This window comes from Lottia gigantea (genome assembly GCF_000327385.1).
Source record: "Lottia gigantea unplaced genomic scaffold LOTGIsca_2, whole genome shotgun sequence".
NCBI lineage: Eukaryota > Metazoa > Mollusca > Gastropoda > Lottiidae > Lottia > Lottia gigantea.
Genome location: NW_008708400.1, coordinates 5067188 through 5139276, shown reverse-complemented (window position 1 = coordinate 5139276; position 72089 = coordinate 5067188). Strand labels below are relative to the sequence as shown.

Sequence of the window (72089 nt, the reverse complement as noted above, 5' to 3'; positions counted from 1 at the left end):
AACCAAATCTGTGTAATGTGTTCAGACCTACATCAGACGAACTGCAGCATTGCCAATTTCAGTCCTAGTTGACGTCCAGGATGCCTGGATTAAAGACATGGAGCAAGCACCAGATGGGCAGCAGATCGCCAGCTATAACGACCTCTCCATAGGGTGTGAGAGGACAATTCCGCGGTCTCGTCCTCGAGTTGACAAACACCGAGATGCAAATATTGAGAGACTAAAGCAGAAGCGTGCTACTGGCAGAACATCAGTGAATCATCAGATGCAGTTAAAGACAATCGTTGTTTGTGTGGAAGAGTACTGTTTAAATATGTTTCGCAATATATGCTTAATTAAAGTTTACTTTAGAATGTACATTTTGTACCAATATAGGGGCAACTTTGGAGTCAAACAATTTGAATGCTATCTTATAATTTTATGACCAAGTTTGTATATACATAATGTGGTGACATTTAGTGCTTTAGTCACATGTTGAGACAATGTGCAGCAACATGAATTCCATTTGAGTCGATTGAAAAATACAATGCCTAAATATATTTATACTGATTAACAACTATTTTGAAAATGCCACTCTTCCCTTCTTGATAGAATGCCTCAATTCTTGAAGACTACTATTTTTGATTTTTTAACGTTAACTTTCATATTCCATTTTGTACAGTAGTCATCAAGAATATCAAGCCGTTTCTGCAAATCACCAGGCGTTTCAGCAAGAAGGGATAAGTTATCGGCAAAAGGTAGCAGGAACATTCATCAATACTAGGATCGATAAAGATTCTAGAGCTACAAATTTGTTCTTTTTTTTTTCTATCTTGTTGGAAGGGTTCATGACACTCATCCATAAATGTTTTGAAAGTAGTGTAGGCGAAATGAGGAGGGCAAAGATATCTTGTCGGGCAGCATACACCCAAAGACACCTAATCAGATCTTCAACGCTTCGCTACCCTAAACGTCCAGGGTTCAATCCCAATAGAAGTCGGAATTTTTCAACCACCTTTCCCCAGTCAGTGATGCAGAGAGACAGTCTAATTAAAGTTAGACCAAACTTTCGTTCCGTTTTTCATTAGCTTTTATTTATAATATAACCATTGCAGTTAGGGTCTAACGACAGGGTCTTGAATGTTCATCAAATTAACCTTTTGACCTTACTCAATAACGTCTGCTTTAAACTATCAAATTTGTACCTTCTCCAGCGCTGGCATTTTTTGACGCGGTGTTTTATCGGGTTAGGTCAAAAGGCTGATATAGAAATTGCAGTTATAAGCTGAAGGGAGATAATCGAAGGGACCCGTTTTAAAGACGCTGACAACATCAAGAAAAGCCAACAATGGAGTATCCGAGAAAAATCCTTCGATGAATGCATAGAAGCGTGTCATAGAAGAATGGGAAAGTGCGTTAGACTCCAAGGGAATTATTTCGAAGGCAAAACTCGAGATCTCTTAACTTTGCTCTTGTGTTTGTCTGAAGTTGCAATGGAATCAGACCATCATCTAAAAAGTGTCACTGAACTCTAGTGTTAACAATAAACTTAATATTCTGTAATTTATTCATATTTACTATCTATTTTATGTATAATTATGGATCAGTATCAATGTATCACAAAACAGTGATCATTAAAGCGTTTTCAGAGATTTATAATCCAGCAAGGACATTTGTGCACATTCAGTCCATATTACTCTGTATAAATAGTTTTGACCAAATGAATGAAGTTTTCTTAAAATGTAAACAAATAAAAACACTATGTCTTTCAGCAATAATTTTTACAGGCATATGTATATAGCTTTTATTTTCCTTAGTACATGTATATGAATGTATTAACACTGTACAATATATAACATTTTAACAATAAAACAGTGACTTGTTGTTTGTCTATTACCAGACTGACTGTTATGAGCTGGCTATTGTCATCACAATAATTATCAAAGGCTTGGAGAAGAGAGTGAATCTAAGCTAATCTCATGTTAACACAGCATCTTAGAACAGTATCACAATATTAGAAAATAAACACTATTATAGATATACAATAGGGCCAACTCAGTAATTTCGGAATCATGTTTTGATGTTTCTAACATTGCATAAATGCTTACAAATTTGGCAGACTCATTTGATGAACACTAATATAATAATACTCAATATGGTCCACCATATAGTTAGACAAAGGCATATTTCCAGAAGTGCCCAATTATAAACAATGAGTTTTTCTTAAAATGTGTTGAATGAGACACAAATAAAAATTCGGCCAGGTTGTCTTATAACAACGTAAAGTTTACTCTGTGACTTTGCAGGTAAATGATCATTGAGGTTTCTATAAATGCAAGTGATATTATTATTAGCCATAAATCAGCATACCTATATAAACTATAATGCATGTAAACAATAATAATGAACTAATTCAAAATGTTTGATATCAAATTAACAATGCCAAGAATAATTTAGAAATATGTTCTAAATTTAATCCCAATGTAATATTTCAAGCACTTCAACTGTGTATATATACAACATTGTAAGGATCTCAGCTTTGTTGTATTTGACATTATGTGTAATCTATCTACACCAAAACCCATGCTCTAATAGCGTTAATCAACTCTACAGACTACTTGTGCAAATGAATTGCAATTTGACATATAGAAATTGATTCAACATTAGATAAAATCAATCAAATGTAAGTAAAATGCAGTTTCTGTTATCATAATATTATCAATGCAGATTTAACAAAACTATTTACTTCATATTAATCATTTCATGTTTTATTTTTCAATAATTTTATATTGTTTTATACACAATCAAGAAGTGACTCGCTTCTTATGACTCCCAATAGTTTAGAACTTGTTAATGCTGTTCTAAATGCAATCAATATCAGGCTTGTCTTGTTATGATATACCAATGTTAATTTCATGTTTTTTTAACATTTACTTGTAATCATTCCATGTTTTTTTTTTAATCTTTTCATGTACTTTTTATCATTTTATGTATATCTAAGTATAATGACATCAGGTCATTTAATATAATAATGATACTATTATCCAAAATAATCAAATAAATATTTCATAAAACTAAACATAAACCAAAGCAAAAAAGAAAAGGGTGATTAAACTAATGCCCATTGGCATCACATGTTCCAGGGAAAGCCAAAAAAAAAAGACCAACAGTAAACTAATGCAGTCATAGATTTTAACAGACTAGTACAAGTTGTTTGAAGGAATACTACCTCTTAGAATGAACATAAAATTAAAATTCTCAAATTATGCCAATAAGAGTATGATATATTCATTAATGGACTTACCTGATGTCATAACAATATATCAATAAAATCTTTGTATAATCCTTACAACTTACTTGTAAATATTATGTTCATTCTAAGAGACTGTATTATTTGAATAAAAGTAAGATTAACAGTTTTACTCATCATAATATGTTCATAGAGTTTATAAATTCAGTATAGATTCAATATGTCATTGCATAACCCAATGTCCAACGGGTACAAAACCAAAGATAGACACACAGTTAAATTAGTATGTTGTCTATTCTGTAGCTCCTCTACTCATTGATGTAGAAAATAATAATTTCACTTTTTTATTTTTCTTCTTCTTCCCATCCTTCTGTTTCCCAGCTGATTTGGATTCTGAAATCAGATATTTAGAAATTCAATACATAGAAAGGTGTTTCGAATGGTAAATTTACCAAATTGTTACATAATTTTGTACAAGATAATATCACCATTGTCAAACTTCAGTAGGGACAAAATCTGAAATAGATCAGTTGTCTGAAGATTGCACAGTGTGAAATTCGCAGTAACAGCGTGTTTCAGATTCTGTATTCAATAATATTTCATTTTCATCTACAGACAATTAATCATAAAGAATTGTCAAGCAAATGTCATTTTGTAAATCGACAATAAATGGAATGACGTCTAGCTATTCATGTCTACGTGATAATATCTCTCTTGCCATTTAATAATATTTTTAAAGTCTATATATGGTTAATAAAGAGATGCTAGACTGAAATCATGTAAATAAATTAAAAAGAAATGCTATAGAGCTACAAGTTTTCAATGATTATGAACTATAAGAATGATTTTTCACAAGAGATCTTACCTGATTTGGCAGTGGCGCTATCTAAAGCTGCCTGTAGAGCATTACCAAATGATTGTTTAAATTCGGGTACAGGGGTATAATCTTCTAGTTCTTCACCATCACTATCAATATATACTGTAGTCTTCTCTTCTTTCACTACTGGACTACTGCTGGCTTTAGATTGAAGTTTAGGCCAAGCTTGTACTGGACTCTTAGTTGGACCATTTCTCAACATCTAAGATAATAAAATTAAAATTTCAATTTGTGATAATGACATTCATATTAGTGGTAAGGAAGTTCTTATGGACAGGATCTCTCATCACCAAATAATGGAGCTTATAGAGCATATCACTGTTCATATCTGATCTCTCCTTCCAAGTACCACTGTTACTATCAATTTTTACCTTTGAGTGCAACAGATAGCTGACATTGAGACAACTTATCTCTCTGAATATACTAATTATTCATCAACATAACACACTTTCAAAAGGAATTTTCAACTGTATTGTAGTCATTTTTCAAAATGAAATGAATGGAGTTTTACATCCTAGTTTTCTGCACAATGTGGGCTAATGAAGACGGGCAACGCCATGCAGGGTGTAATGAGGGAAATTTTTGCCAGCTGCATTAGCCTGCTCTTTTTGGATTTCCACCTGTCGAGGGATCTTTAACGTGCACAGCCTGTAGCACAGGGCCTCGGTTTATTGTCCCATCCGAACGACTAGACGCTTTTTCCATGTCAGCTCCTCCTACCTGCATCACACAGAAAAATCCGAAAGCTATTATCTTGACCTATGCCGGGATTGAACCCTCGTCCTTCAGGTTAGCGAGCAAGCGTCTAACTCGCTCACCCGCGGCTCCCTGTCATTATTCAAAAAAAACTCTTGATAATTTATTGGCATCAATATGAACTCCGGTATATCCTCATCTAAATTTACGCAATTATGCATTAAGTATTATTTCATTCAAGTAGTGATAAAACCTACTTGTGCGAAGGATAGGGATTGTCTATCATCAGGAGGTGATGGGGTAGTGATATCAGGTGATACAGGACTATCTACACTGACACTCTGACTCTGGACTGATAATACAGGATGGTCATTATAACTATTAATATGTGATGGGAACTGATATTCACTCTTCAATGATATATTCAACTCAGGATCTGAAATGAAGAAAGTATCAACACAATCATGAACATAAATGATAGTTGGTGGTTAGAGAAATAACTTCATTCATAAACAATCACAGTCAGATAAAGTATCATATCATGGCATACACAAGGCAGTATTCAAAGCAATTTGACAATTAAAATAGTATTTCAGAAATTCTATTTGTGAAGACAGATAGTTTTTGCTTATGCTAGGAAACACCCCTCCTGTGTTAAATTGGATATACAATGTTATGACTTATAAGAGAGGCATGCAGGCAAATATTTATGCATTTCCCTTTTTTTCTGTCATGTGTTACAAGAGCTAATTAAAAAGATGTATTTTGGGACAATTTGTTGCCTGTTTGATTATTCTTCCATACAAATCCAGAATTGATATAGTTGAATGCAGATTTACTTACATTTTCCCATCCTCTTGTCCTCCTCTAGACTGATTTGTTTTTCTCTTTGTCTTTCACTCTTCTCTTTTCTTATCCGTGATTTTTTCTTTCTATCTATTTCACCTGCAAAATCAAAATATACAATATTTCATAACTGCCTTTTTAAACTAATAAGTTATTTTCTGAGGATGCACAAATTGTAATTAGGACAATTTACCATGATCAAGCTTCTACTGTTCTGTAAGCTATCATCAATTTCTGTAACTTGCACCTCAAGGGGGTATCTTGCTCAGAGCTTAGATTGCGAATGAATTCAGAAAGAAAGAAAAATCTTTGATCTGTCAAAAGTGAATCCTCAAGGCAGTATAAATGTAATTTATAATATATTGTTTACTTACTATGAAATAAATCAAGGGTAGGTCTAGATACTATAGGTGGTTTAAGATCCAACTCAACTTGTTGAAATTCACTAGATAATGGTAGATGATTCAGATACTTAGTTCGTGATCGTAACTCTTCACTCATATTCATAGTACGAATATCTATTATTCTAGCTGTTATAGAGGCTGGTGATTGTTCTAGACTACCATATTCATGAGTTAAACAACGTGAATTCAAATTGTGAATATAAATTTGTTGCCCATCTTCAGCTGAAAGAAGAAACCAAAATCATTAGTCATTTTACACAAATATGTTTCGGAAACTCATATTGATAAAAATGTTCTTTTGGTTCTAAAAAGTTCATACATCAGCTGCTATACTTCTATGTACTGGTATCTGTGTCTATTTCTGATAAATAAACACAATATCATACATAGTGGCTTGTGGTAAATTTAACAGAACAATCAAAGAATAATTCATAAATACTATATATTACAGGTCAATCTCCTGATCATAATAAATTATTAAAGCCATTTTCCTCAAAATACAAAGAGTAAAACTATTCACCTTGAAAACAGTGATATCCATTTTTAGAAACATAAACACGTTTATTCTTGGGCTTGTGTATATTGGTGTTCATCATATCAGTGGACATCTCAGGCTCTGTGTAACTTTCTTCAGATATAGTTACATCTTCTATCATTTCAGCAGCACAGGCTCCTAGGTCACTGGGAACAGATTGACTAGTAGGCATATCACTACAACTCTCTAGGGCACCCTCAATATCCGATACAGAACTCTCCGAGAATGTTTTAAATCTACCAGCAGTAATTTCAGGATATTCATCTGAAGTTGTGGAACCAACTGATAATGTTTTCACTCTTCTGTCTATATCTCCTGTTAAACTAGCAGTCTGAAATCAAAGAATGCAAGAAATTCAAAAATTGATTTTTGTCCTAATCTACATAATATGTATAAGCAATTGTGCTCTACATTCTAGTATTATGAATCTATTAAACAAAGCTAAATATAACTTGATAGGAAACAAAAACGGCACTAATCTAACAAATGGGCTCATCCTAGCAAACATAATGTATAATTTCATAATGAGAGAAAATAAGCATGTGTGGAAGAGTTCACACAAGACTGGCACACTATAGCTAGCTATATTTTCACCCTAATCTTGCATCAAGAGATGTACAAGTATGCTTGTGAGCAATGACAAAGAGTTTGATCAAGGAGTCAATCAGTAGCACACTGGACCTCCATTTTGCATCTATCAGTTTAAAAAGTGCAACAAAATATCTTACAGCTTTGATTTTATCGTCAGTTTTTGTGTCTCCTTTCCGTTGAGCCATCTTGTCAAATTTATTAAAACTTGTCTCTACTAATGCCTGCATTACCAGGTCTTTCTCCCTCTCCTATAAAATACATAATATTTTAGTTAAAAAAAACAGTTTTCTTTCAATTCAATATTACTTTTTAGAGAACACTGAAGAGCACTTCAAAACCTATAAAACTTTCACGAAAATATTCTCAGGGACAGTGTTTGGGAAATTTTTCATAAAAACTGACCATGGGGTTATAAATTTTCTTAAACTTAAGGAAATGTATCAAACTTTTAATAAACATAAAGATCTACCTGAAGTTGAGCTAATGCTGTTTCAATGAAACAAACTTCAGAGTCCTGAAAGAAAGAGGTATTTCTTGATATCGTACCACAAAGACTTAGTATACAACCAAGAACAAGTTATAAAAATTCAATAAAGATATTGTTTTTGCTTGTTTTAATGCTTTAGTACATATCTAATGGCTTAATAACTATGAGCTCTTCAGTGCATTATGATGCATTATACGTAAAATCCTCATTACTAATTTTCCATATTTGATTAAGAAATGGTACCTCAGTGTCTATGAGTTGTGTTTGTAAGCTAGTCTTCTCTCTATCTACTACATGTTGTAGTATCTCACTAGCTGAGGCCGCTAATAACTTCATATACTTAGTTATGTTAATATCCTCTACAATTATAATAATCAAAAATATTAAAACATGAAAAAAACATATATGCTAATGAAATGAATGGAGTTTATGTCCTACTTATCTGATTGGGTTAAAGAAGACTTGACAATGCCTTGCAGTTTGCAATGAGAGAAACTTGTCACTACAGCATTAGCCTACACTTGTTCGACTTTAAACTGTCTAGAATTTTTTATGTGCAGGGCCTGTAACCTTCTGTTTCTTCTGAGCTCACATTGAAAAAACTTGATGCAAATGACAAAGCAACCTTTTTAAACTTCTTTGTTTTTTGGTAATCTACAATTAGTTTGGTTTTTGGGAAAAGATTTCTATGAAAAAGGAATGTCAATAGCTAAACAGGTTAAAAGAGGATAAAACATACCTAAATATCTATGAAGTTTACCCTGTCTATCAGACCAGATATCTTTCGGTACAGAATAGTTGGTGCCACATTCCCTTTTCATTAGCTTCATAGTTATTATATCACCTATTTTATATGACTTGATAATCACAGATTCAGCACTGAAATTATTTACTCTTGATTTAATGGTCAAAAAAGTCAATGTCTGGGTTTCATTAGGTTAAATAATAATTTCTGGCCCATTGGCAACTAGAATATACAATGCTATGACTTCTTTATTCTTATCTTAAGGAGGTACTGTCTTAATGTGGCAGTGGAATAGCTCTGTCAGTACTTTCAAGTGGGGAAATTCTGATTGTTCTGGTGTCGGCTTTCAACCCCTATCACCATAGAAAACGCTTTTTCTGCATGGAAATATATAGAGCTTAACTTTGCAGTTAAAAAACACAAGAATTAATTACAATAGCATTGATACCTTCTTAAATCCTTTGCTAATACAGGACTATAACAGATAGGACATTCTGCCCATGAACCATCCTCCAATGATAATAGATGTAAGATACAAGACCAACAATATATATGTCCACATCGAGTTACTTTAGCTGAAATATAAAATGTTTATATAATTAATAGTTAAAATAAAACAGTCATTGAAATGATAACTATTGAATTCAAATGGTTTTTGAATGGTCAATGATTTTTTTAACACCAGAGAAAGGAATCTTTTTGAAAATGAAAGGGTTAAACATTATGTCTGTACTGAGAAAACATAGCTCAAATCAAGTAACTTAAGGTCTATAAATTATATCAATATTTGCAAGATATTATGAAGAATAAACTAACAACTGGAGCTGTCCAATATAAGCTACTCACCAGCTACAGGTGTATCCATACAGATAGGACAAGCTGGCTCATTGTGACTGTATAATCTCTGAAATACAACATATTTTTTTTGTTTAAACAATATTTTATGCATTGATCATACATATGATATTTTACAAAATATATATAGGGCTTCAAAAACAAGCTGTGGCTAATGTTAATCCGTCATTAGACATCATAAAAACACATATAGAAACAAACTGTTTAATATTCTCAATTGAGGGAATATTTAATCATTTTTTAATAATTACTTAGTTTTTCATTTTTTAATAATTACTTAGTTTTAAGGATTTATCATATTCTTTTTTGCAAGTTTGAAATTTTAATCTAATGTTCACTTCTAACCATTTAAATGAATTCAAAATACATAGAATACTTACAACTAGCTCAACAAGATTCCAGTCAACTAAGATATCAGGATCAGCAGTATGTAGAGAATAATCACCAGTATCTTTAACTATAAACTGACAACTACAACAACAAAATAATAATATCAAAGATCTTGGTCACTCACAACAAGGTCAAACTAAACTTGCTTGCTCTTTAAATTTGACATACGAAGCTGCTTTTCCCTTTCTATGCCTGTCACAGAACATTGACAAACATGGCAATTGAACTGATCAAGCTCAGCCTTGAAAGAATATGTTCATACATATGGTGCAACATTAGAAGTATTAAAGCCTTACTTTGCTTGAAGAAATCGCTTCTTATCAAATCTGACTCTGTTAGTTTTTGTTCTTTTCACATTCCCACCAACAAATGCATCAACTTCCCTTGGAGCAAAGGAAAAATTCAGCAAATGATTTAAATTGCCCTTTTTGGGACCATACATAGAACCATATTCTTCTTGATAACTCTGTACTACCTGCATAAAAATAATTGTGTTCATTAAAATCAGGTTTTTTTGCAGGAATCTTAAAAAAGAAGCAGTCCTCGGAACTTTTAATACCTTCATTTTGTAGTAAACAGATTCCACGCAGCAGAGATTTTGTTTTGTGCCCCGATACACTGCAGTTTACAATTAAGCCTCTAAATCTCACAATCAAGAGTTACTACGTTACATTGGTAATTATCCAATTAAATATCAGCTAATCAGAAAAACATAGCTAATGAGATAATGCAACAGATGATTACCTCTTCTCTTTGACGGTCAAAGGTATTAGATGTTCTGGATCTCGGTCGTTTATCACCAGCTGATCGCCATTTTTGTGGAGGTGGTTTTCTTGAATTTCCATTGTCTGACCCTCCCCGGCCATTGGATTCTCTTTTCTTATTGCGAGGAAATTTATTAGAGTTATCTGGAAGGAAAAATAAGACAGTATAATAACTGAAGCCAAATTAGTTTCAGTAACTACACCTGTCAGAATTTGACCTATTTTACCTGAATTTAACGATGCCATTTTCCCACTTAAATAATTTATCAACTGCATTTTTTTTTATAAATTAGCACTTAACAAATAGGCTACAAATTGAAAGAAAAATGCGAAGAACAAAATTGAACACAGATTTCAGAGGTTGCCAAGTGGCAATCATTTCTTGTGGTGGTGACATTCCCATACTTTGAAAGGTCAAGGTCATCCAATATATGCAATCTTACCATTTTTTTTATCGGCTGATGGTCCATTGCCCTTTGGCGGGGGTACTGAAGATTGACGAGATCCTTTCTTTTCCATTACACACTTTTCCTCTTCCAACATAAACTAAGTCTTTGGGCACAACCAAGGTGCCAGAAAGTCGGGTTTCCCCTATCTGCTGAGCAGAGAAACTTGAACTTCCGTACAAATAAGGAGACATTTTATAAAGCCATGATTGCAACGACAAAAATTGTAAAATATAACGTTAATCTGTATTATATCAAACAAATTTGTAGATAAATTTGTGGAGGGTGTAAAAAAGAAACTTATGGGGTTGATCGTCCCCTAAATTCGATCGTTTTTTCGCCTCAAAAGCGCCAGGAAAGCGCGACCTAAATCGCACTCAAACAATTTCAATGGCGGTGTCCGCCTAATCATGCCCGGATGTGAATCTTTAATTTGTACGTACAGTTAAAAATAGGATAACGAAATTTCTCATAATTAATTTTTTAACTATTTTGTAATGGATTTATCATTGTGTTTTTAAGCAGTGTACTTATTGCAGTCTATAACATTATACTGATGAAGATTAAATAACTTTAGATTGGTAAAGAAGAACATATTTGAAAATATTTCGTTTCTTTATTTCATATTTACATGGCGAAAAATCCTTATACTCTAACCAATAAATTTCCGTTGATAATACCAGCTGTGATTGCTGTCTGTGTGATTGCGGGAAATATAAATCAGTTTGGTTCACGCATATTTGATTTTATCACAGATAATCACAGAATCTGAAAGAGGTTGATATCTTAGTTCCTCGAGTTGATATTTTTGGGACTATGTGCCGTAATCATTTATTTAACATTGTTGTACAACATAGACCAAAGTCAATAACAAATTGAACTCTTATTTTTTAATGACAATTTGGACTACATTGTTTTAATTCTGCAAACTATAAATTGTTTTAACTAAATGAAAATACAAACCCCAATTTTTACTTTTCTGCACCTCATTGACATTGAGCTAATTAAGACATTGAACGGCAGTGTGAGACCAAATATGCCAGAACTAGGACATGAATTAGCCATCTGGCTGACTACAATGAGCTTTGAATTGAATTTTTTCTCTCATTTCATAAATGTTCAAAATAAAATTTTAAACTTTATGCCATTAGTCTTAGAATGTCTTCAGGTCTATAAAAATATAAGGTTCAGTGATTTTACCTTTGAAATAGTCACATTTTCCTCCCAGAAAATTCATGTGAAAATGCCCTGCTTTTCGGACTGAATATTTTACAATAAATAACTATCAGTAGTATTTTGTAATGAATCTTTCAATTCGTTCGAAAATGATTGACAAAATTCGATTCAGAAATCATTGTAGAGTAGTTTTAATCAGCTTTAGCCATCTCATTCTTGAATTCATGTCAAGGAATCTGTGACGTCAAGATTCTTTACCTTTTTTTTTCTTTGTAAAGGAAAGTTATGGCTTAATGCTAATTTGATTTTGAATGTCCTTGTTTTTAATTCTCCCTGCTCTTTAAAGGTGAACTAAATGATAATGACCTAAAAAAAACCCGCACACAAAATAGATTACAAACCAAATCACTGCTAGATTATAAAACTACTCTCGTCTGTTTCCAGTTTAAAAAGAATGGATGACTCCCAGTGGTCGAGCCTGGAGAACTTAATTAAAGAATTTGATGAACCAGAAGACATAGTCAATGAAAAGATATTTACCAGACATCTTACAAGTGAAGAATATGAAGAAAATATCAAATCAGATACTGAGAGAGAAATACAGGTTGGTTAGGTTCCCTTATTACTGACAGTCGTTCATTCATATTGAATGATTTTTAAAAGCAAGAGGTTATGATATTCTACAGTATGAGGAACTCTTGTCAAGTAGTAACATTGGGCCTACCTTGTTACAAAATATTTATAGTTTAGTGTACACGAAATATCCATACAAAGTTGTCCCAGAGATAAGGATTGCATCCAACCATTTTATTGCATGACTTAAACATGAGTTGCAGGTTTTGGCACTCCAAATAATCATGACTGAGTTCAGTTCTTTTAGCTCCAGATATACATGACTGAGTTGCACTGAGCTCCAAATATTAGTCAGAGTTTTAGAATTTCAACTTCATTTCAGAGGTTAGTGAAATACATTGACAGTCATCCAGAATCATACAGGAAAGTTTTACGTAAGAGAAGAATGGAAGAAATAGAAAATGCTGGTTTTTTCTCCAATTTGAAGGTTTGTAAAAAAAAAACTTTACCTGAAAAGCTCAAATAATTGGTGTAAAAACTGTCTCCCATACCATGTTCAAGTCCATTAATTTTCAAACAATTTTCATAGATATTTTGATATTTGATCAAAAATGAAATAAAAACTTAGGAAACTTGCAACAAATTTGAAATGAAATTTAGAGCAGTATTAACTTCTGTGATTCTTTGAGTGTATATGAGTAGCTCCTTTCATTTTCTCTCTATTTCTTTAAACTTGATCTTGTTTACTAGCCACATGTGCAAGGTGGTGTATTTGGACATTATCTACTATTTTAATTTTTATATGTTTATATAGTTTTTTTTATTATCTTATTTAGGCATTCATTTTTAAATCAATAGAAATCTTACTCAACTTAATGCCTGTTTTGTATGTTAATTTTGGTGAACAGTTGAATTGTTATTTTCTAGTTAAAGCTATTACGATGGCTACATGGAGATAACTGTCCTAACTGTATAGTAAATATAGACGAATCAACAACCAAATTAAACAATTTAAAACAAGGAATGGAAAAAGCCTTTAAGTATTCTACCAGTGAGTATTCATTCTTAGAACTTTCTTTTTTAGATAACTCAAAAATTAACTTGCAAATTTGATAGACACCATCAGAATATAAATCTCTGTCCATCTGCCTGTACAATGCCGATTGTTTGTTGATCTATTCACAATTCTTGTAAAAAATGATAGAGGCTATAGTATTTATATGATTTTGATGAAATTAGAACATGATTGTATGTAGATTGCTAATATTGTTGATTTTGACCTGGACTAACTTTGAGAAAACAATGAGTCTGACTAGTGATCTGTGACAATTTAAAGAAATTTATTAACTGAATTTACCAAACCAAAATCAAAAACCAAAAGCCTATTTGATCTGTCTAACCCTTTGCCATTGTATTGGACTAAAATTCTTGATTGAGAATGAGTTTTGTTCAGGGCTTTCAATGTTAAATTGAATTTTGTTCAGGGTTTTCAATGTTAAATTGAATTTTGTTCAGGGCTTTCAATGTTAAATTGAATTTTGTTCAGGGATATAAGGATTTTTAGAGATTATAAACAAAGGGTAATTATTCACAGCTTTGAGGTGAGCTAAAATCAGCGTATGGTAGAGACCTCTCTCATCCTGTATTCTTGGAGAGTGAGTTGAAATCAGTATATCTCATCCTGTATTTGATGTTCATTGTGATAGCAGACATCCCAGGGTACAATTCTTCTTGTCATGTCAGCAACATAATACAAGAATGTTCCCAGATGCAGAATTTAAAGATAATTTTAATCCTGAAAGTTAGGTAAGTGTTTATTTGTTAAATGAAATTAATATTCAACCTATTATTTGACTGATTATTTTGCAACTTTTTTTTTAATTCAAGCATTCTTTTTCTTTATGGTTATTTAGTAAGAAAAATCCTGTCTCATATTTAGTATCAATTTCAACATTCCTAGTTTTACCATATGGAGACAAAAGCTGCAAGCTCTTATTTTTAACCTCCTCCTTTGTATTTGAGAGCTGATAATTGATGTTATCTCATCAAACTTTCTTTGCCTCTTTTTCTTTTAGATTAAAAATCCTTGAAGATTATGAAAAAGAGAAAAATGGCAGAAATAATGCTTGAAATTTTATGGTGGGTTATTGTTATATTATATTGTTTATCAGCAATTGTTTTGATGAGGTGTGTGTATTAAAACTCCATGCATCCCTTGAACACTAATTACTTTATTCCTTATGTCCTTTCAAACTCAAATGCATTTTAGATACATCTAGTGTATCACAAAATTATTTATCTTTAAATTATTTTTTTCCTTTTTATTTCAGGTGTGCAACATAAAATGAAGTGAGTCGTTTCAGGTCCAAGGCTGAGGTAGGTCAAATATTTTCAGATATTATTATATTAGATAGGACTTTTATGGGTAGTAGGTAGGTTTGAGATTGATAAATGTAAAATTAAGAGAGAGAAAGTTTTGATGAGAATAAAGCTGTAATGATAATGTTATGATATATTATAAGAATTATTATGAAGGAATGATAATGTAGTAATATATGATAAGGTGAAGGATAATGTTATAATATATGATAGGAATTAAGATGAAGGAATGCTAATGTTATGATATAATGATAGGAATTAAGATGAAGGAATGATAATGTAGTAATATATGATAAGGTGAAGGATAATGTTATGATATAATGATAGGAATTAAGATGAAGGAATGGTAATGTTATGATATATGATAGGAATTAAGATGAAGGAATGCTAATGTTATGATATAATGATAGGAATTAGGATGAAGGAATGGTAATGTTATGATATATGATAGGAATGAAGATGAAGGAATGATAATGTAGTAATATATGATAAAGTGAAGGATGATAATGTTATGATATATGGTAGGAATTAAGATGAAGGAATGATAATGTTATGATATATGATAGGAATTAAGATGAAGGAATGATAATGTAGTAATATATGATAAAGTGAAGGATGATAATGTAATAATATATGATAAGGTGAAGGAATGATAATGTAGTAATATATGATAAAGTGAAGGATGATAATGTTATGATATATGATAGGAATTAAGATGGAGGAATGATAATGTTATAATATATGATAAGTTGAAGGATGATAATGTTATAATATATAATAAGGTGAAGGAATGATAATGTAATAATATATGATAAAGTAAAGGATGATAATGTTGATATATGATAGGAATTAAAATGAAGGAATGATAATGTTATGATATATGATAGGAATTAAAATGAAGGAATGATAATGTTATAATAAATGAAAAGTTGAAGGATGATGATGTTATGATATATGATAGCAAATAAGATAAAGGACTAATAATTTTATAATATATGATAGGAATTAAGATGAATTCTTTATGTCTTTATGAATTGTAGGGTAATTTTACTAAGCTTTAATCAAATTTTCATTTTATATTGTAGATGTGAGTTCACAAGATTAAAGAAATATCAGCACTTGAAGTTGATGAATACTTTTTACTAAATCATCAAAAAAGAAAAAGATTGTTAAAAATTGTTATAATTGTGTATATTTTAGAATTAAAAAGATATGAATTGTGTTGTTTTTAGTGAAACATATTGAAATTTCTGTGGGCTATAAAGAAATTTCAGATGTTTTAATATGTCTTGAACAATGCTTGTTGCTGAATAAGTACATTGCTATGCAAAAGGCTACATAGAGCCTTTTTCTTAAAGTTGGCACTGTGAGTTAGATGCTTGAGCGCTAACCTTAAGGTCCAGGATTTATGCACGCAGTCCACAGCACTGTTTTTTTCAATTTACATCTTTTTATACGCCCACACGTAAGATGGATGTATATTGTAATCACCCCGTCGGTCCGTTGGTCCGTCGGTCCGTCCCTTCACATTTGGCTCGTGCTCACTCTACAGGCTACAATTTTTTACAGATTCTTTGATTTTTATTTTGTGTGTCAATGTCATTATGAAGATGATGCCTATTGATTTTCGTGATGATTGGATAATTTTTCACCGAAATCTCGTGTCTGACTTGACGTTTTTCTCTATTAGCTATATTGTGCAACTCGTGCTCACTCTACAGGCTACAATTTTTTACAGATTCTTTTGATTTTTATTTTGTATGTCAATGTCATTATGAAGATGATCCCTATTGATTTTCATGATGATCTATCGATTTTCATGATGATCGGATAATTTTTCACCGAAATATCGTGTCTGACTTGACGTTTTTCTCTATTAGCTATATTGTGCAACTCGTGCTCACTCTACAGGCTACAATTTTTTACAGATTCTTTTGATTTTTATTTTGTGTGTCAATGTCATTATGAAGATGATCCCTATTGATTTTCGTGATGATCGGATAATTTTTCACCGAAATATCGTGTCTGACCTGACGTTTTACTCTATTAGCTATATTGTGCAACTCGTGCTCACTCTACAGGCGACAATTGTTTACAGATTCTTTTGATTTTTATTTTGTATGTCAATGTCATTATGAAGATGATCCCTATTGATTTTCATGATGATCTATCGATTTTCATGATGATCGGATAATTTTTCACCGAAATATCGTGTCTGACCTGACGTTTTACTCTATTAGCTATATTGTGCAACTCGTGCTCACTCTACAGGCTACAATTGTTTACAGATTCTTTTGAATTTTATTTTGTATGTCAATGTCATTATGAAGATGATCCCTATCGATTTTCGCAATGATCGGATAATATTTCACCGAAATATCGTGTCTGACTTGAAGTTTCACTCTATTAGCTATATTGTGCAACCCTGTAGTCACTATAGACTGTTTAATCATTTCTGACAGCTGCCAGTGGGCGTATGTTACCTTGCCTGGCAAGCTATCTTTTTCATCAATTTACAGAAAAGAAATATATTTCATAAAACTCTTTTAAAAAGTCTATAGTGGTGAAAATTTACTAGTTTTTCCGCAAAATGTTGGTAAGATTTTGAAACGTGAAATTATGTCACCTTGACATTAATGGCGTCATCTTAACGATTGACCGTCAAAAAATTGAATGGTCATAATAGCAAAAAAAAAACAAATTATGCAGGGAAAATGCGAAAAACTTCAAGGCTTTGATCTCAAAACAGAAATTGTCTAGTTTCATCTTTTCTGAAGCATTTCTTGAATTAAAAAAATAGTTACGATAGGGTATAGCTGTCGTAAGTTACGCCAAAATTTCTTAGCTTAAGAATTTTGGTGAAACTCAAATTTTCGATTTTTTCTTACGTAAGACAGACTTAAGAAAATATTTGACTTAAGAAGTTTAGTGAAACGGGGCCCAGAGTTCAATCTAGGCATAATGTTTATAAATATTCTGAAGGGCACATGGTTCAAACATTTTGGGGAAAATTGATTAAATGTTGTATCACCAAAAGTTGGAAGTGAAAATTGTGTTCTTTCTCTAATATATAGATAGTTAACACTTCAGAAACATCAAAGATGTCAATAAAACATAGTGTAGCTGTGAGGATGGGACAATAACAACTGTTTATAGTCATAGATCCCATGACTATTTGAAATATTTGAACATACATTGTTCAAGAAGGTTGCACAACCTCATTTCATAGAATTGGACATAGAATGATGAAATCTTCATGATGTTTTTTCTATGAACAGTTTGAGTTACAAACTTACTGTAAGCACAATATAAAATGATTTAACAAAACTTAGTATACATATTTTGATTGATATTTCAGATTGAAGTTGAAATTGCCCATATTTTTTACACCAGTTTTTTAGTTATTGTCCTAGTCAATGCACAAAATAATTAGATTTCTAGGACAAAAGAACCTAAAATAATCTTTATAAAACATGGTGTGCTATTTGCAAGTTGACAATACTCCACTCCCTGAAATTATTAAAGATAGGCCAAAGTTTTGATTTATTTACTATTATGGACTCTGATGTCTTAACCACAATTGAGGTCAGGGGTTTCATTCAATTTTCATGTTATTGATGTTTGCAGCCATAAAAAGAACATCAGTTTGCAGCTATTGGTGTATTTTATCTTGTCTGGCAAGCTGTCTGTTACTGATTTTTGAAACTTGGAATCTAGATCTATAATGAAGGTCAGACTCCTGCTGAAGAAAAGCAATACACATGTCTAATTCATTTCGTAATTCTGTTTCATTTCCAAATCTGATTTTGAGCATTACACTAGCTCAGTTGCTAGAAAGTATGATTGCTGACTGCTTGAGAATATGTGTCGTAAGTTCAAACCTTCTCCTGTAAGAAGGCTTGTTATCCTACTATCAGTTTTTGTTTCATTTTAGCTGCAAAGTCAAAGTCCTCACCCAACTTATTAAACCAGACACATTACTCTACACCATGTTGTACTCCTCACACCAGAAAAAAACCCAGACTGAGTTGTGGAAGTCCAGCAAATTATTCTCCTTATGTACAGATTAGTCTGGCTGATTTACCAGTGGTTCAGAATGAGAGTAAGGAAGATGAAAGGGTGCCCCTTCCACCTCCTCCCCCACCTCTACCATCATCATTCTTTACACAACAACAAAGAGCTGCTCAATTACAGGTAAGATTGTTACCATTGCTGTTATTCCAGTATTTTATCAAACTTGTCTTTTTTTACTAACTGACTTACACAGACATCATATTCAATTATTCTGAATTGAATTTGAAGTGCTTGCCAGAAACCTTCAGATAATAATGAGTTAATCCACTAAGTTTGGACCTGTTTTGCATTTTTTTTTTCAAGTTCCCTGTACATGTACATATATTCCATACAATTACAACAAATCAATAGGATACTGCTTCATTTGAAATCAATCCTGTCTGAGTAATAAATAAACCAAGTACTAACAATCTTAAGAAAACTAAGCCTGTGTGTCTGAAGTTTGATATCTTGTCAACTGAGTTGTTTATTTGTTTTTGATAATGTATAACTGTATACACTATGTTTCATTTGTATTTAAAGATGTCACATCCTCCCCTGCCAGCCACGCCTCAGACTAATGAAGTATTATATTGTATCTATGATGAACAAGAGAATAAAGAACCTAATAGTGATGATATCAAAATAGATGATGTTACTATGTCAATCAGACCAGACTCTAGTAATGATGTAAGTATGTCATTTGTCAGGTGTCACCCCTAATTTCATGAATGAGCTATTCTAAACATGCATTATGGTATTGATTGGAAAGTCCAAATTTTTCCTTATTATTATGTTCATGATTGTTGGAAAATTTGTAATGATAAATATACCAAATGAACAACATGTAGAATCTCAAAAGGGATGCTAAGTTGATAAACAAAGTCCCAGAGAGGCAGAAGGTGCTCCAATTGAGTAAACATGCCCTGCATCTGTTGCAACATCTGCCACAGTACTGTTCCAATGCTACCAATTTGAATACAAAAATTTACATGAATCCCAAGCAAATTGAAATTTCCACAACTTTAGCTTTAATATATTCTATTTTTATTTTCAGTTTTTAACACCAAAGAATGTATGTGTAAGAAAGCGAAGGAGAAGGTTTGTTTATTTTTCAATTAAAATTTTTTTTTTCCAACTTGCAAATCGATAAAAGCAATGACAACAGATCCTTGTCATTGTAAAAGTTTGTGAAGTTACTTTTTTGCCTAATTGTATAATAATTTAACCCTGATCAATTCTAAACTGTACAAACTTAAAAATAGACATCAGTTAACAGGGATTGAATGTAAAGAAGAGATTTATTAGGTCAATGGTAATGAAAGACGTATAATAATAAATATGTCCTATCTATTTGTTTTATTCTAGAACCAGATTATCAAGGTCTCCATCGAAACCTAGTTCTAATCTTTTGTCAGATTTACAGTCAGCTAATCCTCTGACTAGACTTAAAGCTACAACTGTTATTAGGTAGGCTGGCTTCATTTATTTGCATGCCTCACAAGTTTTATCTTACTGTATATTTTCCAAGATACCTGGAAAACCAAATTTTATCTCTTAAAATATGACCTAGTTTATTAAAGAAATGAACTTTATACATGCATGAATATCTACAAGCATCGCACTTAGGTCAATATGAAAAGGAATCTTCTTGTCTAAATATTTCTTTTTTATTTAATGACATGATTTGATTAAATCTTTTTTGTGTTTTTCAGATCCCCAGGTGGAACTCCAGCCAAATCAAATGAAGGAACCTCAGATGCACCCTTACAGAAAGCTCTTTTAATAGCTTTTAAAAAGAAATTTCGTAATGTGAGAACACCAAATTCAACCAGCTCATCACCTCGTATTAATAGCTCAGGATTTTCACCCAGGTTACGTTTATCTCCTGCTCATTTTGATTGCTGATTCTTGCTGATCATTGAATGAAAATCATGAACGTAACAACTCTTAAAGTCAAAGTACAGGGATCATATATCTAAATCATATGCTATGTTTTGGTTGAAGAGCAATTTTTAACATGTAAATAAAAGAGGGTGTATGTGCCAAAATAGCAAGAATTTGCCTATTATCTTTTTGGGTTTATAGCAATTAGAAACATTATTAATGCTTCAAAGTAATCATACCAATATTTCAGAAAAAAACCATTACACTATTAAAAAAAATACAGTTGTGTCCACAATTCACATATTTCAATGTCATTTAAAAATATATAACTGTGTTTTAGCAATGCAGCAGTGTGCTTCTGTAACATTACTTCAAAACTAAGAAAGGTGTGATAAGACAATTTTCTATTATTTGTGACATTTTCTTAGAATTGAACAATTGTACAGCTTTACCTATAGATTGAATAAATGTTGGGTATTTGCAAACAACAGTCATTATGAGATGCAAAAAAAAATATGTCACAAGTGAAGCACTGCATGTAATGTGCAAGTATTTTCAATATTTCATGTTCAAAATGTGTCAATCATTTTATTACATTTATTTCATTTTTTAGAACTTATTTACTTTCAGAGCACATTTTCATTTCATAGCACATTTATCATTTCATAGCACATTTATCATTTCATAGCACATTTATCATTTTTCATAATGTCAACATTGTCAAGTATTATTGTACAGATTGCTGTGATAAATAAATTCTGTAATAAATGTTTATATTTACTACTTGAAATAGTTCCATTTCATATTTTCCCCTTCACTGTCATATCTACTGTATACTTTTTGCCTATATTAAGATCTTGTGACAAGAATATACATGTATTCCCGTATTCCTAGTTGTCTTTTGCAAACAAACTTACTGGGACTGCGTTGGAGATTGTAAATTATTTCTAGTACAGTTATTGATACATCACAGCAAAATAAACAGACACCATTTTTATGTTGCTTTCGGTTCATAGAAAAACACTTGTTGTCCATAGTGTCATTAGAATAGACAGTGATGTTTCTACGCAATTGAGACTGGCCTGGATTAAATTGGTCCCCCGATTTAAATTACTTACCATTTTACAAAGGGAAAAATTGCTGGTGAGCTCTCCTACTCGAACCTTACAGTGTGGAGATTCTTCCTTTCGATTATTTCACTTGGTTTCTTTGCTGAAAAAGAAGACTGTTTCTTTTGATGTGGTCTGAATCCAGACAGATTTGTGGAGCTCCATAAAGGCAATATTAACATACTGTATTTATTGTGGTCTAAGTCTCGCTAGAGTTATCTTCTCTTTTTGTCAGTGAAAAGAAAACAAACAAGAAATTTTACCAATCTGTCACACATTATTTTGCAATCTAAAGGGTAATTTACTTATATATTTTCGTAATATGTTAAATTAATTGTTATATTGTATATTTCAAATCGTTTCCAACGCACATTGGTTTTGTAGTTGTCGTATTATTGATTTTTATTGTCATTCAGGCTAAATCCATGATTTGCCATTTATAATTTGGTCATCCTTCTATAAAATTAATAATAGTCATACTAGAATCTCAAGGCCAAACTTTAGAGATTGGTTCCTCATCATGTCATTTGATTATAAGCCTATAAGGTATAGTAATGAGAAATTTGGCACATGTTATAGCTACATTGCCAGTGGTCCTAGTCTACATTAAGGTTGTTAGCTTAAACGTAAGCAGTGGTTTTCAACCAGTTTTTGTATGTGTCCCAAAATCAAATCAGCGTGAAAATGATGTCCCTAAATATTGAAAGCGTATCTATGATTGGATACATCGCATAGTTTGATAGTAATAATTCTCTGAGTACTAGACAATGTTAATTTAGGTTGTGTATAGTGTAGTCATCATATGAGATGTTGTATATTGTAGTTGGAAAGTTTTTATAGCCATAGGTATAAATGCTTTTTCTTTGGACAAATAATATTTATGATAAATAAACAAGATTTATGACGTACTTCAAGTCTTCAAAGCCTTTCAGCCTCTATGACATGCATCAAAATGAGTTCATTTCATTTTATTTATGTAAATGTAAATGTAGTCTTAAAAGAGCCACTTATAATCATTGTTTCTCATTGAACATATGGGAATGCCTAAATAAACAAAAGAGATGCAACTTGTTAGCTTATGGGCTCTATAGAAAAAGTAGCTGAAATAACCCAGTCTTGATGTTGAAAGAGAAGGCTATAGTAACCTGGTAGGAGTTGTCAATTCCTGAGGATTGCATAGTGTGTTGTTGTCAGAGGTTGCTTGGTTAAAATCTGGTACTGGTATCTCATTTAAGATCTCTATCAGATATATTGCTCTGAACCCCTTGCCTCAACCCTTAAAATGTATTTGAGTTGAACAGTCCCCATTCAGTTGGATGGTCGTTATTCAATGCAATTAGGTACTGTGGGTTAAAACCTACTTAAGGTTAGAAATATTCTGATGCCACAGACAGTGCTGTGGAGAGTTGGCTTTCAACCTTTATCTCTATGCAAGACATCGAGAATTTATACTATCTATTATCAGCTAACTCAGCTTCTTGAATAAACTTAGCCTTCCAACCCAGAAACCTTCTTCTTTCTTACCCCTACCCCAAAAACCCACAAGTTCAAAATTAGTTCAGAAATATTAGAAATTATAATCTTATCTATATATTGCCTCCTACTCAGTATGTGTTTACTGGTTTCTAATTGAAATATTACAATCTCTCTTTTACCCTGACCCCAAAAATCCACAAGTCAACTAGAAATAGGATCAGAAATATTAGAAATTATAATCTCCATCAATATATTGCCCCCTACTTCACCCAGCTCTCAGTTTTTTAATACTAGATCTAATTAGAATTTCATTGACCCTTTTTTCCAACCTTCTCTCTATCTTTTACCCCGACCCCAAAAATCCACAAGTCAGCTAGAAATTAGTTCAGAAATATTAGAAATTATAATCTCCATCTATATGTTGCCTCCTACTTCACTCCACTCTCAGTTCTTTAATACTAATTAGAATATTGATTTTTGAGCGTGGTAACCGTGACAACTGATATACCAGCAGTAGAGATATTGTACACTATATTCACTCTAACTAGTTTAACTCTTAGCTTCAGTTTAACGGAATTTATTGATGGTTTTATAATCCACATCATTTTTATTTACGGTAAATAGCGTTTTTTCTCTTAATATTGGATCATATATAGATCATTTTCTGACTCCAGTAGGTAATTTTAGTCACTATTCTATATCATCTGGGGATTTGTAAAAGGTTATGTTCTCAGTTATGTATATCTTGAAATGTAGGTCTTTGATATTGATGACAAATTTGTTTAAGATTCTTAAAGCTCTATACTGTGGTTACTGTATTTATTTTCAATTACAAATTATGATATAACTCCATTGTTACTGTTAGTACTGCCTTAGTACCCAATGAGTACAACTCAAAATAGTTCTTATAGATAAGCCTTTGAATTGTTGAGACACTAGTTGGGGATTATTTAAGCCATGTCTTAGAAACATGTTTGTTCCGTCTTCAAGGTTGTTTGTGGTTTCATGTTTTATTTCTTGGTTTGACTCTAAGAATATAAGAAGCTATTTAATGAATTATTTTGATAGTAAAGATAAACAAACTCTGCCTTTTTAACTAGAAGGTGGTTAACTGTTGTGGACTAGGCCTTCTGTCGATTTTGAGGAGCATTTGAATTTTTTAAAAATTGAATCATGTAAATTCATCAAATGTATATAAAAAGGTTATATGATGTAGATTTTGCTAATATTATAGATCACAGATTTTCATACAGTAAACTGAAACTAATAGAGGAATTATCTGTGCCACTTGCACTAACATTATGAAATGGATCTAAACTATGGACAGTATTACTCTGAATTCAGAAGGCAAATCTATGATATATCATTGCTTATTTTTACTTTTGGTTGAGTCGTTTAGTTCTGGTTACGTTATTGGGAGTTAATACCAATTATGTATTTAAAAAGAGTTCATAAATAATTTGAATATTTGTCATAGATTACTATTTTCCAAAGAATAAAAGCAAGAATATCTGGATTCATCAGCATGATAAGAGGATCTACCAGTAATTGGGAACTTGATTAGTAGTCAAGAACCATTCTTCTTCAAGACAAATATGTTTTGCTTTTTAATGTTAGTAAATTAGTTTTCTGTGGTTTTTCTTCAATACAAATTCAGTGTTCCACTGTAACTGGAAAATGAAATGAAATGAATGGAGTTTTATGTCCTACCTTTCTGAACCTTGTGGGCTAATGAAGATGGGCGACACCATTTTGCCAGGACAGCGGCATTAGCCTGCTCTATTTCGATTTCCAACTGTCGAGGGATCTTTAACATGCACAGGCTGTAGCACACAGGGCCTCGGTTTATTGTCCCATCCGAGCGACTAGACGCTTTTTCCAAGTCAGTCCCTCATACCTGCATCACTAACAGGGGGAAACCGGGTTGAAAAATCTGAAGGTATTATCTCGACCTATGCCGGGATTGAACCCTGGACCTTCAGGTTAGCGAGCAAGCGTCTAATTCACTGAGCCACCGTGGCTTCCCCCTGTAACTGGAGACACTCTAAGGTTCAAATAGTTTAATCTGTTTATAGTGCTAGAGTAATATACCGCTAATAACCTAATTCATATATCTCATTAATATGGATATTATCTATCTCTTATTAATGTCTAGGCTTAAGTTCAGTATTAATCAAAGGAAAGTTCCTTCAAAGACTTCACTGTGGAGTCAAGTATCATGGACTTGAGAATGAGATGACTTCCATAAATACATAAGTACCATAATGCAATAAGTCATAATTTCAGTCATAAAAAATGGATAAGACATAACAGTCATAAACTGATACATACTTTATGCAGAAGAGAAAGGAAATAAGAAATCCTATGAATATGGTATTATCACTTAAAACATGCAGATTTAATACAAATATTTGTAAACTTATAAACTAACTGAACTTTATCTTAAATTATGAATTAAATTACCCATTTTGGAATAGAACACAATTACTTGTAGACTTTGTTATCATAAAGATTCCAGGCCAATTAAAACATGTCATATGACTTTGAATCATTTGTAGATGCCATTTACCTGGGGCCTCCAGGAAGTTACTGCTCCCAGTTACTGAATAACAGTAGGATATTGGTGCCAATACAATATGTCAGTTTGTGACACAGATAGAGTATAGGAAACATCCTGGTCAGTCTGTTGTTTATCTTCTATTATAAGTTTTCCAAGGTGAAAGTCATTATACACCTGTCAATTGATCCAGAATAACTGTGAAGAAAACTAAAACCGACATTGAGGAAATGTCTTACTTTCTGTATATGATTAGGCTAATGATTATAGGAAACGTGATGCAGTGTGCAAGAAGGGAAATTTTGACAGTACCCTCTTGCAATTCCTATTGTCAAGGGATTTTATACTATGAGCACAGCCAGTAGCACCACAGGGTTTCAATTTATTGTCTGTGTCAGCCCCTTCAACTCTTCAAGTTATATCTTGACCTGATGAATCTCTCAATCCTAAGTATTATCATTTTGTAATCCTGACACATGAAAAGTGATTCATATGAAGCGATTGCCATGGTGTTTACAGAAAAGTATAAGGTTTTATATTGTTAATCATATCAATTGAATGAAAAAGAGAGTCTGACCTGTTCGATCATGAACATGATATGACTTGGTGGGATATAGGGTTATAAACACTTTATAATTGTATATTTTTGAATGAGACTATTTTATGATATTTATGTTACAATAAGTGACATGTAATACAACTTTACATAGCTTTTCTTGATTTTAAATATAACATTCATTTCAACATTTTACATTGCCATTATCAGGTAAGCTGACAGTATCTAAAGGATTTTTAAAACAGTATTTCAAAGTTTGTTTTCTTGATTTTAAATACAATTTTCATACATTCCACCAGTTTACAATGGTAAATTTATGAAGTCACCACTCCTTATAATAGCTATCTCATAAAATTTAACTAAGTGTTTCAGTGTGTTATGTCGTTCTAAGTTTATTTTGATTCGTTTAGAGAAACACGTTAAAATGAGGAAGGCTATTGGTACTTTGTGCTTATTGTTCTTAATATTTAATGATGGTACTTTCTTTCAGATCTTCACAACTTTGATAGAATTGTACACATTCAATATTAAGAACCATGATTGGTTGTTGTAAGTGCTTTCCACAGATCACAAATAAGATCTCTAAAGTTACGTATATTTGACAAGTCACAAGATTCCTCAACTAGCAGGTCATGAAGCCTCCAATCTTGACAATAATTTGAAAGAAAGAAAGATTTTAAATTTTTTAATTTGACTTTAGATTTTGTAAAGTCTCGATCAATGTTATCAATCTGATTCTAACAGTACTGGTAAATGGATATTATAACAAGCAGGTCAATATGTCTAGCCAGAATCATTATAATTTAATTTGCACTTAAAAATTTAATTAAAAACAGAGAGCTCAGACTGTCTAACTCATTAGACCTTTTCTGATAGACACGGAAGTTTGTGCTGATGAAAGATGGATTAAAGGGACACATTAACCAATGTAAATATGTTACGATTAATCATACCTTAGTTTCAGAAACAGGAATTGTTTATCTAAGGAAGACAGTAATAGTGTTCACAGCTTACCATTGAAATTTGAGCCATGTGTATCCATGATTTTTCATGTTTGAAAAATTAAATTGATGAGTCTGCAATGGTGGAATGCAGCTATGTCATTTAGACTGTGACTATTCACATGTATTCAAGGACCAAATTACCGCCTGAAAATATAATTTGTTGCCCATTAACATCTAGAGTTAAAGAGTCCGGAGACTAAAAGGGAATATTGGACACCTCTTAAAATGGATGTTTGCATCAATTAAAAGAGGATGGAACTTGTCTTTGTAAATACTACTAAATAACTACAATGAAAGAGTTAGAAAGTGTTCAGACTGGTCAGCATCTATATATCTATAATATCTATAATATCTATATATCTATAATATCTATATATCTATAATATCTATAATATCTATAATATCTATAATGAAAGGTTGTCCAGACAATAGGCTGTTTTAAGACAGATGATGCAGAAATTCAGCTCTCCCGAAAGACATTTTCTTCTCAGAAATGAGAATTTGTATCTGATTGATATTTCATGTTCATCATTATTTGTGAGACCTTTTGAATTAAATACAATTTCCACATTGAATTAATGCTTCCTATGTTTTTATAGGTTCCTACAGACAATCTAGCATAAAAACAGTCAAATGTTAAAAAAAAACAGCTGAGCTCTGTTTCTCATAATATTTACAATAGAATTTGAGTAAAATAATATAAATTTAAATTTTACATCTGAAATGTCAAACTTTGATTGTAAAATTACAGTATTGATACTGGCACTTAGTTACAACTTTTTAAAAATGTTTGGTAGAGAGTTTATTTCTCTACCAACTTTATTCCTTCAAATAACATTTTGCGGGAAAATGTTTGAATAACCAGACACAAAATTTGAATTACCAAAGTTCGTGGCCGAGTTGTTGTCATAGTGCCAAACAGCTTTGTTAGTTTTCAGAGCAAAAATACAAAATAAAATCAACATTTGTACACCTCCTCAAATAATATTCACATTTATTCCAAATAACCTGCTTATCAATGACTCAACAAAGCAAGTACAACTACACAAATGCGTTATGCCCCCTCTCATTTCGTCGTTACTGGGAAAAACCCCACCTGAAAACTTTGAAAATTAATTTATAATGGAAGGAAGCGTTATAATTTTCAGAAATTTTTGATAAATATTAAGGACACGTGTAATTACCTTTCTGTCAAGTTTCACATCGATCACTGATCGACAAGTGGGTTGATGCGAACCTGCAACAGTTTTCGATGATTCAATGAAGGCTGCCATTTTCAATCACCGTTCTTTTACTCCAAATATAAGATTCCTGATGGATATATCAAATGGTGACGTATGGTCTGCCAAGGGAGGTTATTGGTCTCTAATGACATGAATATGGGATTGTTCAAGCAATGGTTAAATATGAATAATCATCGTACCGTTGCTAAAGGAAAATGGTAGGAGATTTGAATGATGTCATTTGCTTGATTATGTCCAACAAACGTAGGTCAAGGGCTCTAATTTCTGTTGACTTGTTAATGTCTGGTGACCTCGTCCTAGCTGTAAATGGGTATGGCTAATCTGGGAAAGATCAATGACTTTGTTTGTTTGGTAGAAAGGATCTTCATGTATTTGAGTTTTTATCTTTGTGTCTTCCTTTCTTTATTTTTAGTCTTTTATATATCTTTTTCATCTCTCTGTGAATTTGAATAAGTGTATATAAGTTGCAATAAATGGCTGCTTCTTATATTTTTCTTTCCTGATGAAAATTCAAATTGATAATTAGCTTTGTAGAAAATAAAGAACATATCATAAGAAAGGTGTGTATACCCAGTCATATATGAAAATTAATTCATAGTCAAAACATTTTTATTGATTTTTACTATCTAAATCAGCCAGTAGGCCTACATTTAATCCTATTACACTTTGCCAGTCCTTAATTTTAATACCCATTACTCATGCATACCAACCCAGATTAGTTCTTAAATTTCACAGAGAAATAAACTCTCTGGAATACTGAACGTTATCCAACATAGGCTTCTCTTGACGGAAACATTCTGACTTTACTATATATAACTTTGTCTGCTTAGTGCTTGTGTCAGCTGAAAACAAATAACATTGTTGTGTTGAAGACTTTCATTTGCCACATATGATGGCAAAGGTAAACATGATTTTATATTCCTTTATCACATGGATCTCATGAATCAAACACCATATTACGATGTGGTGGTTGATGAAAAAAAAATGTCACAAACCTTATGAATCCGATACCTTACCAACAGTGTTCCATATACTAACATTTGTCCTTGGACCACCATTTTTGAATAGTTATAATTTTACAGATTTAAAAAAGAAATTAACTGACTTGTTGATTATTAAAGAAATGAAATAAAATAATAAAACAGTTGCCGACAGAGAGATAATGAAATAGTCCTCTTGTGTATTAATCTAACCAATTCTAGCCATTTCTTTATGAATATATTTTATATTTCTCTCTTGCCATTTTCTTATTTTGTATATCATTCTGTAGTTAACAGTATTTTTTGGAATTAATTGATATTTTCATGGTAATTTCCTAAGAGGAATATAGTTTTATTTTCACATATCTATAGAACAGATAGAAATTACCTATTACTTTTCAAAGTAAAATTTTAACTTTGTTTACATTGAGATATCAGAAAAGGTTTGGAGACCTTTATTATCATCCTGTTTGGTTTCTAAGGACCAATTCACCCTGACTAAGAAGTGTCCTTTTAATTTTATCAAAAAATATGATATAAAGAAAGATAAGCTTTTCATCCTATTCTTCTGCTCAAGATTGCTTAATGTTGATGAGATGCAATTATTGTAGAATATCAAGCTGTCAAGAAATCATCCACTTTTTCACTCTGTGTGCTATGAAATGAATCATGGAAATTTTTTTCTGATGAACAGATTGTACTATCTTGACATATGCCATGCATGGAGTCTTGATTTATTGAGCCTACGCAGCGCCTACACACTTGTTGATGATCTAAATTATGTATTGATTTAAGAATGTATATTAGGTTACTGTGAACAGGTGTGAAAAATATCAATGGTAAGGTAAGAAGATAGGTTAATCTGGTAATGCTCTCACAGACCATCAGCGGTTAATCTGGTGATAATGTTCTCATAGACCATCAGCGGCTAATCTGGGGATTGTTCTCTCAGATCATCATTAATGTTAATGATACTGTTAATCATCAGTGGTTAAACTGGTAAAAATGTCCTCATACACCATCAGCGGTTAATCTGGTGGTCATAATGTTCTCATAGATCATTAGGGGTTAAATTGGTAAAAATTTTCTCTCAGATTATCAGGGGTTAATCTGGTAAAAATGTTCTCATACACCATCAGCGGTTAATCTGGTGGTCATAATGTTCTCATAGATCATTAGGGGTTAAATTGGTAAAAATGTTCTCTCAGATCATCAGCGGTTAATTTGGAAGTAATGTTCTCATAGATCATCAGGGGTTAATCTGGTAAAAATGTTCTCATACACCATCCGCGGTTAATCTGGCAGTAATGTTCTCATAGATCTAGTCCATCAGGGGTTTATGTCATTCTAGAATTTTGAAATGTAGACATAAATTTGTAAATTGAAAAATTGATATGTTTTAAAATAAATGAGAAAAGAAGTCATGTCTGTCGTCATAGATTCTACAAGAAATAGACATTCATGATATTTTGACTTTGAGGGGGCTGAAAATTGAAAATGTTCAGTTGACATGCATGTAGAGATTAATGAAGCTCAGTTTCCATATAGTCTAGAATGAAGATATTAAAGAACTTATTCAATGATATTTCCAGGCAATAAAAGCTATATAATCAATATTTGATAGAAGTATATTTAGAAGATATTTATTATAAATTGATTAAAGTTTATATATTTAGATTTATGATATCATTAAATCAATCAAGCCAGATATTATTTTCATATTTTATATTGATTAATTTATCAAACAACCAAGAAGGTGAGAGTTTTAGTCCTAAAAAAGGTTGAAAGTATCAAAGGAAGAGGAATAGCTAAACTAGTCTGGCATTCCATCAAAAGCTTTGCTCTGAAGGAACAGGTTGAAGCTTTTGACTTCATAGCATTGGTTGGACAAAATTCATGTCATGCACTATAATAACATCATTGGAGTTCCCAGTTTTTAACGCCAAATAGACTATAAAATTCTGATTGTGATATTAAGGCTGTACCTGTGGTAAGCTGTTGCAGCTGTCAGGTCTCTTATACAAAAGATATCATCAACATCTAAAACTGCTTCATCAGTCTATGCTCTAAAAAGAGCAGCTTGAACTATCTTCTTTTGGCATATCTACTAGGGCTCTTAAAAGAAGAATTGACAGGTTTTTCTTGTAAAGCTACTCTACTAGCTATCAGATAGATGATATTTGTTTGTTGTATTTTTTATTGGCAAGTTATTGGCAGGTTTCACTGATAAATATTACCTACATGGTTATTTACTCTTGATTAACCTACTAAGGTTAATGAACTAAACAGTTGGAAGTAAATTATGTATCATTTCATTACTCTCAAACTGTGACAAATCTCAATAAGGGCCGTTGATATAATTTATTTGCCAATTAAATAGTTGACTGATGCTGAAATTTTGCATTATCATAAACCTTAACTGAGATACTAGCGCAAAATACCCATATTGCCTTTAAAGGAATTGTAAAGAGGTTTTCTAAATCTTTATGTGTATTGGGGACACTGATTGCATCAATTTGCACCATTCCAATTTTCAATCAGACATCTGTGGTTCGTGCTACCGCAAGAGCTGCTTTTGATTTATAATGACCTTTGCAATATTGACATCAGACGATTGGTATGGTGCAAATTGGTGCTATCAGTGTCCCCGATAAACATATAATTTCTAGACAAAATCTTAACAATCCCTTTAAGAAGTTTGATGCCTTGTAAGATGGCATCTGGTCAGAGTCAATTTATTGTTTGATAGTTAAGTGATGGTTGAACTCAGATAATCTAATGTTATTGATTAACTGTTTAGTGGTAGACTCAATTATCAAGGTATCATAGATGATAATAATTGATCTTGTCTGGTTGATGTTTCTTATATCCTTCGGAACCAAGTTGTTGATAAAAAAGGGAACTTGATAATTTTGTCTTTTAAGGTAGCAAACTTATTTCATCTTATCAACTGCAGATATTCGGTTTATGAACTTTTACTTCACTTCTGGATCTGGTAGGCAAGGGAGGTAGTCTGAATGACGTTTTTGACCAAATTATTTCATTAAGTTGTGGACTTGAATATTAAGTTATAACAAATCATAAATATTGTCTAGACATTGTGTTTGTATGATTTTTAAGATCTTGTAGTTTAGACTTGATTAATTGCAGAGATGATTCTTCCACACCAACAGTGAAATGAAATGACTTTTCAACTTTTGTTTATTTTCTGAATTACTACTTTTCTCTCTGACCATCCAAAATTAAAAACCAATGCTAAAGGTCATGTTTCAATATATAAGTTTATTCAAGTATTTGAAGAGAAATTGAAATTTCATTGACTTGTATCTATGACACATTTTTACAGAGTTTTTTTTTATGGTTAGCATGGAATGTTGCCAACTTTAGATGATGTTGAGTCAAAATTCCACAGAGCATGAAGAAACCAGTCAGATCATGGATGGCAAGTTATAACCTGCAGAAAGAACATGAAGCGTAACATCCAGATCTGCAATTTTATTAGATTGTTTTTAGAGCTACAGCTTATTGTAAGCTATTGTATAAATTGATATCTTTATCTATTTCAGATAGATCATCATAGAGTGTATTATACCGGTCAGAACTAAACAGTCAGCCTACAGTAGCAGAGCTAATTATGTTGAGATTGGAATTGACAAGGACTAGTGGGTCATTCTAAAACACCATCATGGATAGATGGGTGTGTCCCAACGACAGACAGCTTGCTCTGAGAGCAAAGTAAGTTATCATATTCTTTCTTTCTTACCTGGTCAAGAACTATATGGTCACAGCCTATATAGATCTTCTTGAAAAAGCAATAGAGTATGTAAATAATAGTCATGAAGCTTATATTGAGACTGTATACTTCAGGGACACTTGCAGCTTCTATTAGCAGTATTTTTCCCAAACTATTATCAGAAATTCCTATTATAAATGCCATATACTTGACTGGACATAAAATTTGGTTCATTACTGCCACTTGGATTATAATTTGCGCTACCTTACACTGTTTGGTTTACAACGAAATTTATATTGTATTTTTTCATGCTGTTTCAACTGTGTTGGTATCTAAGAGGCTGCTCATGAAAGTACAGATCAGCACTTGTTTCAAAAATCTTATCAATGTTCAGCAAAAATAGCACAGTAGAAATCAAATTTATTTTTTAACCAGATTCTATATTAATTTAGATATATTTTCAAATGTGTTTATAAGTATGTTACTTAGTAGTATTAATATCATAAAGAAGTTTAAAAGATATCATATTTTATTCAATAGATAGGTAAATAATCAATGAGGGTAGAACTAGGCGTAGAGCAATATGATATATTGATTACTGAGTAACTTGTTTATTTTAACATCTGTCACCCAGATATTGAGAGATTTATCATGTTATAAAAGATAGACTACTTCCTCCTCTATAGGATGCTTTATTTATCTATGTAATAGCCTGATAAATCTCGCCCTAGCTGTTCCTCCAACGTAAAAAACTATTGGGATATTGGCACGTTTACAAAGCTGATCTAATAAGAGTCCATAAAGACAAGAAATTCTGCAAGATCGTGGTTATTCACACTGAGAAACTAGGAATAACAAGCAGTAAACAACATATGGCCATACTTAATTGCATTCATGACATCCATGCTTCAAGAAAAAAATAATACCCATGGGCTGCTAACAACGGTACAGAGAGGTGGAAAACAAAGACAATTTGCACTGTGATGGTGGGAAAAGACAGTGTGATTCTACAGAGTATGTTACTTGTCAAATTTTATCTAGGATAGATGATGTCAATTACACAGTTGTCAACTATCTGGTATTAATATTTCACTGAAATTGTCATGACTTTTTGTTTTAATCAGGGAATAACATAGCTAGATATCAATCAATTATATTCTCAAGAGACTAAACTCTATAATTTATCAATACTCATTCTATACATTTAATTAATAAATCCATTTCTCTTCACATACTTTCACATTAATGTACTGATACCTTACAAAGTACATAGAAAGGTATTTGCTATAGTGTCGTCATAATCTGGTTAGATTTTCCTGACAAAGCATGCACCACAAACTTTTAAGAAGAATCAGAATGGTGAAATTCAAAGCTTGCCATATAAAAATACAAAGGATGGAAAACATGTTAACTGAAGGCACAGATAAGCACAGTTTTAAGTCACTGTTTTTTATAAGAAACTTTTACTTTAAAGTTTCAGAAATGTGCTCAGTTGAACTGTCTCAATACACTGTAGAAGTACAATAAGCTTTTTTTAAACAAAGTATATCATGTTAGAAAAGTGTTTCTCTTTTTTTAGTAGCCCAAAAGATTATCACATATCACAAATACAAATCTTATATCAAAAGATTGCATATCACAAATACAAATCTTATATCAAAAGATTGCATATTACAAATACAAATCTTATATCAAAAGATTGCATATCACAAATACAAATCTTATATCAAAAGATTGCATATTACAAATACAAATCTTATGTCAAAAGATTGCATATCACAAATTATACAAATCTTATATCAAAAGATTGCATATCACAAATACAAATCTTATATCAAAAGATTGCATATCACAAATTATACAAATCTTATATCAAAAGATTGCAGAAATTTAGAATATACTGTATCTCTTATCAATTTCATTCATTGTTATTTTTCAGGCTAGGGACAGGATGGTCTGTACATACCAACAGACTGTCATCATTTCAGAAAGCTAAACAGCTAAATTTAGATGAACAGGAACAGATCATGAGGGTGATGCAGAGAGCAGAATATTTAGATGATTCAGAACAAGAAAGAATTGGGTAATAATATCATTTTGTCTGTAAATTGGCCAAGTTGGACCAAGTTTTCATCACTTCATGATATAATCAGCTTTGAGGATTAAGGTGCAGACTGTAATTCTTTTCATTTCTGAAATTTAATTTGATAATTTCAACATGTTGTCTAGAGCGAAACATCTGTCTGTATTCCAGCCAGGACAGATATCAGCAGGTGTAGAGACAGAAAAAATAGGCCCTGTTAAATGGGGACATTCTGTATCTCCATGAGCACTTTCTTCCTCACGAAATTTACTTAACTGTACTTAAGTGCATGTTATGGTTGTGTACGTATCTGCTATCACCGTATTGAAGTACAATTTGAAAGTCAAATTCTGTAGCATTGTATTTATAAAATGAGGTTATTTCAGGCGTTTGGTAGAAAAATTAGAGAATATGAAGAAGAACAGTATAGGAAATGGAACAACACAGTGTGTATTATGTGGGGATGAGTTTGGATTATTAGGTTCTTCACCTACCTTCTGTGATGATTGTAAAAAGGTGAGCATACATTATACTAGCTTGTCAACCCTGGTCACACCCAGTTCCTCAGACTTGATAAACAGATGCGATAGTGTCATTGGGTAGGGCCAGACTTAATTTTTCAATTAAGTTCATTCTTTCATGCCACTGGGTGGATACATTTAAAACTCTAGTCTGGAAAATGGAAAAGCTGGTTTTCTTGACATTAATACATTTTCCTTTAACATATAAAGTAATGATATTTTCAGCATATTAACACCAGTTTGTCATGTCTCTAAATGCAGTCAATTGACAGGAAAAGTTTACTCTTACTATCATTCACTTCAATCTTGAATGACATGGCATAACTATTGATATGTTTAATGCATTGATTTCTTAGGACTTGCCTATCGACATAAGGATTGCGATTTGAATAGACACATGTTTATTTTGATCTCTTTGCGATCTGACAGAATGTATGAAATATTTCCAGGCTGTATGTTCTAAATGTGGAGTAGATACTGTGAACAGTATGAGACAACCATTGTGGTTGTGTAAAATCTGTAGTGAACAGAGAGAGGTAAGACCTATTTAATTTCATTGAGAATTGTTTTCAGTCTTTTTAGGTATTGATAAAAACTCATCTACAGCTGCTGATAAATGTTTAAGAAATAAATTCTTCAACAGAACCTGTAGTTTAATCTTATCAGATTTGAGTTCTCAGGCTGCATTTTAAACCAATATTGAATAAACATAGCTACTAGAGGTTTGAGAGAAATGTTTAAGTTTCTAGAGGTGATAACAAACAATGCCTAAATACTGATTTGATATTACAAAGCTATTATTGACTAATCAAATTATTAGTTTGTTTGATATTCCATATCATATCGTCACAATATAAACTTACTGACCTTGAGGCTCTAGAAATCACTCTATTAACATTCCAGTTTCTGGAAGCTAAATCAATGTGTACAATTTTCTCTATATGTGTATAGGTTTTCTTAATATTAGATTTCTGTTCAGTTCTTGCTGCTAGGACTGATAAATTTGTTTTATACCTGACATCAACCATATATTCCACATCATAAAACAAAGTTTTTTCTTTTCTTTTCTTTGATATGTTGGTATCTGATACTACATGTGACTTACATTTGATTATACACAATGATAAATACATATAGGCACACAAACTAAAAAAATAATTGTTGAGTGATGGTCCTGAGTGAGTAGGCTATGTATATTGTGTATATGGTTTCAAGTAGTGATCAGGATGTAAAAGTAAGTTCGACTGACAGAATTAGAGAGCAAATGGCTGTTTAATGACTTCTAGCAACTTTTGGCATCTGAGGGAATTTGATAGATTGCCCTATTCAGTCTTTTTAGAGCTCAGTACCTCAGCACATGGACTACACCTGCTACAAGTTGCTATCAAGCCAAATCTGGATCTTGCTGTTGAACTTGAATATGCAGCAATTAAGTTGCTCACAGTTGTTTTAATCTGCCGATTTCTAAATATTAGCACATCATTTTTACCGTGACAAATTGTAAAACTGTGTAATTATTTCTAATTTAGAAATAATTATATTGGAATAAATTTATAAAATTGAAAACATGTTCTAGTGAAGGACATGAACATAGTCAAAAACAAGCAATCAATTGAAACAATGACTTTCTTACGATATTTTGGGACAAAGATCAACGTTTACAGCATTTTATTTATAGACTTTGATCTTTTATTCATAAGAAACATCAGATTAAGAGTTTATTTATAGCCATAGAGTCAATTATTCATTCAGTTCTAAAATAGCCTCTCTAAACTTGGACACATTGAAACTATTCTGGAACTCATTCGGGATTGATTTGTCTGGAACTCGAGTTAAACCTCTATACAGTTGTCTGATTTATGTAATTTGGAATATTTTTGATATTCTAAAAGATTAGTTTCTGTTAAATTTAAATGGCTTTGTTTGTTTTTAATTGGAAAAGATGTTTCAGATAATATTGGCTCAAAATGTTGTCCTTTGGTGATTTAAAGGATTAAGTTTTAGATTCAAGATTTTTCTCGTTCCAAATACCTTTAAATGAAAAGTACTCAAGGAATTCCTATCATTGGCACCCTTATCAGTGATGTGTGACTTAAGAGAAAAAAATGTCCGTCATGGATGAAATAGTTGTTTTTCTGATAGATGTCCTAATTCAATCAAAACTGCTGCTGGGTGTATATTACTTATATACATCTTGACCAAGTATATCATAGTCTCAGATCTGCAAACTTTCAAACAATCACCCCCTTTCACAGCCAGAAATAGTAATTTATCCACCTCTTACAATTATATTGCTGTGCCTCCCATCTCGATCAGCTAATGTTTAAAGGGTAGAAGTTTAAAGGTAGATTGAAATTTGATAGAGAATAATAATGATGACAATATCTTTTCTGATTGTCTTTAATGATGTTAGTCAGTGTTAAAGGTCTTTAATACACAGATTGATTTATGATACAAAATCATTGCAATTGATCTCTGAAAGAAATCTCAATTGGATAAACACAAGAATTATGTGCTTTTTTAAATCCCTTGACAGCTTGAAATAGAAGAAGAGTAGACAATTTCTGCTTTCTGTTGCTTCAGACATTGCTTTAAAACCCCCCAGACATTGCTTTAAAACACCTCAGACATTGATTTAAAACCCCTCAGACATTGCTCTAAAACCCTCAGACATTGCTATAAAACCACGCAGACATTGATTTAAAACCCCCAGACATTGATTTAAAACCCCCCAGATATTGCTTTGAAACCCCTCAGACATTGCTTTAAAACCCCTCAGACATTGCTCTAAAACCCCTCAGACATTGATTTAACACCCCTCATACATTGCTTTAAAACCCCTCAAACATTGCTTTAAAGCCCTTCAGACATTGCTTTTAACACCTCAGACATTGCTTTAAAACCCCCAGACATTGATTTAACACCCCTCATACATTGCTTTAAAACCCCTCAAACATTGCTTTAAAACCCCCAGACATTGATTTAAAACCCCTCAGACATTGATTTAAAGCCCCTCAGACATTGCTTTAAAACCCCTCAGACATTGATTTAAAACCCCTCAGACATTGCTCTAAAACCCCTCAGACATTGATTTAAAGCCCCTCAGACATTGCTCTCATTGATTTATCACCCCTCAAGTACATATATTCTGTTGTCCCCCAAAAAGTTCCTTATTGCCGAAATTCCATTTAAATGCATTAGATTTTTATGGTCTTGTATCATTAAGGTCTATTTATCCCCATGTAGCTTTCTTTCATAATGACTTTTGAGTTAATGCTCTTGACTTTATGTCCATAGATGTAGTTATCACTGAAATAATGGATATCAAATGTGATGCTGCAATTGAAATAGTGTAAATAGAAGCAGGCAAAAAGAAACAACAACTTTTAACAAGAATAACAGCTTTAAATCTACCTGCTGTTCCTTGGCCAAACTTCCTCGTTTCCTTGATCTCCCCAGGATTAAATGTACCCATTGAAATAATGAGGAAAGATGACCTACAACCACCATTTATTCAATGTAACCATGCAAATGATGTCATATTATGATTCCAACACTCTAGCCAACTATGCTACAGCTTTTCCTTAAAAATTTTAATTGTCCCCAACACACTGCTAAAGTTTACCTCTTTTGAGTCACTTTAAAGACATTGATCAGAAATAAGATAAACCTACTTGTAGTAGCTACCTGATAATGCCCATCTTAAAACTGTTACTCTTTCAAGAAATATGTTATTATCAACAATATACTACATCAAGTATACATGATAGCTGACTATCAAAGAGTTAAGTCTGTTGAGAAATGGTAGAATTGATTGAATGAGCTATAATCTGATTGAGACTATCTGATTGTATTGGTATAGAAACTGGCCGGCTAGAGTTGGAATAATTGATTTACTAGTATCACTATATCAGAGCTATCAACACCTAAATCACTAAGGATGACATCATATATATTAAGTAAAGAATTGTTAAACTGATCTACAAAATGTGATGAACAACTTGGTACCTTACTGCCTTGTTTTGCATGTTCCTTGTTAATATATGTAAGCAGTAAGATAAAGCATTTAAGCATTTATAAATTCTAGTTGCAATAATCTTTAGTCACTGAACAAAGAAATTATAATAATCAGGAATAAAGAGATTGACTCCCCTGTCTTATCTTTTAATTTAAGGTGCAGCACCCAAACAGTCTTGGTTGGCGATTTTTGACACCGATTAGAGTCTTCTTCTATTGGCTGCAGGCACGGAAGGAGACAAAATTCGTTTGATTTCCACTATGTTGAAATCATGTGTGGATCATGCAATTGAAAAAAAAAAAGAATCTGTTTGTTGTTGCAGACGATAATCAGACAATAAATCTTGATGGGAATGCAATCCCATCGTGAAAGCATGGGCACATGCAAGATTTTACTCAAGATTCGAATCTGCGACAAAGATGGCCAACTAAGAGCATTCGTGTGCCTGCACCTTTAAATAAAAAAAGTCTTCTCTTGATGAAAATTTATCAGTACGGAACAAATTAATAAAAAAAAATTCATCCTAATCTTTAATTTTAAAGAATCTGTATTTGCTTTGACATCAGAGCTCCAATTCAACAATCCAAACACTTTCAAAATAATCTGACACCCAGTTCGCGTGCAATACAACAAAAAGGTTTAGAGTATGCTGAATTATAAACTGGTATTGATAGCTGGAAATTGAGCTCTATCAGCCGGTAAAGAAAATACCTTGCTGTGTCCCTTTAATTTCACTATTGTTTGCTTTTAGATTATAAGCTACTGTTTATTTTAATCTATTAACTGTTCTCCTAATGCCTTGATATTATCAGGAGAAAATTACCTCTAAAAGCAGTGATTGATGCTACCAGCTTCAATTTCATTCCATTTGATTTAAGCTATTAAGAAAATGACATCTTCTGCCGTCAACTGGCACGAAACTGCTATAAAACTTGTCTTTTTTAATTTTTTGTAGGTTGATACGATAATTCAGTATCAATTTTTATGCAAACTATTCTAGTTTTCTAATTTCTTATTTTACTGTTGATTTAAATCATGCAATGAGCCCATCAATATATTAACACTTAGTGCAAGTTCTTGGACACAAGACTTCCTGAAACTGATACATATCATCAAGAACAGGCATTTCAAATTTATGATTATAGCGAGACCTAATATGTTTTAAGTCTTCTTGAACTCTGAGGGTGACTGAAAGCTGGTCATCCTTATTACTTGAAATGTCAATTTTCATCAATATTCTTAGATCCTGGATGTATTTCCTGAAATAAACAGTTACAGTTTAGTAACTCTGGTATTTTTAACCGTAAGAGATAAAAGTTTTCTTCTGCCCCAATGTTTCAGCCCACTATAAAGTATGGTTCCAAATACTTGAACAGATCGTTAATGGGGGTTGCAGGAATTGGTATTTGATTGAATTGTGTTCAACATTGTGTTCACATGTCAAGATTTAGAGCCAGCTATCTTCAAACTTAAGAAGAAAAAGGACTATTAATAAAATTAATAAAATGAAATCAATAGTTGAGTTGAAACAGCCGGTGCTGACAGAAATTATTCTCCATATTAGTTGAAAACCGTTTCCAAATACATATACTGCTTACAATTGATTTTAGGGAATGTGTTTCCATGACAACTGTCTACTGTCTCAATATGATTTCAGTATATATTTGGTGAAATGAACTGTTATTATCTATTTACTGACAAATCTTATGTCCATCAAACTTAAGACAATTTTAATCTTGTATTCTGCTGATAAAAAGCCAGACTGGTTTGTGTATAAAATCAATTTCCAAAGATACTTGGCTTATAGAATTGTATATATCTTTCAAGAAAGACTATTTCCATGGACCAGCTGGTAGACAGGAATAATAATTTCAACCTTTAAAAAGATGGATTTTCTTTCATTGTCAATTATTTAAGAGGTTTTTTTTTCAACAGAAAATTCACAAAAATTGAAAAATTAATCTTGTCAAGTACGAAAAAAGATTGTAATAAAAAGAATCTAATGAAGGTGTTTCAACTTTGTTTTGCAAATTTCTCTGCATCATTTTGTCTTATTAGACAATATAACTTTGATAGAGGGATATCTGGCTTTTCAAGCTAATTTTGCGGCTCAAATTGAGATGATTTCCTGTTATTAGATTGAAATTGATTGCTTGGTCTTATTTGATTTAGTAGTGATTGTCCAGACTTGAGATAATTAAGGTATTTCAGACCAAATTAAGTTAGGTTACTGATATAGATTTGAATTTATTGTACATAAACATGGAGTTAGAATTACATTTTAAACAGTGATATATGATGCAGAAATTAATCAGTTGGTAAAATAAATCAGCAATCAATTACAACAATCATATTTAAAATCAATTTTAGTCATTTACCAAATTATAAATTAGATAGAAAAAATCCCAGTCTCTCTGGGACCATGGCTGGGTATTAACAGATATTTTATCTAGTATGTATTAACAACATGGTATTATATATAAATGTCTTCTATTATTGCCCTGTCAACTTTAATTCCAATCACTGTAGAAAACTGGGGTGAAAAACATTATCAGCTTCCTGTCATTGTGAATTACATTGTTTTCTATTCCGATCTATGTTGAATTAATGCAGATAACAGCATGGTGCTTATTGTAAATAGAAACACAAACTATTTTCAATTATGATTTTACTTCAATAAATAAAATGGAAGGCTTAACTAAAGATAATTTTTTTTTACTACAATTTTTTCCCTTTTCTCCAGAGACAATGATATAAACCATAATTTGAAAGCTCGGATCTTGTGATCACAATCTCTTATTCTTAGCTGTAAATAACCCAAAATCATCAATTATATAACGTGTAAATGTTTAAAAGTTTCAAAACCTTGTAATAATGATATACGAAGTTTCACTCTTCATTTTTCTGTAGCAGAAAACAGAAAAATCATGTATACAGTACTAAAATACGAGTTATTGAGTGAATAGGTCAAAGGACTCGAAATATTTATTATTATTTTAAATTGTCAAAGAATAAAAACCATGTATAGTGATATGAAAATATAATAAATAAGATTTTAATCAATGCGTACAAACAGTAATTTTGTGTAATATAACATACTAGGTTTCATGGGGTCACCATTGATTTGGATTAATAAATCTTGATAAACAAGGTAGAAATTAAATTATGTTTTACAAGTATAGCAAATCTAATCTGAACAGGGATGTTGCTGTCAAATTTAATTCAGTTTTCTTGCTATTTTTGATCATTAAGATGTCAAATTGATCATTTGGATGGGAAATGTTCATGAGACCAACACATTAGAAGGAAAGAAAGAAGCTCCGATCAGTCATGATTAGCAAAAATCCATACCAAATCTGTTGGTAGCTCATGTCAAATCTTCTATGTATTTATAAAGCATTTATTATTGTATCACATGACTGGTAGTAAACAGCCATTATCATTCTGCAGGAAATAAGAGGAAATTGGATTGATCTATCGACATAGAAAAACAGTTTCAGTTGCATCAATTGGTAGTTTCACTAATGTTTACTGACAGGCTATTTTACTTGAACTTTACAGAAAAGAGAGGTGAATACCATTTATGGACTAAATATTGATGATATTAATTTAAAGAAGCCTTCTCAGAAAAATCGGTTGGCAGCAATATTGAAATTTATAGCCTAAAAAATTGTTTTAAACATTATATAAAATACCAATAAATTTTACAATTCTGCATCAGTCAGTGTAAAATCAATTTTGTAATCTAGAAATATCAAAGCAATCACCATCAGATCAAATGCAAGTCTATTTCATTCTTCACAATAATTTGAATCTTTAGCTGGGACTATCCAGACTACAAAAAACACCAAATGTATTTTTTTCAGAAAAAGAGTAGAAACTCAATTTCTTGTCATCTCTTGTCAGAACACCAGGTATCACCAACTTTTGATTGTTCATTCTTCTGGAACACGTTGTGTGCCTCTGAGAATTTTTTGTCAACTTGACATCGTTTCTGAGTGTCCTAAAAGCTAAATAAATGCATTTGATTGATCTATTCAAGAAGGTGAGTCACCTATGGACTTATGCAACCTATGCCACTTTATAGTTCTATATTTCTTTTTCTTTGTTATTTGAAATGCAACTAAGAATACAAATGTCAACTTTATGTTTAACACAATAGAATTCTAAAACTATTGTAAAAAATAGGAAACTGACATTCCGTAGGTGTTGACAAGCAATCAATATAAGAAATAATTTTATTGATTTATTTAAATATAAAGTTTTGAGTAACATGTCATGTGGGTGTTTGTAGTGCAGTTTGATCTAATCTTATATAAGGTTGTTGATTTCAGATCTTTGTCACATGCTTGTGGAGATGGGCTTAAGCTAAAGCTGATAGAATAACAGAGGACAATTTTGAATACAAAGTTTGAAGACTTACTAAGAAGACGATTTTGAGCACGATTTTAGGAAAATAACTTGGAGGATGATTTTGCCAAACATTCTTTTCATGTGCACGAACAACTAGTCAACATCATTAGCTGTGTAGACTCTCTCAAAGGAGAATGAATGCAATTGTTGTTCATTCAAGAACTAAAGCTATAACAATTTATTCTAGTTAATTGGCTGCTATTCATTCAAGAACCAATGCAATAAAGATCTATTTTAAGTAGATTGGTCTCCATTCAGACATGATTGATTATAGAAATCAATAATCAATTATCTTGTTACATAATAATCTTACTTCACTTCACTTCAGACCAACGGCTTTGAAGATTTGAATAGATTGAGTTGCCTTTTACTTCACAAGCTGATAGAGTTCAATATCTGGAGAACTGTTGAAAATTAATGGTCTCGCATTCGGTTTTTCTATAATTCAATAAAGAAATATTAAAGGGATCACAGACTTTTTTAAAGGAATGACTCTATTTTGAATAAAACCACAAAAAATTTGGTTTGAGGAATGAAATAGTATCTTCATAGGAAATGACTTCCAAACCATCTTAAAATGGTGTGGTCTTCCCTTGAACTTCAGCTAATATTTTGCATTCCGTCTATTTTTGTTATTCCTTACTGGGATCCTAATATACTATGAAAATTGACATTGTAATCTTTCTAAACCATTATTAACCAATGATGACATGATATTAGTACTGTAGCATTCCCTAATCATCTTTTTTTTCCCCTTCAATTTGTTACCACTACCATCTTACTGTAATGATGAGGAGTTAATATCTAAAACATGTGTCTCATAAAATAAACTCTTGTCAAATAAAGATCAATAATCAATTGACTTAGTCAATCTCTATCTTTATAAAAGCATATTCAATAAAACTATAACTGAAGGTTTAAGGTTCTGATGATCCAAAACCAAACAGTGTCTGGCAGATACTGACAGTCATTCCGAAACCAATGATGTAGATTTTGTCTGTATTGAGAACTAGGTGATTGCTTATAGAGATCAATATTCAATTAACTTGTATTAACTCAGATATTATGTAATATTTAACTATGCCATGATCTGATTAACCTAGGGTACTACAGCTTATATTTAACATACCTCTAGTTTTTTATGATAACCAAGCACTGACAGTTCATTTAAGAGCCAATGTTATAATGCATTACGATAGTATTGACTTTAATAGGTAATTGATGGTAAAGATCAATATTCAATTGACTGATATTATATAATATCTAGTGGCATAACACACTGATACAATTAAACTAGGGTGATGCACCAGTTTATTCAATAAACCTTGATATCCTTCTTGTATTGTATTATTAAGTGCCAGTCATATCTTAATTTCAAGTTCAATATGACTTACTCTGGCATAACAGCCAAGATTCAAAATTATATTGAAACAAAATAAACTGCGGTATTTCCTGATGGGCTAACAAAAAACAGAGAAAAAAAAACATCACTGTCGAGACAAAAATCAAATTATCTTGGTGTGTAAAGTCCTGTCTGTGATGTGATAATCTTGTTGTTGAAGTACGGACTCACGAGAGATTTTAATAGAAATTTCCCCAGATTTATTAGCTGGAAATTCATCAAAGTTACCTGACATCCTTAGGAACTGGCTGGTACTTGTGATGAATACACAGTTTATAATGCTTGTAAAATGTCAGTGAAGTAGTTATCAGTATATTTTTATACTAGTACTGCCATTTTAAATGTCAGTCTTACCATCAGCTTCTGGATATATATGACAGTTCTAATTCTGATAGTTTTTATTAATTCTGATCTAGTTTAATGTCAACAGCACAATGCTTACTAGCTGCCGTTAGAAATTTCTTGCATTAAAGACATTTGAAATAGCAGTATGTGTTGTTATACATGTTTTGAAATATTTATATCAAAGTTGTAGAGTAAGGTTAAAACTATGGTGACATTTTGGTCATAAAATTTTGGAAATCTCCATTTTTTTTATGAAAACAAACATATTACTCCCTATATGGACAAATCAACAAGAATTAAACAAAAATTGATAAAACTGTGTACAAAAGGATTGTTGTTTTTTTAACACAATTCTTGTTACTTTGAAGCTGTTGTAAGAACAAACAAAAGTTTGGAGGAAAACAGATTTGCACAGGAAATGAGTTATTTCAAAGTTTTAACAAATGTGTGAAAAATTCACCAAAATATTTTCAGAATCATAAGAAATGTCTTAAAAATGTCATTCCCAAGCTTAAATCTCAAATAAGCTGGAAATGAACTGAAATCAACACCCTATCATGGCCTGTAACAGTCTTTGATTAAAAGACATAAAATGACAGAACAGGTCTCATTAATCATTCTAAATCTACTCTTACATCATTATTCTTTCTTCATCATCATTATTAATCCTTTTATCTTCTTACAATATAATATACCACCATTAACTTTTTACATTCTCAAATCATCTTATAACTCTATTCAGTCATAAAAGAACAATCTGTGGTTTAATGATACAAATGAAAAAACTTGACCAATTTAGATAATGTGAAAGAGAAGGCTGGCAATTAGATAAGACGGTGTAAATGTACTAATTTAAGTGATATCATGCCTTTGAAATTTTTCTTAGATATTTGAGTTCTATCAAGTAATAAGAAAAATAAGAACTTACTACACAATCTAAAGAAAATATATATACGGGCAAACAAATTACCAAGTAACATTTAGATTACAGAACATCTTTATTAAAGTCAGAAGAAATCAGAAAATGGAATTCAACAAACATTGACTGTGGTACAAACTGATAGGGTCTAGCACCAATAATCAATGGAAACCTATAGTGATTTTTATGGAAATGGAAATTTGACAACTACAGCAAAACAGACAAGATGGAAATCAAAAACATGTTCCTAATTATTTTGATTGTTTCTATTGATAGGTGTGGAAGAGATCTGGTGCCTGGTTTTTTAAAGCTATACCAAGATACGTGATACCAGAGAAAAAAACAGAGAATACAAAATATCAGGCTAGAGGTAGAATACATACACAAGGTTCTCGTCGTGTTCGACCTGGTGGACCATCTCCAGCCTGGCATAAAGGTCGAGGTAGTTCCAGTACTGGGACAGGTATGTATGAAGCATGTTCAATCTCAGTCAAATGGAAACCTAAATGTTTGGTTCCAAGCATCTAGAACCGAATTTAAAAAGTATGTATAAGTTAGATACTAATGGTTAAAAAAATGATGATTAGCTTTGTGGACCCTCCATATGGCAATTGAAAGACTTGCTAATTATTGTTGTGGAACTAAAATCTATATAAGATATTAAAGTTTGACGGCTTCATTACTGAGCTTAAATATGCAATAAGAATTTTACTGTATACTCACCAAATAAACACCTGTCCACCAATGTAGTCTTAATTTGGCATCATATCTGAACCTTAAATAACAATTGATTATGATTTAATAATTTTATTCATCCATCTCAATGTTTTTCAGCTAGTTATGGTGAGAGTAGTGAACAGGATTCTTCCAGTAGTTCTGAAGATGAAGTCAATTTTAATTCCAAACATAGACATAAACGTGGTGCTGAATCAGGTACGAGTAAAAAACTTTACTTCTCAGGTTGATGGACATATTTGGTACAGAAAAGTAGAGAAAAGTAGGATTTGATCTGCAGACTGCATCAGCCAGATTTTTTTATGATTTACCCTGGATAGTGCGGTGTTGTGACTTTTGGCAGCAAGTTGGATTCCATTTGGTTAAATTGCTAAGGGTGTCAGTGATACACATTTGAAGCTTCATTTGGAAGGAACAGTAAACCTAGGTGACTTTGTACTACAGGCTGTGCATTTTTGAGATGCACATCAGTTTTTAATGAACACATGTCCTGGAAAAAATTTGCTAATTGCACACTAGACCTTCATGGCAATGTTTATCCTAATTGCGTCTTATCTCAGGCAGTAAGTAGGAGTTAAAACTCTGTTTTATTTCTAATTTCAGAAAGTGATAATATGAGTATAGGTAGTGGAAGAAGTAACCATCTGTATGGAACACATCATTTAGCTGACAGTAAAACAAGTATAACTAGTGGTAACTATGGAGGTCAAGGTCAACTGAGTGCGACTGAGAGTAGCCGTGGCGATGAGTACCATGATGAAACTGACAGTGAGAAATCCAGTTTATCTGGTTAGATTTGTGCTCGCTTTTTTTTAGTGCTTTGTAAATCTGGAGTTTGTGACCTGGCTTCAAATTTTACCCTGTCATTTCTAAATTTAACAAAAATCATGTCCGGCTGAAAACTAACCCTTGCACATTATACTAATTTAATCATATGTGCACCTTACCAATCCCAAATTGATTTTGAACTTTTGGCAAATTACAAATTGTTCCCATTATTCCAGCACTTTCTAGCTTAGCACATTTGAAATTTAAAACCTATTGAAATTCATCCAAATCATAACCTGACTCAAATTAAGAACCCATCATCCAACTTTCTGAGAGACTTCCATATTTAACTTCCTTTAGGGAACATAGTATTAATGTTAGATAAATATCAGATATTGGAGGTCACAAAGGCTTACCATGAAAATTTATAGAGAAATATTCAGATTCAAGGAGAAGATCTTTCTATTGAAGAATGAATCAAATACAAAATGATTGATATACATTGCAGGAGACCAATTGTTGCAATTTAAACAGAACTTTATTTCAATTACAGAAAAACCAAAAGAATAAAATTTCGTGTGTAACAAATTGATTTTATAGAAAACCAGAAGTTGATTGAAATTCCGCTAAAAAATCAATTAAGTTATTCCCTTGAATTCTCTAACTCGGCTGGAGGCAAGCAAGTGTTCCATTTCCGTTTTCTTTGTTTCCAATTAATTTCTTCTACTAAAACATCGGTAACCCAATGATTCTTAACCTTTTAAAACAATCACATTCCTATTTTATCGGAAATTGTATTTTGAATGGGAAAAATTGATTACTTTTAAAATGATTAAAACTGTTGGTATTTTAGAAGATAATAGATTTGTTTTGTTGAATTTAAGAACTTTTTGATAACAAGGAAATTTGCAAAGATGATAAATTTAAATATGTAGATTATTAAGTTCAGGTTTAGATGAGAAATTGGATTTGGAATTGAGATTGAATTTCTTTACTGGTTAAAGTTTAGTTTGGTATATTTTGCTGTGAAAAAGATAAATAAACAAAATCATAAGAAATCAATATTCTTGAAAATCAATAAATGTATTTAACAGAAAACAAAATCGAATTATGACAAGTTGAAATTTTGAATTTAGAGTACCTGTTTTACCATCAACTCTGTTGGGGGAGGGGACATTGGCAGTGGAGTCTTCAGTGCCCTCACCAGGAGTCATGATATTGAGCTTTTTGGCCCACCTCACATTATAGGTTCTTCTTCATTGGAATAATCCCTACCCAAACAAATTAACAATCACAGACTATTTCCATTTTCATACATAATTCTACAAAATAGGTTATCTTAATAATTAAACTGATAAAGTGTATCTAGAACCTATCTGTATCCAATCAGCTTCAGCTAAATTTTCTATTAAATGAGTTTCTAAATGGTTAGGAATTTCACAATCACATGACATTTTGACTGACAGCTAGCGTTAGTAACATTTCCACTTCTTAACCACAGATATATTTACTTAAATTATAATCTAACTATTACCTGGAGTCTCAAAGAAAGTTTCAATGCCAAATTATCATATCCCCACTTACCAACATCTCTGTATGAGATGAAAATCAAACCAGATTTATAAAATATGCAGTTAGATTTAGTTAATTGCATGGTTTTTCTTGCTCATGAATTCGACTGATGATTAATTCAAGTTTCAAACAAAGACAAAACTCTGTATCAGACAGGATATACAACACAATCTTCCATTAATTACCTTAGATTTAGCATTACAGAAAAGACTGAGATTTGCTGAATGCAAAACTCACCGATTAGCAATATTCATTCTATATCAACCTCCATTCCTTTTATCAACTCTTTCTATTCTCTTTGATTGTATAACCTGTCTAAAATTACTTACTGTATATTTATGAGAATAGTGCACAGCTTTTTAAACTACAAAGTAAGGAAGGCATAAAGAAAACATTATTGTCTAGTTTGAAGCTTGAATGCATGAAGAATATCATAGAATATAACAGAACAAATAGCTAGTGCTTACTTTATAATATACATATATATGATTTATATACATGTAAAATCTGCTATTTATGGAACTCATATTTGAATCTTGTGCAATATTAATATACTTTTGCTTGAATTTCATAATCAATGTAGTCTCTTTCTACCAGTTATATATGATAATCATAATTGATTGATGTTGTTTGTTATATTGTCTTTGTGAATTTATATTCAGTTTTTTACCAGTATATGCTGTCATGAGTGTTTCTTTTGTATATTGAAATATTTTAGAATACCTTTTATCTAGAATTGACCTTGCAGAGCATCTTAATTTTATTTTCAAATTTCAAATCCACTTTTAGTACTTTGATGTAGAAATTTTTAGACATTATTTTAGTTTTATGTGACTAATCTGGAAAAACCAAAATCGATATTATGGGTTACAGGTTTCGATATTTTTTTTTATGTTATGTTATTTTAAAAATTGTTGTAATTAAAAAGGTTTCAGTCGAGATGGATCAATGAGATCTAACCAAGGTGGTACAGGTGGTGTTACTGGTCATACCACTGTGACGGCGCCATCTAGTGGTAAATATGATGATGATAATATTGATATGGCTATTAATCAATATAATAAACATCAAGATGATGAAGATGAGATTATTTCTTCTCCTGATAGTGATGCTGGCAGTAAGTTACATTCATTTACCTAATGTTATGTTGTCTCTCTGAAAAGGATGCTGATTTGACAAACTCAATTGCAGAATTGCATCGGGTGCAATTGAAGGGTAGGCACGATGCACATTTTCAGCGATATTCTAGTGCATATTTTAGTGATCTCTCTTAAAAGGATGCTGACTTGACAAACTCAGACATCCGATGTTATGGAAGAAAAAGTTTCATTTACCTTTTATCCATACCTACTGGCCACAGTAGTTTAAAAATTGAATGAAGCCTTAGCAATGGATTCAATAGCTTAAATTGAAGTTCAGCTTTTGAATAATCTAGTATACTAGGTGATAAAGCTTTTTCATTTTATTATAGAACTTTTCAATTGATAATTTATTGTATTTCGGGAGGTTGCTTATTTTCTCATTTATTTTATTTCAGCATCATTAGGTTGTTTAGAATTTTCTCTATTATATGATTCTGTTAATAACGCCTTATATTGTACTATAGTCAGAGCTAAGGTGAGTCATGTCTTCGGGAATTCACGAGAACTTTAGAAGGAAAGTACTGAAAGTACATCATTTTTATAGATTTTGCATTTTAAAGTCATTGCAAATCCATTTTTATGGACATGAACAACAGGAGTATTGCATGAAAATTGTTGTTCATATGCTTTGTTCATATGCTTTGTTCATATGAAGGCTGTAAGAGCATGTATCTCTTTCACAATGTTCTTCAAATCACAATATATGGTTCTATATAAAAGGTTTTGTTTGGCAATAACAAACATCTACAAATGCAACTTTCATCCTGTTTCAGGGTTTAAAAGCTATGGATTCTAATGGTTTATCAGATCCTTATGTTAAACTTCATCTTCTACCTGGTGCCAATAAGGTCAGTTTACTTCTGTAATCTTGTTCAATCAGAGACAGGCTACAGCACAGTCAGTTGGAGCATTGAAATCATTACAATATGTCATTTGCTAGGTTATGTCAAAAAATGGTTGTTATGGATTCTTAGTCAGCGTCACCTTTCCTAATTATTCTAATCAACTCATCTGTAAATGGGTACAGATAATCTGGGAACGATCATGTTAAGAGCTTTGGTGATGGATCAGCTGGTAGAAAGGATCCTTTGTGAACCTAAGATGTATTTTGGAGTATAAAACTTTGCTTATATTTGACAAAATATCATATCCATATTGACATCACTCCTCAGACCTCAAAGTTGTCAGAAGGTAGTATGCTATCCTTATTAATATTTCTCTCTTAATTTCAGTCAACAAAATTACGAACCAAAACAATCCATAAAACATTAAATCCAGAATGGAATGAAACTTTGACGTATTATGGTATTACCGAAGAAGATGTGGTCAAAAAGACATTGAGGTAAAGATTATTATTATTATCATTTTAAGTTAAAGGGATTATACAGAGTTTTTGTAAACTTTTCATGTATATGTATATATTTTTATTACAGATTATCTGTGTTAGATGAGGACCATTTTGGGTTTGATTTTATTGGTGAAACTAGAGTTCCATTAAAAAAACTGAAACCACATCAAACAAAAGCCTTTAATGTCTACTTAGAAAAAACATTTCCAGTAAGTATTAACTTATTATGAAATATAAACTGTGAGATGAATTACTTGTAAGTTAGATTGTGATGATCACAGCCTAAAACTTGATTGTTTTTCAATACCTCTATTATTCATTGATGTCATTATGACACAATTAATTTTCAAATAAAAGATGACATGCTTGACAGGTACTGGTGAAATACAGTATAGACACAGGAAACAATAAATCTGGGTCTAAAGGGAGACTTGATATTTTAACAATTCTTTGTCTTTTGTAAATGACTCAAACTCCTTCTTAAATGTTCAGAATTTGTTCATATTGAGTTAAAACAACAAATATCCTGTAAATACAGACAATTTATTAGTGCCAGATTGAGTAAGAAAAGAATGCCTCTCTGAGACATGTTGATTATTGAATATTTTCAGTTAGAGAAAGATGATGATTTAATAGCTATCAGAGGAAAGATATTATTATCATTACGATATGCTACATCTAAACAATCTCTAATAGTTCGTATAATACGCTGTGCTGAACTAGCCTCTATGGATTCTAATGGTTACTCAGATCCTTATGTTAAAGTGTAAGTACAATAATTCTGCATAGATTTTGGGGGATATTTTTGACAGTGACTGAGAAACAAGATGCTTACTTTATGCTGTTGCCACATGTTTCAAATATAAGTTTGCTGTCAATATAGTTACTTTGATTTGAAATATAAATTTTCATTACAGTTACGATATTGTGAACTGGTCAAAAAGTGATTTTTAAGGTGGCAAATTTCGCCATAACCAGTTCCTCAGATGTGAAGTACAAATGTGATATTGTCATGAGTAAGGCCAGGCCATTTTTGGGTTGCTAGTTTTTGAGAGTTTAACCATATATATATATATTACATTCCAGGAATAGCTCCAGATATGTCCATCTTAAATATTGAGTTTCGTTTTGAAAAGTCATTCGGACAACTAACTATATAGTTTTAAAATTCTTTTTTTCAGATATTTAAAACCTGATAAAGATAAGAAATCTAAATATAAAACATCAGTCAAGAAAAGAACGTTAAACCCTGAATTTAATGAGGTAGGTGAATGTCATATCGTACAGTGACATCAGGTGGTCTGTTTGTTCACTTCATTTATAAGCATTCATGCAGTTTTATTTGTCAACAAAGTGATTCAAATGGAGTTTAACTTTATAATCCAAACGACCTCTGACTAATCTACCACAAGGAATGATTGGTGAACATTTTTTAGTCATTCATATAGGGAGGAAAATAATAGACAATTTGACATACTGGAACTATTATACATTTTGGAGGAGGTTAAAAAATAAAGTTGTCTTGTGTATATTTTCAGGAATTTGTGTATGAAATCAAACATAATGAATTACCTAAAAAAACATTAGAAGTTACAGTATGGGATAAAGATATTGGAAAAGCAAATGATTTTATTGGTATTACTTGATTTATACTTTATACATAAAATAAAATTAAATCAAACAAATTCTAATGTCAAATGAAGAAAGTCATTTCAGAACAACTATTTTGACTTATTAAAAGACAAATACAAACTGCAAAAAGTTTGGGAATAATAGTACAAATATAATTATTTTGTTTTTGGGGAAATGTTACAAAGATAAAGGCTTTACAGGCTCTATATCTCCACACATAAATGGTTTATCTATCTCTGACCCTTCTAAAACCCAAACTGTCAAAATCAACTGTCAGAGCCTGTGGAGTAGAGTTTCTTTGACTAAAATATAAAGAATTTTGCTCAATGAGTTAATTCTATTGTATTACAGGAGGGGTACAGATAGGTATTAATGCTAAAGGTGAAAGGTTACGACATTGGTTTAACGCCTTGAAGAATCCAGACCGTGAATTCCGACAGTGGCATATATTATCAGCTGAATTAACTCCTGAGGTTTATACGTCATCCTAACCATTCTTTCACGTCTGTTTGTTGTAATCAAGTTACCATGTTTTGTGAGTGTTCACTCTTGTTGTTATAACCTTTGTTTCAATATTGGGTTGGTTCTTTATTATATGGATACACTATCCTCATGTACTGTATATTGCCAAGCTTCAGAGGAGACCCTTGTATCCAACTTTTGTTTCAATATTGGATTGGTCCTTCTATCTTCATGTTCTGAGTATAAGGCTCGGCTTAGGATGAAACCTGCCCATTTAAAGGGAGCTAAACAACTTGGTATTGGACTTTCTGTTGTGTATAGAAGCAATATGAATTTAATAGATATAGCCATTGATTCTGAATTAAATTTTAATCAGAATCTCAAACTTCAAACCCATTGAATTATGGAATCAGTTTGAAGTAAAGCAAAGCTATAATGTACCTTAATACCCCTTAACTATTTTGAACTCTTCTGCACATGCATATTTTGCAGTATTGAAATGAATCTTCGGGAAGAGCTCATTTCAAAATGGGGGTTTATTTTTCATTTATCATGATATTCAATTTGTCTGACTTTTTTTGTATATCTAAATATCTTTTTCTCCACTAAATCTGACTTTTTCTAACTCTAATTTTTGAAAATGTTCTTAGAAACTTGCTTACACTATTGGATGCTTTTCCTAGATTTTCCTATTGCCCAATTTGTAATCAAATTATGAAATGAATTTTGGACAAAGAAGAGGTTTGGAAAGTTCACAAATATTGAATGTTACTTTTATCTATTGCTATTCTCATTCTATCTTCTATATCTTATTGAATGCAATGATAAGTGTGCGCATGATTTTACCTTTATAAACGCCTTACTAATGCATGCGCCATGTATGTGCATATCTAAATGCATGTATGGTACTAACATACTTGCTAAATAACATGAATGTTGAATTTTGAGCATGATTTCTTTTCCAGTTCTTATTCCTTGAAACTGTCCTCAAATTGAATGTACCCTACACATCGATTACTATTGAAGCCCTATTCATGGACAAATGTACTGGTATAAGTGTATTCAGCATAATACTTAAAATATCCTAACTGAACATGATGCCAACTTTTAAATAAGTCCTCTGATTGGCCATTATTGCCATCATATTAGCATTATTTGAACCAATCAGAAACTAAGGAAACTCTTAGTTAAGATTTTTTGAACCATTTTTCCCTTTAACACGTGTACTTGCATTTTCAACTCCATAGTTTCAAGAAATGTGGAACAAATCTTTTTTTTTCTGATAATCTTGCATTTCAATCTCCTTGATCTTAAAATCTTACTTTCTTCTTGATCTGGTAACTAAAATGTTTCATTTATAAATATAAATTTTGCCATTGCCTCTTCCCTAATCTACATCTTTTTTCTTTTCAGCCCGATGAATATTAAACCTCCATCATCCTGAATGTTAAAATATTACGTTCATATGTAAGAAAAAATTCATTTAGAAATAGATAGTTATCATCCATCATCAACACTAAATACAGGGCGCTTCATGGGAATAATGAAGAGACTTCCACAGCTTCTTATAAGGAATAGTGCAATAGTGTTATTTTAGCCATCATTTAATTTCAACAATAATTGATTAAATGGGTATACGATTATATTTGGAATTGTTAAGAAATGGATTGTTGAAGAAATAATTAAATATACTGCCTGTTTAATTTGGAGCTTGTAGCTAGATTTTTCACAACTCCAAAGCTTAATTTAATATTGTTAAGGTAAATTTGAATTGCCACTTGTGAAATCCTGTAATCACCAAAATTTTTGGAGAAAAGATGATTCCCTAGAATTCTATGAACCAAAATCAAATTTATTTTTGAACTTGGAATGATCAATGAAAAAAAAAAGGATTCAAATATGAAATTAAGCTTGGCATAATTTTTGTGTATAATTTTTAAGTTACTTATATCTTGAATTACAATGTTAATGCCATGTTTTGAAATAAAAGAAATATCTTTGTAAATTTGATAAATGTGATAAAAATTTCCAAATACAATATTTATGGTATAAAAGTTTGGAAAATTATTAATACCCTTTCGTTTCGATCTCACAATCAAATTGTTCAAGTTGTTGCAACATGAATTCTTTTGAAATGTGAGAATTTATTTTACAGAGATATTTCTATATCGATAGAGGTGAATATGGCTTTACTGAGTCTAAAAAAAAGAATTGGTCTTCAATGACCGAATTTGCATTATTTTTACAAGAGCTGTTAATTTAGTAATTGTCAAACACTTTTGTTTGAAACTTTGAATTTTTTTTTTTTTTTTAAATGGTCTCATTTGTTTTTTGTTACTATAGTAACATGACATCTTAGGTCTCATGCTGAAATACTTATTGTGAAAGGTTTAGCAATACGGACACACAAATTGATAATGAAGGTCACATTTGTATGTATATGTATCTATAATGTTGATATTTAGATGGTTTTTTGGATACATTTATTACATTATTATATTGTTGATACTAAGGTTTCATTTGTTTTTGCTGATGATTTAAGGTCTAACAATAAACCCGAAGATGGTTTCCTTAAAGGTCTCATTTGTTTTTGCTGATGATGTAAGGTCTAACAATAAACCCATAGATGGTATCCTGAAAGGTCTCATTTGTTTTTGATAATTTACTATTATATTAGTAATATTGATAAAAGGTCTCAGTTTTGTGTATAAATAATATTAATAATTGTAATATTTATTAACTTGCTCAATTAGACCATTTTCTTTCTTTTTGATGTTGTTTTTGAATATATCTAATAATTAGGAAATGCTTATTCTTTCAGGACACATGATGTCCCACTGACATTGAAATTGTCAGCATAATATGCATTTTGAGGGTTCACATGGCTAATAACTTTACTTGGAATTTTTTTAATTCAAAAGAATATTCAAAAATAATGTTCTGAATTGTATCAAAAACTCTCACAACTAAAATAAAGTTGTTCTTTGTTACTGTTTGAAATAAAAACCACAATATTTTTTTACCTCTTTGACCTCTATTGACCTGTTTACATATAAATCATTTATTCCTTATAACTTTTATGAGTTTTACAAGGGGAAATGTACCTATAGAGGCAAACAAGTGTATGTAAACAGTGCTGAAGTTAATTTTATTGTACCATTTCCTTTAAGATATAGATATATTTAACATGAAATTTATAAGTTCTAAGAGAACTGCAATTATTTCACTTGTATTTTTTGATGGTTGTGTTTTTTGATGACCAAGGTGTCTTGACTATTGAGAAGATGTTGTTTCTGTTCAGTAGGTTGTTGCTTATGATATGCTTGTTTTTTTTTATATATGTTCAGGTCACAAAATACAAGACAAAATCTCCCCCAGACCTTCTTGATTTTTTTAGGTTATTTTTTGGTTTATTTCAAATTTCTAATTTTGCTCTCTTTAATGTTCAAGATGTGAAGAAAGTAATCAAGTTTTTCTCAGTGTTTGTAATGCTTGTGTTTATTAGTTATCTTTCTTTATATTTATAATTTATTGAGTACTATTTTGACAATAATCTTATGCATGACCTTCAGATATTTATTTACTTATTAATTTGATTTAAAGATGTATATTATTCATTACCAATATTTCTTTTTTGCCCTCTTTCTCTCTTACTCTTTCTAATAAAACTATTCTTACAAATAACACCTTAATGAATTTGATCAAATGGCTGCCAATCTCCAATTCCCCTATTGCCCTGTTGGACATTCCAAATATATATATATATGAATTCCCTGCTTTGATGTGATATATATTTTATTTATAATTTAATGGTTCCCAAATATTTTGTTACTGAAAAGTCAAGAAAAGACTTTCTGCTCAAAATATGACATATTGTACATTCCAACTAATATTTTCTTTATTTCTAAAATTTCTATTTTGCTGTGTTGTGTGCATCATGATTCACTGAGGGTGTAAAAGCTTATATAAATCTAACCTTTGAACCAGTAAACTGATATTCTTGATTCTAAAAAGGAGAGTGTGTGTCACATGTGATTTAATATTTTACTCCTTTTGAACACAAATTTATAAATTTTGTGCATATTGACATTTTGATGTTTTTCATAAATGTCAATATCACAAAAAAGTTTTGATTCAAGTACATTTTCTTTTAACCCATGGTTAATTTTCAAAAATTCGGTATAAATATTTCAAATACGCAATATAAATTGTTCCACACTGTTTATTTGAATTTAATTAGTAAAAAATTATTAGTAACCAGCATGTCCACCAGAGGTTCAAGGGTTAATTTTTTTTTTTAAAAAGCAGGCACCCTGATCAAGATGTGTTGTGTGTAAATTGCTTTATATGTTTGAGGGATTTGCTTATAGAGCAATGTTTATTTCATAACAATACTGTAGATACTATCATTATCATTTCAAATATTGTAGAATTGATCAAGTTATAATAATAATAATTATACTAATTATGATATTGGGTATATTTTTGCCTTTTCATCTTGAAATGCACAAATTGTCATTTAGAATCACTTCATTATTCAATGTAGATGTTTTTGTTTTTACAACAGTGAATTAAAAAGTGTTACAGCCATTGTTTGAATATTGAGAACCCTTACGGTTTTTATTTGCATCTCAGACTTTGTGGTTCCTGTATTTCTAGAAAAACTTGACATGACTGTAGCTTTGGCTTGAATGGCGTTTGCTTGGGTTGTCATCAATTGATCCTGGTTTTTTTTCTGGAATTATAGGAACAACAGAGTGGAAATGCAAATGGTGCATGAGTGTACTTATTAATTGACATGTATGATGGTTCCAATATATTCATTGTACATTCCTGGCAATTCCTTTTCAAATTTTCTGATATTGATGTATTTTTACAACATTTTAGGAATCAGATTCATCCTTGGGGGTTTCTCGATTCAAAGTGTGATAGGGGTATATCGTTGGTTGTTATATATATATCGTTAACTCATTCATTCATTTGTTCTTTCATTTATTCATTCTATTTAACTAGTTAAATTTTCTCTTTTTCAAAATATATATGATATATTATATTGTTTTATTGAATTAAATTTCACTTATTTGTTGAATTTATTTGTTGAAACACCATAAACAAAATGTCTATGAAAACACCCACTTGTTTATGGAAAAATTTGTATGTGATTTGCAACTTGATTATGCAATTGTATATATGAGGAAATCAGGAGGATCATATTATATTATCTTGACAAAATGGAACTCAGCGAGATCAGTGGCCTTACTACACATTAACAAATTCGGTCGTAACCTTTAGAAATATTTCGCGCCAAATTTTAGGGGGCGTGGCTAACACAGGCCAATAAGATTGTTTAATTTGACGTATTAACCAATCAAATTAACGCCTCTTATTAAGGTACGTTGTAAGTCCTTTAGAGATGATCGGGTCATAGTAATTCATAAATTATTCTTTATCTTTGGCGTTTTCTTGTCAAACTGCCCACCATCATAAATATTGAAGTAGTTTTTACTTGTTACGTATCATAAATAATGTATATTTGGCATCTGTCTAAATCCAATGTTAGAATACTATCTAATATCGTCCGATGACCGTGGTTTCTCAATTTTGAATATTCGAACATCCAAATGAATGTTTATATATTTTAGGTATATAGTTTCTGGACCTGTCAGTGGAAATGTCAAATCGTGGATTTCTTTTTAATGTCTTATCATGATAAAATATCATAAGATTGTAAAAATATTATCTCAAATTGAATAAAATGGAGGATTGATTTCCAAATTTTTACCCACTTTAGAATGGATTTCGAGAAAAAATGTTGGCGGTGGTCCCTCCAATCCGAAGTTTTGTAGCCTCAAGTGTTATTATGACTACACAGGGTCATAAAAAATTTACCAAAATAGCTAATAAACTAGGGGATATGGGGTATGATTTTGATCAAACATGCCTACATGTAACTGTTTACAACTTCTTATAACATTTTCAAAACAATGCAATTTAAGCGGAATAACTCCCGAAAGATCTGAATGTGATATAAGTTTTTTTTTTCCTTTTGAAATCAACATAATCTAAATCTGGAAATAATGAAAACCGTAAGTCAACATATGACTTTTTTATTGATTAGAGATTGTCCTTGTCCCACACAGGGTCATTTCGTTTGACTTTTGAACTATGCGGTACATATTTAAGAAAATTTTCAAAGATATATCATTTCCTTTCTTTTTTCTTAAATATTTTATAAATTTGAAATTTTATTCAAATAACAGTCAGGGAGAGCAACGAATTTTGGTATCCGCCCCTCTGAGAGGATTAATCAACTAAAATGGGTGAAATATTCATAATATAAGAAAATTAAAGAATAATCAATCTATAGAGTGATTGGGTTTGTACATTACACCTGACAAAATTCAATATCAAATTAAGATCTCCTTTATTAGCAGTAAATCTACCAACAATAATAACTTTATTCAAGATCAAGATTATTGGAAGGATATCACGTGACAACAACAATAAAAGTCGACGTGGTTTCTAAGAGATTATCCATGTTTTGGTCGTGTTTAGTTCACCATACCATAGCAACACCTGACAACAAATCAACCGAGTATAAATAGTGTGGGGGTGTGCGAATCACATCATACCAACAGTGGTGACACTCATATTGACTTCTATCAGTCTTATTGAGAGATACACTCTTGAAAATTTCAAACCCTTTTCTTTACTTCCCAGCAATATTTAATAACTTAAAACTTCAACATGGTAAGTTTGAATTTTTCGATAGATTAGATACGATTTTTTCAAATTGAGTGTATTTTGGGGAAAGGGTTCTTGATTTTATGGGCGTGGGAAATAGATTTTGATAGAGGTGTGGTTTGATGCCATTCTGATTTGTTTGTTATGGTTCGGAAACTTTAATTTCCCTTCGAAATTTTGTCATTTCATCTTAGTCCTTGATCAACTTAGAAATTAAATTCAGTTCATATTTCAAATATTTATGTTCATGGCTTGTGTATATTTTTTCAGCGTGAGTGTATCTCTGTTCATGTCGGCCAGGCTGGTGTCCAGATGGGCAATGCCTGTTGGGAGTTGTACTGTCTGGAACACGGTATCCAACCTGATGGTCAGATGCCGTCTGATAAAACTATTGGAGGTGGGGATGATTCCTTCAACACTTTCTTCAGCGAGACTGGTGCTGGTAAACACGTACCAAGAGCTGTGTTTGTCGACTTGGAACCCACTGTAGTCGGTGAGTTAAATTATCAAATTTCCCTTTTCAAACTAACATGTGGGTGATATTACTGTTACCTGGCTTATTTCTGGACATACAAACATTAATATATATGGCCTATATCAAAATGAGCTCCACTTCTATTTCGCCGCTCCAAACATATGAATTCTAGATTAATATTAATGGTTATGAGTACTTGCTTTCCTATAATGAAAAAAACATATCAGTAATACGATTATCTGTTTCTTTTTTCAGACGAGGTACGAACTGGAACCTACCGTCAACTCTTCCATCCTGAACAACTCATCACCGGCAAAGAGGATGCCGCAAACAACTACGCCCGAGGCCACTACACTGTTGGTAAAGAACTAATCGATTTGGTTCTTGACAGAATTAGGAAGCTTGCTGATCAATGCACTGGTCTTCAAGGTTTCCTCATCTTCCACAGCTTCGGCGGAGGAACCGGATCAGGTTTCTCTTCCTTGTTGATGGAACGTTTGAGCGTCGACTATGGCAAGAAATCCAAACTTGAATTCGCCGTCTATCCCGCTCCTCAAGTATCCACAGCTGTCGTTGAACCCTACAACTCCATCCTGACAACCCATACCACCTTGGAGCATTCTGATTGCGCCTTCATGGTAGACAATGAAGCCATCTACGATATTTGCCGACGAAACTTGGACATTGAAAGACCAACCTACACCAACTTGAACCGACTGATTGGACAAATCGTTAGTTCAATCACCGCTTCTCTCCGATTTGACGGTGCCTTGAACGTCGATCTTACTGAGTTCCAGACCAACTTGGTACCTTACCCACGTATCCATTTCCCTTTGGCCACCTATGCCCCAGTCATCTCTGCTGAGAAGGCTTACCATGAGCAACTGTCTGTTTCTGAAGTCACCAACGCCTGTTTTGAACCAGCCAACCAGATGGTAAAATGTGATCCTCGCCATGGTAAGTACATGGCTTGTTGTATGTTGTACAGAGGTGATGTTGTTCCAAAGGATGTCAACGCTGCTATTGCCACCATCAAGACCAAGAGAACCATCCAATTCGTCGACTGGTGTCCAACTGGTTTCAAAGTGGGAATCAACTACCAACCACCAACCGTTGTCCCAGGAGGTGATTTAGCCAAGGTCCAGAGAGCTGTTTGCATGTTGAGTAACACCACTGCTATTGCCGAAGCTTGGGCTCGTCTGGATCACAAATTTGATCTTATGTACGCCAAGAGAGCTTTCGTCCATTGGTACGTCGGTGAGGGTATGGAAGAAGGTGAATTCTCTGAAGCCAGAGAAGATTTGGCTGCTCTTGAGAAAGATTACGAAGAAGTCGGAGTTGATTCTGTTGAAGGTGAGGAGGAAGAGGGAGAAGAATATTAAAGTACAGATTTGAAACTGATTGACCCAATTACCATATTGTATTTACCTCAATCTTGAATAAAGTAATTTATTGAGACCTGCATCAGTTTCTTATTATTCACGAGGAGCTAATTGGCAGGTCTGTCAGATATGTCCATTGTCGTATGGCTTTCATCTCATTGATCTCATTTATGGAGTTGCCTATCTCAATCTATGAATGGAGTCTGAAACCCTTTCTTCTACCCGAGCATTCATTGGAAGGACACAAAGAGTCAGCAGTTGTCAGCTGGAGTAGAGTCAGAACAGTTTTAAATGGCCGATGCTAGATCAGTTTTCCAAAAAATAACTTTAAAGGAACCGTAGACATGACATAAATGGTGGTGGGAGAAAATGATGACATGACTGAACTACAAAAATATACCTGGGTTTTGCACATCCGACTTATCTAAAGAGGTTTAAAAAACCTACACCTGCGGAGTTGCGGAATGCCTCCATTTAACAGGGCTTATTTTTCTGAATCGTGAAATTTTCCTCTACATGTCGCCTAGGCCTACATCATTACTCAATCTGATCAATAAGAGTTTGTTAAATACAGGTGCGCCACTTTGGGGGGTTGATTCGAGTCTTAAATATATGTAAATACATATTATATATGTTCATATATCTATTCAAAAATACTAAAAAGAAAAGTACGGAAATCGAATTTAACTTGTGGGGAATCGATGTCTTGTCTTATGCCCTTTCGGCTTAAAATCCATTACACTAAGGAGTCCTGAAAGAAAGAAAAAATTCTGATAACACGTCTAGTGCTTCCTATTCTGGTCTTTCAACCCACATAAACTTTCATTGACTTCATTGCCTGGCTATATGCGAATATTGAAGGGGTGTATACTATTGAGCTTTCTGTCTATATGTGGAGAAAAAAAACCCAGCTGGTAGCAATCTGTCTTTTTTGACTAACCAAAATTTACAGGAAGTCAACAGAGAGACTTTTTGATCGCGCACCTGATGCACCGGAAGTGAAAAAGAAAGTAGAGTTAAATGAAAAAGAAGGAGGGAATTTATTGAAAATGTCTGCAACTAAAGCCATTCCTGCCTGTCACGACGATTTAATTCATGATGTCGAATATGATTTTCATGGACGAAGGATGGCAACATGTTCAAGTGATCATACTGTCAAGGTATATACGATTTTCTGCATGTTTTATGGACCTCTCTAAGTCGCCTGATTTTCTTTTGTTCCTGATTTCTCAAGTCACCCAGTCTCACTCTCAATCGAATGGTTTGTGGAATTTTTAATTTAATGATCTTCATCGACGACACTACAAATTTTACATTATGCCTGGATGTAAATATAGTCGTAGCGAATGAAGTATTATCACACAGTGGATGAGGAATTGAAATCCTACTTACTTACTAAGTTACTTGACGGTATTATTGGTTATTATTATGATTGAAGAAATTGTTTAATCATAAAAATAATTGTTATATTTTAAGACAACCTTGAGAAGGAAAATGTTTATAGATATTGTATCTGTACATTATTTTATTTCAAGGTTTGGGATTGTGATGAAAATGATCAGTGGAAATGTACAGCCAGCTGGAAGGTATTTATTGAGATATTGGAGAACATTACAGTCAAGATACTGTGATCATACCGTTGCTTCAACCAGCGGTTGTTGGTGCTATAATTTTGAGGAATGAGGAGATGGGCCGTCTTATATCTTCCTAACCTTCATTCCGACATATCTTGAGTTGATATTACTATTAATTGCCATTTTGAATTGTTACTTATGTTTATATTGCATATGGCGATGGTATGTTCGATGGTATTTCAGACAGACATTTGTAAAATATATCTTATTGATTGACCAATCGGGGAATTCAAAAACCAGTTTTTGTTATTTTATTTTAAATTCCGGATTTAAATGTTCAACACAATATTTGTTTTTATTATCCAGGCCCACAGTGGATCAGTGTGGAGAGTAACCTGGGCTCATCCTGAATTTGGTCAAGTTTTAGCAACATGTTCATTTGATAGAACAGCTGCTATATGGGAGGAGTTAGTTGGTGAACAAGTGAAGGAAGATAAACAGTCCCACTGGATAAAAAGGACTAGTCTAGTTGATAGTAGAACATCAGTTACTGATGTTAAATTTGCTCCTAGACATCTGGGACTACAGTTAGTAAGTATGAATTTTGAGTACATCTATGTGTATATCATATAGCTAACCATTGCCAATAATAGATCATTATTTACCTAATTTTGGCTTTAAAGGATTCACATAAAACTACAGCAGCTTGCTTACTGGCAATGAAGATAACATCATAGTCTGTTTGTATTTCCTAGAAGTGAAAACAGTCTGAAATTCGGTAGTACTTTAAGTTGAAATGCAGTAGAGCTTCTGTCAGATTTTGATTATGAAAAGTATTACTGATGACTTTGATTGAGCTGAATCTACCTTCTTGTAAAGCAAATATGTAGACTTTTATAGAGATTTTTGAATATGTATTACAGGCGACCTGTTCAGCTGACTATATGGTGAGAATATATGAGGCTCAGAATGTGATGAATCTCAGTCAATGGTCTTTACAACATGAAATACAAACTGGCTTTACCTGTAGTTGTTTATCTTGGAACCCATCTATATCTAGGTTTGTCACACAGCATGTTTTATTCTCAATGTTTTTTTAAAACAATCTTGAGAAATATACTTATTGTTGAATATTTACCTTGGTAGGAAATTGATTGCTTTATTGTCCATTAACTATTTACACATTATATTTCTTTCCTTACTTCTTGAGAGTCCACGTCCAATGTATTGTGGTAGCTGACTACAGGGAAAACCCATTCTTCGAGTACCTTATTCACAACAATGTTTGTTAACTTGACATACGTCTCATAGAGTCCACATAGCTAATATTGTTTATGCAGAGTATTTATATTGATACAATGAAAGGTGTTGTCGGTTATGATGAAAATATATATATATATATCTATCAGATTATATCCACCAATGATAGCAGTAGGTAGTGATGATCCAAGTCCATCTTCTAGTGGTCGTGTACAAATTTATGAATATAATGAATCTAGTAGGTAAGTGCATATGATTTCGCTCTGTGTCTAGTTATATTTCATTAAAAAGTGTGACATATAAACTTCCATAGTTGGTGAGAGTTTTATTGATTCATTGATAAAGGTGCGATGAATACAAAATTGCATTAGGGACATTGAAATCATCAAAACAATGCTTTGGAATGATAGGCAGGACATGCTCCTCTTGGAAAAGAAAGAAATAACACCACAAGAATATCTTAGGTTAATAAGGATCCTTTCTACCAGATGCTCCTTGGCCAGACTTAACAGAGCAAAGAGAAAAGGGAAAGATTACTTATTCAAGGTCACTAAACTTTTACACTGAGGGTTTAGAATCTGCAACCTCCATTTGTTTCATGTAGCTAAGCATGTAACGTCAAATATGCTTCAAAAGCCTGTTCCACTATTAACATCTAACTCAGATTGCTATCAACTTATAACAAATTGTTATGTGGATATATTGATCATGATAACATATAATTGTAGGAAATGGAAAAAAGTAGAGATAATAACAGTTCTAACAGAGCCAGTTCATGATCTAGCCTTCGCTCCTAACCTAGGACGTTCTTATCATACACTAGCTGTAGCTTCTAAAGATCTCAGCATCTTCTCTTTGAAGCCTATTGGGTAAGATGATTTCCTCTGTAGCTCAGTGAGTAAGACGATTGCTCGCTAACCTGAGGATCCAGGGTTTAATTCCGCCATTCAACCTGGTTTCCCCCGTCAGTGATGGGAGTAAGAGGGGCTGATATTGAAAAAGCGTCTAGTTGGTCGGATGGAACAATAAACTGGGCACGTTACATATCCCTGACAAAATTTCCCTCATTGCAACCTGCATGGTGTTGCCCGTCTTATGGTGCAAAAAAGTAGGACATAAAACTCCTTTCGTTTTATTTCATTTTTTGTGTACTATTTATTATCTAGCTCCTGAAACAACATGTCTGTATTTGCATTGCTTATTTTGATTGGTTGACAATTCAGTCATTGACCAATAATAATTAAGGAGAGTTTTTTTAATTCATTTTAAAAATGTTTTTTGTATTTTAGTAAAGAATCGTCAAGTAGTTTTAGTAAATTTGACATGCATAGATTAGCAGAGTTTACTGATCATGAATCACAGGTATGCTTTATTATATTCCTTATTGTTCTTTCTATAGAAGACAATAGATTTATAATATTAGTAATTTTATTTGATGCTGATACTGACTGTATCTATTTCTTTGAAAAAAATTGTATATTTTCCTTAAAGATTTAGATTGTCATTTTCGAGATTGACTTGGGTCGTGAATATAATGTGAATAATCTTCAGAAATACTAGGAATGTACGAAAATCACATAATTCCTTCAAAAATACCTCAAACAAGGAATTTCTCTTTCTTTATATGGCAGAGTCTCAAGAAATGACAAGTCATATTTGTGACTACAGATGATTCTGTACACATGGATTACTGATTAGCTTAGCTAAAAATTTCCCATTTCTGAGACTTAGGTACGATTGGTCAACTGGATGGATGGAGGATGACAAAATTTAAATCAAAATTAAGATACTCTTTTAATGTATTTATCTATTTTTGTATTGATTCAGTTTTTAATTATCTACTGTTTGTATATGTTATATATAATTATCTACTGTTTGTATATGTTATATATAATTATCTACTTTTTGTATATGTTATATATAATTATCTACTGTTTGTATATGTTATATATAATTATCTACTGTTTGTATATGTTATATATAATTATCTACTGTTTGTATATGTTATATATAATTATCTACTGTCTGTATATGTTATATATAATTATCTACTGTCTGTATATGTTATATATAATTATCTACTGTTTGTATATGTTATATATAATTATCTACTGTTTGTATATATTATATATAATTATCTACTGTTTGTATATATTATATATAATTATCTAATGTTTGTATATATTATGTATAATTATCTACTGTTATATATAATTATCTACTGTTTGTATATATTATATATAATTATCTAATGTTTGTATATATTATATATAATTATCTACTGTTATATATAATTATCTACTGTTATATATAATTATCTACTGTTATATATAATTATCTACTATTTGTATATATTATATATAATTATCTACTGTCTGTATATGTTATACATAATTATCTACTGTTTGTATATATTGTATATAATTATCTACTGTTTGTATATGTTATATATGATTATCTACCGTTTGTATATATTATATATAATTATCTACTGTTTGTATATGTTATATATGATTATCTACTTTTTGTATATGTTATATATAATTATCTACTTTTTGTATATGTTATATATAATTATCTACTGTTTGTATATGTTATATATAATTATCTACTGTCTGTATATGTTATATATAATTATCTACTGTCTGTATATGTTATATATAATTATCTACTGTTTGTATATGTTATATATAATTATCTACTGTTTGTATATATTATATATAATTATCTACTGTTTGTATATGTTATATATAATTATCTACTTTTTGTATATATTATATATAATTATCTACTGTTTGTATATGTTATATATAATTATCTACTGTTATATATAATTATCTACTGTTTGTATATGTTATATATGATTATCTACCGTTTGTATATGTTATATATGATTATCTACTGTCTGTATATGTTATATATGATTATCTACCGTTTGTATATATTATATATAATTATCTACTGTTTGTATATGTTATATATAATTATCTACTGTTTGTATATATTATATATAATTATATATAATTATCTACTGTTTGTATATATTATATATAATTATCTACTGTTTGTATATATTATGTATAATTATCTACTGTCTGTATATGTTATATATAATTATCTACTGTTTGTATATATTATATATAATTATCTACTGTTTGTATATATTATGTATAATTATCTACGGTTTGTATATGTTATATATAATTATCTACTGTTTGTATATATTATATATAATTATCTACCGTTTGTATATATTATATATAATTATCTACTGTTTGTATATATTATATATAATTATCTACTGTTTGTATATATTATGTATAATTATCTATGGTTTGTATATGTTATATATATTTATCTACTGTTTATATTTATGTATTATAGGTATGGAGATTAAGTTGGAATGTATTAGGAACTGTTCTATCATCATCAGGAGATGATGGCTGTGTTCGATTATGGAAATGTAAGTGTCAATATGATTTTATTCTTCTTCTGGTTATTTACTTTCATTAGGTCCTAACCCACTTTTTCATCCGATCATCATTAGCAAAACTTTCTATTAACATTAAAAGTGGCTTCACTCCACATCTTAACCCAGAGAGTTCCACTAAAAAAGGTATTATTATTGTTCATCTGTTTATTATCAAATGCATTATGTCTGATGTTTCAATTTGTTGAAATTGTTATGGTCCATGGTATTTATATTGTATTTCAGCTAATCATGTGGTATTTATGCTCTACTTCAGCTAATTATATTGTATTTATATGTTATATTTCAGCTAATTATATGGTATTTAATGTTATATTTCAGCAAATTTTATGGTATTTATATGTTATATTTCAGCTAATTATATGGTATTTAATGTTATATTTCAGCTAAATATATGGTATTTAATGTTATATTTCAGCTAAATATATGGTATTTAATGTTATATTTCAGCTAATTATATGGTATTTATGTTGTATTTCAGCTAAATTATATTCTATTTATATTATGTTTCAGCTAATTATATGGTATTCATATTGTGTTTCAGTTTATTATATTATATTTATATTGTATTTGTGCTGAATATATGGTATTTATGTTGTATTTCTGGTTATTATAATGTATTTATATTGTATTTCTGCTGAATATATGGTATTTATTTTATATTTCAGCAAATTATATGGGATCCTGGAAGTGTATACATATAATAAATGGTAGTGGAAATAAAACTGAACAAAGTAAAGAAATAAAAACTATTCCAGTTACATCTAATATTAATCAAAATGTGAGGTTCTATCATGTACAGCCTGTAACAGCTGCTAATGAAGTTGTGTGGCATTAAGAAAGGCAAAGAACATGTGGATATGTAAGCTGAGCCATTAAAGTAGTCTGATAAAATATTCACTTTGAATGTACTTTTCATATGTTTTCTGTGGGTTACTTTTTAAAATGCAAATATGAATGTTCATTTCTGTAGTTTGCTCCACTTACCATCCATGATCTGATAAATTGTTATGCATCTTCTGTTTTGAGTCAATTAATATTCAACCAATCATTTTCTGTGTTCATTAAAAGTAAAAGAATAAACTCTGGGATATTTATTGTTATAATTGTATTGTGTTATCAGTGTTTTTGATTGGTTAGCATCAATAATGATCACATGAAGGAAATTTGCAGAAATGATTAAAGGAAAATCAGATCATGGATGGCAAATGAAGTAACCTGAACAAGATACACAACATCAAGTTTTAAATGTACATATCTTAATTGTCACTAAAGGTATAGGCCTATTTTTTGTCGTTTATTTTGAGCCATATAACTGAGATATTTGTTTCATTAATCACAAATTGAATTGGCTGAAACTGGATTTCAGTTCTTTGTTTCATAAGGTGTAGATCAGATGGTGATAAATGTACTATTTCTGTTTGTATGATACAGATCCTCGTTTCATTTTACCAAGGTGCAGAATATTTGAATTCATCCTTAAGCGTTCATTTCAGTGTATTTTTTTCAATTTGCTAGTTAAAATGGTTGGATATAAGACCGCTGGTCACTTCATTAGTCATATAAGGTACCTTAGTGCCGAATATATATTTCATTTCACAATAACGTAAAAGGTCGTTCATGTCATGATATTACTAAATTTGAACGTTTATACCTTGTAATGTATTTTTGATAAATGAGTTAATAAAACAGCCCGACATTAATATTTTTGTTTTCGGCCTTCAGAGTATGTTTATGTGTCCCTAAATGTTAATATGTCTCTTTAAATGATCTAAAATGGATACTGGCAGCCACAATATCGATACATAAGCATTTTAGTGTTTGAATGCCCATCATTTAAGGACGATCTGTCTGTAGTACAATCGCTGATGCTAGGAATATACAGAGAAAACTAAGATGGACTTGGTTTAGGTTTAAATTGTAGCCCCATTTTTATTCTGATCAATGGTTATCTCCAAAACTTCAAAGCATAATTTTACTTTCGATCAGATGAAAAGATTGCTTTATTTTCTACAACCGGTCTCAATCGAGTCGTGTTCGACGTCCTTTGAGCTAATAAAATGATTGCATATGTAATAAGAAAATATGGCTCCATGTGCTGCAGATGTTTAACGTGCGGGAAAAAATGTTGCCTGTCTTGGAAAATAAATAATCTCACACTGAATAGGCGTTGCCAAGTTAAATGCTCTACTAAACGTCGATCCATTTATTT

General features: G+C 31.6%; 6 protein-coding genes across 6 annotated transcripts; 5 read left to right on the top strand and 1 right to left on the bottom strand.

The window, feature by feature from the left end:
* Positions 1 to 3521: 3521 nt before the first annotated feature.
* On the bottom strand, positions 3522 to 10665 carry LOTGIDRAFT_228391 (hypothetical protein; the record flags this gene model as incomplete). The annotated part of the gene is made up of 16 exons (XM_009053442.1): positions 3522 to 3622; positions 4095 to 4308; positions 5060 to 5238; positions 5646 to 5747; positions 6023 to 6274; positions 6573 to 6918; positions 7316 to 7426; positions 7648 to 7692; positions 7909 to 8024; positions 8405 to 8544; positions 8859 to 8985; positions 9257 to 9314; positions 9646 to 9736; positions 9952 to 10130; positions 10400 to 10563; positions 10647 to 10665. The coding sequence occupies 16 exons, from the start codon at positions 10663 to 10665 to the stop codon at positions 3522 to 3524; spliced, it is 2244 nt and encodes a 747-aa protein (XP_009051690.1).
* Positions 10666 to 12495: 1830 nt separating this feature from the next.
* On the top strand, positions 12496 to 20954 carry LOTGIDRAFT_152954 (hypothetical protein; the record flags this gene model as incomplete). The annotated part of the gene is made up of 10 exons (XM_009053441.1): positions 12496 to 12645; positions 12997 to 13101; positions 13542 to 13665; positions 14945 to 14963; positions 16079 to 16080; positions 18928 to 19187; positions 19590 to 19736; positions 20104 to 20147; positions 20415 to 20516; positions 20762 to 20954. 10 exons carry the CDS (start codon positions 12496 to 12498, stop codon positions 20952 to 20954), a joined length of 1146 nt encoding a protein of 381 aa, XP_009051689.1.
* Positions 20955 to 33547: 12593 nt separating this feature from the next.
* LOTGIDRAFT_63751 (hypothetical protein) lies at positions 33548 to 47632 on the top strand (the record flags this gene model as incomplete). The annotated part of the gene is made up of 5 exons (XM_009053087.1): positions 33548 to 33594; positions 35532 to 35675; positions 36062 to 36191; positions 36646 to 36732; positions 47570 to 47632. Coding segments are annotated over 5 exons (471 nt in total), but the record flags the coding sequence as incomplete, so codon positions are not given.
* Positions 47633 to 51907: 4275 nt separating this feature from the next.
* Positions 51908 to 57489, top strand: LOTGIDRAFT_181865 (hypothetical protein). Its single transcript, XM_009053440.1, has 9 exons — positions 51908 to 51985; positions 52284 to 52358; positions 52743 to 52852; positions 52944 to 53071; positions 53474 to 53624; positions 54040 to 54121; positions 54397 to 54493; positions 54842 to 55025; positions 56366 to 57489. Exons 2-8 carry the CDS (start codon positions 52296 to 52298, stop codon positions 54979 to 54981), a joined length of 771 nt encoding a protein of 256 aa, XP_009051688.1. The 5' UTR covers positions 51908 to 51985; positions 52284 to 52295; the 3' UTR covers positions 54982 to 55025; positions 56366 to 57489.
* A 4097-nt stretch (positions 57490 to 61586) lies between these two features.
* LOTGIDRAFT_181858 (hypothetical protein) lies at positions 61587 to 63635 on the top strand. The gene is made up of 3 exons (XM_009053439.1): positions 61587 to 61702; positions 61967 to 62189; positions 62427 to 63635. Exons 1-3 carry the CDS (start codon positions 61700 to 61702, stop codon positions 63551 to 63553), a joined length of 1353 nt encoding a protein of 450 aa, XP_009051687.1. The 5' UTR covers positions 61587 to 61699; the 3' UTR covers positions 63554 to 63635.
* A 916-nt stretch (positions 63636 to 64551) lies between these two features.
* LOTGIDRAFT_209001 (hypothetical protein) lies at positions 64552 to 70715 on the top strand (the record flags this gene model as incomplete). Its single annotated transcript, XM_009053438.1, has 9 exons — positions 64552 to 64713; positions 65089 to 65139; positions 65494 to 65718; positions 66051 to 66187; positions 66537 to 66629; positions 67116 to 67256; positions 67677 to 67749; positions 69772 to 69850; positions 70546 to 70715. Exons 1-9 carry the CDS (start codon positions 64603 to 64605, stop codon positions 70713 to 70715), a joined length of 1080 nt encoding a protein of 359 aa, XP_009051686.1. The 5' UTR covers positions 64552 to 64602.
* Between the last annotated feature and the right edge of the window lie 1374 nt (positions 70716 to 72089).

Coding starts and splice junctions, on each gene's coding strand:
- LOTGIDRAFT_181865 (XM_009053440.1), top strand. CDS start 52,296: ATGGATTCTAATGGTTTATCAGATCCTTATGTTAAACTTCATCTTCTA. Junction 52,853..52,943: donor GTGGTCAAAAAGACATTGAG/GTAAAGATTATT, acceptor TTTTTATTACAG/ATTATCTGTGTTAGATGAGG. Junction 54,494..54,841: donor AAAAGCAAATGATTTTATTG/GTATTACTTGAT, acceptor ATTGTATTACAG/GAGGGGTACAGATAGGTATT.
- LOTGIDRAFT_181858 (XM_009053439.1), top strand. Junction 62,190..62,426: donor CTTGGAACCCACTGTAGTCG/GTGAGTTAAATT, acceptor TTCTTTTTTCAG/ACGAGGTACGAACTGGAACC.